Source organism: Onychomys torridus, chromosome 7, assembly GCF_903995425.1.
Source record: "Onychomys torridus chromosome 7, mOncTor1.1, whole genome shotgun sequence".
NCBI classification, from domain to species: Eukaryota; Metazoa; Chordata; class Mammalia; order Rodentia; family Cricetidae; genus Onychomys; species Onychomys torridus.
The window spans coordinates 46176975-46249063 of NC_050449.1; the positions used below are offsets into that span (position 1 = coordinate 46176975).

Consider the following 72089-nt stretch of genomic DNA (forward strand, 5'->3'; position numbering starts at 1 on the left):
ACTTGAGCTAAACTTCCCTGTGTTATGGATTAGGATAAATTTCAGTTTTTAGCAGAGCAACAGGAGATGCAGATCTGGCAATGGAGAGCTCCCTTAAGACCAAGATCCAAGTGCAGGGGAACCAAGGCCTGGAGAGGCCACAAAAGATGCAAGGTAAGTGCTGGAGTGCATTGATGCTGACACATGGTTATTTTAAACAAGGCTTGGGATCCAGTACCTCAAATAAAGACAGACCAAAGGTTACCTCAAGTTTAGAAGTAGAGCCTGACTCCTTCCTTCCTGATAGCTCTCATGCCTCATCCCCTTTAAGAAGAGGCCATAATGGATGCTTCCTGGATTTCTTGTATCATTGTTTTCAAGCATGATGCACAAATGGCAGAGATATCTCCTAAAATGACAATTCTGATCAGAACCCCTGGAGTGGGGCTTGACATCCTGCTTGACAGGCCCCCAGGTGATGCCAAAGTGGCCGGTCTGTATTACATTTTGAGTGACAAGGTTTTATGTGACTTCAGGGATCAACTAAAGCTCTTCATTTAATCTGCTGGTTTGCCTTCAAGACCACAGTCTCTTCCACATGCTAATAAACCACCAACTTAAAACTCAAAAAACCCCCAAAAAGTCCTCTGCATAGCAGAATTCCAGTCCAACAACCCAGTGCACCATGGATGGTTGACATATCCTCAGTCCACATTTAGTTCTGCAGGTCAGTATTCCTCCTTCACACTTATCCTCAGGTCTCCTCCCAACCTTATTTCCTAGACTGTCTTTTCTTCAACATGGAAGTGGTAGCATTTTACCTAATCAAGATCCTTTCTTCACAGATTATAGTAAGTTTGAGTATAAATGAATGCAATAGATTTTTATATGCAATGCTAAAATAAAGATATATGGACGAGTTTTGGTTATTTTTCAAATAGCCCACATGTCAGACCCTGAGGGAAAAAAAAAACAAAAACATAAAACTGTTGCCAAATTTTTTCAAGTAGTAAACTGTTGACATGTCACTACTGTCAACATGCGTTCATAACCCTATTTATGAGTGCAAATCCCCAGTGCATATTTCAGTTGGGATTCTAGAAAAATATCTGAAAGAAGTTAACTTTGACATTAAGCTCAACAAGCTAAGAAGAGGCACATGAGATAGCTCAGCAGGTAAAGACACTTGCTGCCAAGCCAGAGACCTGAGTTCTAGTCCCAAGACCCACATGGTGGAAGGGGAGAACAAATCCCTACGGGTTATCGTCTAACTTCAACAAGTTTGTCATGACATATACACATGTGCATGCATGTGGGCACACGCGTGCGTGTGCACACACACGTGCGCGCACACACACACACACACACACACTGTCATTAATTTTTTAGTTGGCTAAATAACTATTCTAAACTAAGTGGTCTATTTCAATCAGTTTTGATGCAATCTTCACTGGTATGGCAGCATCACTGACACTTATCTGGAGAGCTAGTCTTGGATAATTTTGGGTAAACTTTAACTAGGAAATACTGAACATGACTGGGCTCTAGACAGTCATCTCATTGAATCTTTCCATTGTCCTGTCCTCAGGTTTTTAATATAATCTGGGGAAAATCTTTGTCCCTGGAATTCCAGAAGAATTATTTGGGTGACAAAGACAGAGGAAAGCTGGCCATTGACTAGCTAATAGCTGATGCTCGGGGACAGGAGTTGCTGTCTGGCATCCCTGAGGATTCTCATGGATGACTGTTTAGGGTTAGACCCATCCCAGCCAAAGTTCTAAAGCTGAAGCTAGCCAGAGGCAAAAGGACTACTGATTACAAGAACAATACTGACTCACTACAGGGCGGTGTTTATAAAGTGCTTTAGCAAGTGTTTCATTTGTTTATACAACGACCTTACATGAAACCGAAGGAGAGGAATTTGTACCAACTTTAGAAAGAAGGAAACTGAGCACCATCAGAAAAGTCCCTTGTGAGGTTGGTCTCTGGACCCCTTTTGCACAGCGCTGCCACCATATTCAACAAAGCAAGGCCTCTCAGTCAAACACAGAACTCTTCTATAGGGCTAGTCTCACTAGTAGGCTTGCTTGGGGATCTCCTATCTCTGTCTTCCAAGACTGGGATTGCAGGCACTCTGCACCCTCATTTTATATGGGGTCAGTCAATCCAAGCAGCCCTGGTCCGTGTGCCTGGCTGACAAGCGTTTTAACCACTGAGCCATTGGGCTGGTTAGGTTTGGGTTTTGGTTTGGTTTGGTTTTTGTCCACTTGACAGAAGTTAAAGTCATCTAGGAAAAGCAATGTCATCTGAGAAAACACCTTCATCAGATTGCCTGTAGAAAAGTCTGTGTGGCGTTTCCTTGATTAATGACTTAAGATATGGGAGGGCAGTGCCATCCCCGGGCAAGTGGTCTTGGGTCTTATAAGAAAGTAGGCTGAGCAAGCCATGAGGAGCAAGCCCAGTAAACAACATTCTGCAATGGCATCTGCTTCAATTATTCCCAGGCTCCTGCCTCAAGTCCCTAACTTCCCTCAGTGATGGACTATGACCCGGGAGTTATAAGATGAAACAAATCATTTTCTCTCTCAGTTGGTTTTGGTCAATGTTTTTGTCACAGCAAAGATAACAATTTAATATAGCCTATGATAAGAACTTTAGGAATTCTGAGGTAGGTTCTAGTATTTATTCCCATTTTATAGACAAAAGAACTATGATGTGATGAAGTTAGGCATTATGTTCCAAGGTCAAACAAATAACAAGAGTCAGAACCAGAGTTTGAACTCAATACTACATGATTCCAGAACCCATGCTCTTACCTTGCATGTTATTCTGCCTCTCTATGACAAGCCAGGTTTGCACAAAATGATCACTCAGAGACCCAAATAATTTGGGAAAGTTCTCCACAAACTGTCTATGTGGCATAATCACTTAAACAAATCATGAAATTGCATATCAGTTTAGTTAGTTTCAGCATCTCCAGATGGATGATGATCATCAGTTCTGATGGAGGGATTTGTCATGGAACTACTGTAGGACTTTAGAATTGGGCATCTGTCATAGCATCATCCCAGGAGGCAGACACAAATCCAATACCCAACACAAGAGAAGGCTCGTGTCTTAAACCAGGACAGAAATGTAGGTGAGTAACCCAAGAAGAGTGCCTTGAGCTAGCAAGTAAACATTACTACCTTTTGTTTTGGGTGATTCTAGAATTACCTGAGGGGAAGTGGAAACTGAATTAAGAGAGTCTCTGGGAGACTCAGATTCACTTCCTTCTTATGGCAAGGACACTGGGGAAGGAATCCGCCAACTCCCATCTGTCATTGGTGATGTTCTCACAGGATGCTAGCTCCAAGACTTCTGCCTACCCTTTGAGGAGATTCTGCATGCTCCTGCAGCCCTAGGAAGCTGCAGGCAGACAGTGATGTTTTCTGCGAGAAGTCACAAATGATAGAACAGTAAATGTCAGGGGGACATGAAAAGGTGCTGGCAGCATCTGTCACAGATCACAAAACTGAAACTGGGTCATGGAAGCAAGAGTTCAGAGGAACAGAAGGACGCATAGCTTTTTTAGCCAGCATGAAGCATCCTATAAACACAAGAAAGGGTAAAGCAAGAAAGAGTAGGTCAAGTGCGAGGTGTCCTGAAGCAATTTTGAAGATGATTGTCAGTGGCTGCTGAGAAATAAACACTCAGCTTGCAATGGTATGTGGGATCCATTCAATTACAACAAAGGTGGGATACCAGTGGTTTAACAAGGAGTGAGTCACATGGAGCAATTTATCTACCTTTTCTATTGAATAGCAAAGTCCTCTCAGCACCTGTCGACTAGGAGGATGGACGTCCTCAGACTCCAGGGGAAAACAGTCTCATTTCCTCACAAAAGCATTCTTAACCAGAAATGAAAATAAATCCCGCAGGATCAGATACACGCAGGTGTTTGTTCTTTGCATATTTGCATTTTGGTTTCAAGCCGAAGGATTCTGAAGCCTACCAATAAGCATCACCCATGCTGTGGGGGGTTGTTCACGGCTGTGCTATTTGCTTATCTGGCTCCCAAGCTAAGGTAGGTCATACATTCCATCACATATCAGGTCCCTCTACTCGAAGGAGCCATGCTTGGAAACCTAATAATTCATCGGATGGTCTGATGCAGTGGTTTCCGAATGGGTAGGTGCAGAGTCTTCCTTTCAAAGAAAGCGGTTTGAATTCATGGCAAGGATCCCTATGTCCAGTGAGCTATTGGAGGTAACTTACAGATCATATTCAGGAAGAAAATGAGTAAGAACATCATTAATGAGCTCCTGCTCAAGTTTTAATGAACAATCTCAGATTAAGTCAATGTGGCACTCCCAAACCAGTTTAGGGACAATAGAATTTGGCCTACTTTTTATACAGTATGTTATTGCAGAACCATGGGATAATAAGAGCTGAAGGCCAGGCTCCTAACTGCATCATCCTTTGGAAGATAAACTACATCATGGCATCAATTGGGTTTGCTCTCTGGCTCTGATCTGCTTACCTCTAGCTGCCTTGACATTTATGAAAGTCTCAGGGATGAACAAGTAAACCAAGTTAACGGATAGCTAATATTGTGTTTATGAGAATGGGCGCTCTCCAATGCCATATGGTCACCTCTAAAAGTCTAAAGGAATTAGAGAAAAATGGCAAAGATGGAGAGGGGCAAGTAGCATACCAGAAGACAGTGCTAGAGTTTAGGCTTAGAAGTGTCAGGATCAAACTGTGCTTCTACTAGGTCCTAATTCAGGGACTCTAGAAAAGTTATTTTATCAGTTTTACACTTTCTCATTTACAGAAAAGCAGGATAATAGTACTTATGTCCTATGACTATATATATATATATATGTTCATATAATATACATATATATAAAATGACTACTGTTGGGAAAAGTATAATTTGCACTACAGTTGTGTCAGGTATATTTCATTTTTATACTAAATATCAAAGTGATTTTCTATGTAGATGTCATTGTCTCCTTTTGTCACTCACCCAAGTAAAGGCTCAGTGTGTCTGAGAAAATTGTTTTCAAGTCCTGTGTCTGGTGACTGACAAAGTAGGTCCAGATGACTCCCAAATCTAAGTTCTTTGAAGCTCAGAATGCTTCTCCTCATGTGGTTATGACTTGGGCATAGCGCCTCCCCAGCAGGCTATGCTTCAACAGTGGTTCCCCAGCTGGTGGTGATGTTCCATAGGTTGTGGGACCTTTGAGTAAATCTAGTAGAGGAAATGGATCTCTAAGGAGTGGACCTGAAGAGGTTTAGCCTGGCTGCAGTTCATGTCTTTTCTGCTTTGTGATCCACTGAGATGTGGACAAGCAGCTGTTGTGTACCTCCTGCCTCCCTAGAGCTGTGCATCATGCAGGGCTGTATTCACTCAGGAAAAAAACAAAAACTCTCCTCACCAAAGCTTCTTCTTGTCCTGTATTTGATCAGAGCAATGAGAACACAACAAATGCATTGTGTCCTAGAGAAATGTTTGCTAAAAGTCTAAGGGTGTTTAATTTGCTTTGTGTATGGCCAAAGGATGCTTTCTCCAAGGTTGTCATGGGCATGCCTGGTGTCTATCAATGTGGATGACTGTATATGTTGCTAAACCCTCCTTACATGTCTTTGCAGGTCACAAGGTGGGATGAATTGCTCATTGTCAGAGGACATTCGTACAGACCCAGATTTCCCCAAATATAACCTGTGGCTTATATTGAGTTACAAAAGTTTTTTTGATGGTCAGAGAAATGTTTTAAAATGAGTGTATTGCTGGGCGGTGGTGGTGCACATCTTTAATCCCAGCACTCAGGAGGCAGAACCAGGAGGATCTCTGTGAGTTCAAGGCCAGCCTGGTCTACAGAGCGAGATCCAGGACAGGCACCAAAACTACACAGAGAAACCCTGTCTCAGGAAAAAAAAATTAATTAATTAATTAATTAATTTAAAATAAAAAAATAAAATAAAATGAGTGTGTTTATTTTTTTCTTCCAGGTCTTGCTGTACTTTAGGTATAGTCTAGTATGAACACTAAGGGCTTTCATGGAAGAAGTGTTACTAAAATGTAATATTTGTAGATCAAGGTTAATAAATTATCAGAATCTACCAACCAGTCTACCTTTAACACTGCAATAAAGCCACAGTGGCCACATATAGAAAAGCTGGTTAGAAAACTCATTTTTCAAGAAAACACCTTGCTGGTACTGCCTTGAGGCAGTCCTTTTAGTTGGTACTTGTTAACTGACCCTTAAGCAGTTACTGTGTGACAGACATTTCCTTTGTGCACATGCAGAAGACAACGTCCCCTGTCATTCCTTGGGTGCCATCTACCTTATTTCTTTAGCCAGGGTCTCCCATTGCCTTGGAAATGGCTAGGGTGGTTGGCCAGTGGGCCCCAAGGATCTGCTTGTATCTGCTTCCCTAGCACTGGGATTACAAGCATCCACCACCACAGCCCTATTTTTTTTTTTTACATGATTTATGAAGATCTAAGTCAGGGCCTCACACGTTTGCATGGCAAGCGCTTCAGGGACTGAGCTATCTCCCCAGCCTGTAAAAGACATTTCTGAAGCACATAGAAATGTTAACTTATTTTCAGTTGCCATTTTTTCAGGTGGGAAAGGTGAGACCAAAAGAAAAAAAAAATGGAGCAAGTGGCCAAAAGTTGCACAATAGATGACACACCAAGATCTGGAGGGAGTGTTTGGGCCACAGTACCCATACCCTGGTGAAATGGCGTAGAAAGAGTGCAGGCTTTGGAGTTTGGCAAACTTCCATTCAAGTTCAGACTTTTTCACTTAGTGACCTTGTGGGGGATGATTTAATCACCGTGAACTTCTAACCTTTATACAGAAACTGGAAGTAAGCCCTGAAGTTTTACTCTTACTGTTAGGTGAAGTAGCTTAACCTGATGCAAAGCAGAGACAAAGACAGACACCCACTTCGTGTCTGGCTAAGAAAGATCATAAAAGGTGCTCAAGTGCCTATTGCTAATGCCTTTCTCCCAGGGAAACGAGCAGACGAAGTGCCGTTGAGGAGATTTCCCCCATGTTTTGTTGTTGTTGTACAAATGGCCTGCTATAGAGGGCACATGGGCTAAGGAGACACAACTGAAGGCCCACAGCAGTACAATCCAGAAACAGTCAATGACGACAGATAGTTCTGGACCAGGTCTGGGGAAGCTCTGCTGTCTAAAGATACACAGAGCCTCTATGGGAGTCTGTGGAGATATGCTCAATCTCATGTCAAGCAGGCCAAGGTGACCCTCACACCTGAGTGAGAGAGGAAAAGCCAGTATTAGAGAGGGTGGGCCCATGGGAGAGGGACCACATATATATAAAGTCAGAGACACCTGGTGCTGAGCCTGAGCTCAGTAGGAGTAAAACGTTGATCACCGAGCTTTACTCAGCCAGCCCCTCAGGCCATACACAAGTGGCCAACCTTCAGAGATGCTGTGCAGGGTTGCCAAGTCACAGTCTTAAGTCTGCTTGGTGCTAGCCAGACTTTCCATCAGACAAACATGATGTGAAAGAAATAATAATGTGTTTCAACATGGACTCAAATAGTCTCCATGTGAAAAATAAGAACTTTATCAGTGGACTTCCTTTTTACTTTAAAATATTGTTTTGTTTTTACATGAAATTGCTTGATAGGGATAGGCCTGGGAGTAAGGTATGTTTCTCTTCTAGAGTTGAGGTCTTAACCTGGGGTAAGTCTGCTACAGACAAAGTTCAGTTGATTGAAGGCCGCTTCTTTGGTAAGATCAAAAGATTAGCAAGATCATTCTTGGACACCCAATACCCTGTCCTAAAATATCCTTTCCTATTTAAGGAGCTGGAGCCTTCTGTGAAAATGAGATGCTTTCTTTCAAGTGAATTAGTCATTGTTGGTAATTAACACCAAATACGCATGCTCAGTATTACACAGAGTATGGTCCTGTACAATAATGGAGAGTAAAACACAGCTTTTAGGACAAAGACGTATTTTTGACATGGAGACTTTTCAAGAGGGAGAGAGACAGAATGTAGCGTTGGACCGATTAGAAAACATGCAATATTTTGAGTTGGTAGAAATATTAAGAGTAAGAATGACGGATTGAGCCAGTTCTGCCAGAGGTGATTAGTCTTTGTAACTACTGAAGGACAATGGCCTGCATTCTAGTCAGGAGGGACAGAGTCTGCGGCTTTCTTTGCCTCAACTTCAGACCTTATTGTCAGGCCCATATGTCTGTGTCTCCAGGAAGATGAGTCCTATACCTGAATTTCTGGACACGAGAGTGAAAGATAGACACCCCATTGATAACTGAATTGTGTTCATTCAAGTTAGGCTTCACTTGCCTCTAACTGCCTCTTCGACTGGGTTACCCCTTTGCTATTGCACTCTGAAAGACTTGTCTCTTTCTGAGTCAGAAGCTCCTAGTCAGGAAGGAACTGTCTTTTTCCTTAGCATTTCCCCTGTACACAGGGGTTGACTGACTGTGAGTAAACACTAGATGGCTGCCAGCTCACCTGATCCTTTTCTTTCCATTGAGGTGCCTTTGGCTTCTGTACCCTTGTTTGGCCCGCTGCTTCCAATAAGCCATGATAAGTACTAAGACTAGGGTCCTAAAATCAGGTTTTCCAAGCAGGGCTGGGATATAGGTGAGGACATTGCTACTGGAAAACATCTTAGAGGACAGAGGTCACTGAAAAATGGCTAAGATTTTAATGATGTCACCTCTATATCGTTATCCACAATAAGTCAGGTGAAGTGGGTGATCCTCACAACTGTTGCTTTGTGTTGATTGTTTGTTTGTTTGTTTGTGGTGCTGACATGATTCTGGCCAGATACTTAAAACTGCAGCGAAGTCCTTCATCAGGTAGGAGTCCATAGAGTTCAACGCATTCAACCTAATTTTTGTTGAATGACCACTGTGTGCTAGGCACTTTGCTAGGGTTTGCAGTGCAATTTCAAAGCATAGGGAACATAAGTTTTCTAACAATCCTCTACCACAAAATGACTTTGCAAGAAGAAAAGCCATAATGTGCTAGCCACTCACTATGATCAACTTTCCCCCTCCATTTCCACATTTAATATGCTCAACAAACCTTCATAAAATTGAAACATGGGGAAGTTAAGAATTACCCCAAGGTCTGTGGGCTATCATGTGTCACAGTCAAAATTAGAACACAAGCTGTGCCCCCATATTCCATCTGTGTCCGATTTTTTAAATGTTCACTGTTGTGGTTTGAATGGTGACTGTCCCTAATAGGCTCATCCATTTTAATACTTGGTCTCCATCAAGCAGTAGTTTGGAGGCAGGTTATGGAACCATTAGAAGGTGGAACCTTGTTGGAGGAAGTGTGTTACTGGAGGGAGGACTGGTTTCATTTCCTGTCTTCTTTCTGCTTCATGACTACTGGGTGGTCTCTTGCCCCCACCCCTGCTATAATGGCTTCCTGCCATGATGAACTAGACTCCTTCATAACTCAGCAAAAACAACTCTTTTTTTCCTAAGCTACTTTTGGCAGGATATTTATCACAGCAGCAGAAAATAAGTTAATAACTTCACCAACATCTTGCCTCCCTTCTCAGCTGTTCTCAACAGGACACATATCCAGCCAAACAACTCCTCCAGGATGTCAGACATTGAACAGTCTGGAAAGGTCACCTATTAAATTCCAGGTGCCTCTGTTGAACTAGTCTTCACCATATTGTATACATAGCCTGGAGACAAATCCATCATAGACTGTGCCCATGAACCGTAGCCTCCCCCAATGGAATTCATTTTAATTAATGAATAACTTTGTCCTTAAGTCAGAACATATAAGTAGAACCAATCAGTGTTGCTCTGAACTTCAAAACAGAAGTCATAAGTCTATATTGCTCTTTCTTTTCATTTTTTCTTCCTTGATTTTACACCGTGGATCTGTTAATCATCACCTCCACCAGATCCACAACACAGCATGCTCTTGGATGCATGCTTATTCTTTGTCTCTGCTCTCCCTTTCTCAAGCTTTCATCGTCTGTACACATTGATAGATTTTTCTCTGGTATTTCACTTTATCAGTTCTATGCACTAGCCCTCCAAGGATAATCTTTAATATGTTCAAATACATAACTCTTTTCTCAATTCCGAATTTCTCACTGATTTCCCCACTGACAAAGGGAAAGGCACATCTTCAAATGATGCCTTTTGTAGGACCCTTCATGATGTGAAATGTTCTTCCTCTGTGGCTTTATACATCTTTTCTTTCCACTGAAATTGTTCCCTTTGTTTTTGAAGAATTCTAATTCATCTTGAAAGGTCCAAAAGCAACCAGTCTGCTTTGAGTAATCCTTCTTAGCCCTCACATGCAGGTTTAGTCATCACTTTTTTGGGCCCCAAAGTGACACACATATGGCTGAACTTGAATTGAATGGTAGTATGCTGGTTGATTATAAACTAGAAAGTGTTCTAGGCCACCTCTTCCTTCCCTCATGGATTGTGTCAGTAGCTAATACAATGTTTGGAAAACATAATTTTCTTATCTTCTTCCTACCAAAATCTCTATCTGTTCATTTATAAGAAATTTTCAAAATCCTTCCAGCCAAATGATCTTTGGTCTGTTAGCCCATATCTGCATTGCTTCAAGTCTTTGCTCAAATATAATTTTCTCAGTGAGACCTTCCATGACTACTCTATTTAAAATCCAATATTCTTCCCTATCACAGTCTTCCTTTTTCTAGTCCACTGTCTTTATAGTACATTTGTCCTTAAACATAGTCCATAATCTACTCGTGTGTTTTGTTCATTGCCTCTCTTCACTGTTTATAATTAAAATAGAGAGTACTTAATAGAAGGAGGAGTTTTATAAGGCTTATCTAGAAAGAATACCATCACAATTTCATACAAAATTAATTATATATATTTTAAAGTGTGGAGTGGTCATTGAAATACAAGGACTCAAGTAATTGTATTCTCTGTATGTTATAAATTTTCTAACTTGCGGACTGGAGAGATGGCTCAGCCGTTAAAGGCTAGGCTCACAACCAAAATTAAATTTTCTAACTTGCAAAAAAGTGAAGTCAGGCTACTTTGTTTATATTCTTTACTGTGACATGCCTGGCACCAAAGTTGGTGTCTAGCAAACAGCTGAATCTGAGAATATCTGTGACTTGAAAGAAATGTTAAGTGTTAAAAGTGAACAGTGAAAGCTTCTAGGGAATCCTTTCATCAATAAGATTTTTATAACATCAGCCAATGAAAACCCCATCAGTGGCCAAACTAAGATTAGTTACCTGTGCATACTAAGATCAGAATGTGCCTGGGCACTCAGAACTACTACAAAGCTGATTTGCAGCTCTTAGAGAGAGTGCAGTGGAGCTGAAGTTAAGAAATAAAGGTGAATGAATCTAAGACAGAAATAACCATCAGGAACCTGTAATTGATCCTGTCACAGCATGGCAATAGATAGGGAAAAACACCATCCTTCGTCACAAAAGAGCACACTACAATAAGGGAAATGTTCCAAGGCACAGTGAAAAACTGGGGGCATCGGTGTCCTACTTTCTCTCCTGTTCTTCCTTGGTGAGGACTCCTCTTTGGTACTTGGTGACCTCCACTTCCTCTTCTTATCCCTTGAGAAGTCTGGTCTAGGTTGAAGCACCAAATAGTGCCAACACCTATATCTCTCTCAAGGATGCTTGACAAAGGTCTGAAGACTATTCCACTGAAATCAAGTTCATGTGTATTGCTTAAGTAATTTAATTAAGAGCTTAGTTGGAACATCATACACTAGAAGGCAGCGGAAGGCAATCAAATCTTCCTCACGTACAACCTGAAATCATCTCCTTGTGCAAACAAGGGTGATCAATAAAATGTTTCTGAACCATATTCTGATGCAGGGTTGTTTGCTAGCAGACTAGTTTCTCTCCCACATCCTGTCTTCCAATTTAAGCTCTGAGTTTGAAGTCAAATTTTAGGGTGTAGCATTTAGAAAGCAGAAATCCCTAAAAATCTACCTGATCCTTTCTGATTATGGCAAAGAAGTCCTTTAGGAACCATATAGAAAAGCCCATACCTTCCAAGCCTGGGTCATTTAGGAGGACTCAGACATTGACTGGAAGATGATGTATGACAGGACCCTTTATTCCCAAATACTTTGAGGGGGAAAAAAGGGTTTTAACAGAGAGGTATGTGACCCAGTGAACACCATTGTGATAGGACCAGAGGGTCAATGGTCTTTGAGGCTAGTGATCACATAGCAATCTCCCTAGTTCTGCTAGAAGGAACTTTTTGCCCCCAAAATAAGGTGGTGGCAGTGGAATGACTGTGGTGGCAAGAGGCAGAATGCTTCCTGTTTCCATGATCTGAATGGGATACTCAGAGGCGCCCAGGAAGTCTCACTAACCCTTACTGAGGGACTCCAGGTATGATTAGGACGTGGTAAGACAGCAAAGGCCTACAGTTGGAATCCAGATGTTCATGCAGACTCAGATATAGATCTCTATTAAAATATTCAGTCCTGGGCTATGCCGGTGGATACCGCAAGGGACTTGACTCCTACTAGTCACCACGTCAGGATGTAGACTAGATCCTTCACCACCCTCCAGCCAGACTCAGAAAGAATCCTCTTAATACTGCTTAGGTCTGAAGACCCTTCCCAGGCTCTCACAACAAGATCACATAAGTCATACCTAGCTACCAGCTTGGAAAGAAACAGGAGAAGGGAACATCTGGAAAATTTCTTGAAAGAATTACACAGTACATAAGACTTTGTGAGGAAAATGAGATTAGTCATAGAAAAATAAAGCAGATGCATTCCTTTGTATGTGTGTAGGCTAAGGATGAACACTTCCGCTACGTCAATGCAGCATTGAGACTTCAGTGCAATGAGGCATGCAAAGGCTGCCCTAGGATCTCAGAGATTCTGAATGCACTTAGAAGTGATGGCAGACATTCAGTTAAATATTAACCCACCAGACTCAAAGCCACAGCCAAGGAAAACAGACAGTTTACAGGTTGATAGGGATGTCTATGATGAGGTCAAAAAGTGGAGCAAAGAACATTCATCTCTAAAGTATCTTAATCTGTAAGGTTTGGGAAAAATGAGCCAGTGTTTGTAGAGACAGAAACAAAATATTATCTGCATCAATTCCAATCTGGGACACACAAGGAGACAGTCCTTTAGAAAAAAAAGATTAGACTCCAATATTCAACCCAAAAGAAATATATATAGCTAATGTTTCATAGATTAATCCTTTCCTGGGAAATCCAAATAACAAAAAAAAAAAATGAATCTATGTCATCCCAGTAAGAGTGAGCTATGTTAATATCCATCTTTCTATTGCAGCAAACAACTGAGGTTAAAATGTACATCTCCTGGGAGTAAAGATATGGTTAGAGATTGGGTTTTTATCATTAATCCACACTACCTACTGCCTTTAGGTAAAGTTAGTTGCTCATTTTCACTTTAGTATCCAATACTCAATAGAAGTTCATCTCAGCTCAAGGTTAGAATTTCCTATACACAATTGCAGAGCCTGGAGAGTGGGGCAGTCATGGATCAGTATAGGGAAGTGGCTGAGCCTTCTTGAAGATCAAATAATGACTTAAGATTAAAGCTCCAATCAGTAATGAGGTATTCTAGACAAACTGGAAGGGTTAGAGTGGGTAGGGGTAGTAATGGCAAAACAAATACAGAATGGTCAAAATCTTAGGACAAAGGAAAATGAAGCTTAACAATGAGCACACTGCTTTGCAAAAGATCTGCTACAGGAGCAGTTTGGAGGACCTTAGCAATAAGCTTACAATTATGTTTCCTACTCTTGATCCAACTGCCACTAAGAATTAAGCACAAAGCTGATGTCCAAAAGGAGACTAGGTACACTGAGGAAGAGGAAAGCTAATCACTGTGGAAAGAATCTCTGGAAGAGAGGAGGGACCATAAAGAGAAATAAATGCTTCTTTTAGTCTCGGGAAAATTTGAGAAAAAAAAATAAAACAGAAGAATAAAGTGAGGTAAGTAGCCATGAAGGTTTGTCACTCCTCTACAATCATTAGAAGCCAAAAAGACTGTTGGTAGTATTTGATAAACATCTAAACAGCTTTGAGGGTGAATGCCAAGCCTACATTTACTCAGATACTGAGCTATGCTACCTTAAAAGTGTGAGGCTATACAACTTCAGAAGAAACAGTTCTGTGTGACATCTAACATATTACAAGAACTGTAGAGCTGAGGTGGCAGGGGTAGTGGTTTGATTCATGATCCTCAGGAAGAACCCTTGCCTTTCAATGCAGGTCCAGAACTCAGGAAAGCCAGACCTTCACTGTATCTTCAATAGGGAGGTGGTGATAAATTACAGGCTGAAGACAAAGTTCAGGATCTAAGACTATAGTAGCAAATGTCAGCAGGAAGTCAGGGTAGGACAATAGCACCACACAATAAGAAGCATCCCTGACAAGCTGCCTTTCAACAGGGCTCAGTTAGGCCCCTTCTGAATTTGTGTGAACCTGGGACATCCCCCTTTAAATGGCAAAAAATGGTTCTAACACATCTCTTCCTGATAGACTAGGTTGTTAGAGCAGTGAACAGGGAAGAAAATGGTAAATCCTCAAGACTTCAAGTTGGTGCCTAGAAGGACCACCAAATTATCACAATAGATTCATATTACTGGGTTATACCAAGTACACAACACACACACACACACACACACACACACACACACACACACTTACTCTTACAGACACACATTCACACACACACATTCTCTCTCTCTCTCTCTCTCTCTCTCTCTCTCTCTCTCTCTCTCTCTCTCACACACACACACACACACACACACACACACACACACACTCCTCTGAGATGCAGCTGGTTTGTGTGGAAGAACAGATAAGCTGCAAAAACATTTTTTTCCCCCGAGACAGGGTTTCTCTGTGTAGCTTTGCACCTTTCCTGGAACTCACTTGGTAGTCCAGGCTGGCCTCGAACACACAGAGATCCGCCTGCCTCTGCCTCCCAAGTGCTGGGATTAAAGGCATGAGCCACTACCGCCCGGCTGCAAAAACATTTTTAATTGTCTCTTTTAGAAAAGTGTATCTAAATGTAATGGAGTAAGTTATTTTATAACCCTGGCATGTTATACACTAAATTAATAAGGAAATAGTGTCCAAAAAGCCAATTAACAAGAAAACTCTTTTATTGATATAAAAGCAAAACAAAATTTTTCATGAATTCTAGTACCTGTTTTATTCTATCTATTGGATATACTCAAGTTCAAAAGTCAGTTTTCCTGTGAGTGTTGTTGCAGTTGTTAACCTCTCTATAGCAGCAATCCTGTGAGACCACAAGTCTCGGGGAAATATCCTCAAATAGGTAAAACAACTTGAATAATTCATTGTCCCCCAATTAAAGCTAAGTCAATTCTTATTCTCTGCTAAGCATTCCTTCATGGCACCAATGGTAGCATTGATAAGCATTGGTGCCACGCCAGAATATCTGCTTCTCAAATATTACAAATAAGGGAAAGAAAAACAAACCAGAATCAGATTTCTACTCATCCCAGGGATGAAATATCTTCTTCTGTAGATGGGGCAATTCATTCTCACATGAACTGTAACATCTGTGAGCCACAACCTCTGATTTCACACACCAGCACGTGGCTTTTCAGATTGAAGCCTAGGTCTACCTGGGAGTAGACTTCAGGAAGCCATATGAAAGTTCCTGGGTTAGCCCATAACTCTTAGTAATATCTGTTAGTAATTTCTCAGCCATTATCCACAGAAAAGCACTTAAAGCCTATGTCTATGCATTGGAAAAGAAGAAGTTTTAGTCATTTTCTAATCAATTCAATGGATACAGATAGGAAGGGAGAAAAGGTCAAATGCCAAAGTAAATGTTTAAAGCTACATCGTCCATATTTTCCCAAAAGCTACTTGTCAAACTAAACAGATAATAGTTATATTTTCATTTTACCTTTAAATATGCAGATATACGTTGTATCTCATACAACATATATGTTTAAAAAGGAAAAGAAAAATCAAGTTGCAATCCATGATTGTGGTCTAGATGGCTCCAAAGCTCTTTTAGATAGTTTTTTTTTATTCCACCTAGATAGCTGGACCACATTGATATGGTCATAATTTCACTATCATTGCTACATTTGAGTCACTAATATAGGAAAGGAAGCTTATCTAATTACCAATTTCCCAAGCCGAGAAAGACTCTCCCCTTCCATTAAATAAAGAGAAAGTCATTCCTACTTGACCCCAAAGAAACAAGTACATGCATTTACCTGACTTCTCAGATCCTCTCCGGATCAGAGGATGGAACAACTATTTGGTTTCAGTCTCATACTTATAATGACAGAAAAGAGAATACAAAAAGTCCATTGTAAATTTGTACAAAATGTATGCATATATAAATACATATCTATGGGTGTATATAAATTCTAAAGATTATATCCTTCTACATCTTCAAGAGTCAGAGTCCCATACAGTTGACATATTGGCATTCTCTCTCTTATTTTCTCATTTCTTAAAACAGTAAGAATCAAGCATGCTACCTTATTAATACTGAATAGCAAGTGCAGGAGTTGAGCTGTAACTATAGAGGGTTGAAGCAATTAGTTTGACTGGACATTGGTAAACCTTAGAGTAAATTTAGCTATTTCCATATTGCCTTTTGTTTCATAAAAATGTAATCTTGAATGTCATATGGGTCAGCTGAGTTCACTAAGTAGCAATCTAAACAGAGCCTATGGAAATTTGCATTGTCATATGCTTATTGCAGTAATTTGGTGTGGGATCTGATCTACTAGAATTTCATGTAATTCTCATTCTAGCTCACAGAAATCTTGTGTGACACCATCAAGTTCACAGCATATTAAACTCAGTATGAAACATGATTGACAAGCTGCATCATCTTTACACAGGATACTATTAAAATATTAAACCCTAGTCAATTGATGAGGAAAGGCATAAACACTTAAGGTGCACAATGATAGCACATTACAGATGTGTGCTTATGGTTAGAGGTATCAAGATTTTTTTAAATACACACAATTAGCTTATTTCTTGTTCCTTCTATTTCTTTTGGGTAAAGTATATAGGACATTGTCCCCTAGGGTGTACAGGCTGCTTCTTGGAAGGGGATTATTATTGCATGCCTTGAATGCACTGTGATTCATAAGGCAAGAACACATGAGTCGCTTCAGCACCAAGGAAGTGGAATCAGCATCTAGCACTACTCAAAACAGAATATTTTATTGCTTTAATAAAATGGGAAATTATTTACTGTAAAAAAAAAAGTGCACCAAATAATGGGAAGAAAGTAATGTCTATGCACTTAAGTAGAGCTCATTGAGATGATGGAACTTCCTTCTTTCTGGTTCCTGATTCTATTCAGATTTCACATTCAAAACCCATTCTGTAAGAAAGTGTTAAGAGCTATAGGTGGGTGAGGGTAAGTTAAAGAGATTGATGGACATTCTCCTTCACAGTGCCTTAGCCATTCTATTGTACAATGTGGAGCTCAGTTATACTGATGGGTTCCCTGGTAGCCTGGGGGAATGAATGCACTCGGACATGTTACTAGGAAGTGACTAAGGCACTGGAGAGAATCTGGTTCATTGTTAATATATTGTATCCAAAGATTATACCTGATCTCCCTAATGATACAACATGGCATGCTTAAATGATGGCCTGTGCTTCAGAGAAGGACTCAGATGATATCTGATGGGTGACTGAAATCAACCTTCTTAACTTATTTTATAAAGTACAGACTGAGCTTGGGAAACTTTATAATAACCAAAATCTTTAGAGGCAATAGTTTCTCTAGATAATAAGCACATACAACTTGAAACAAAAAAAGAACTGAGGGCAGCTAGTGGGTTGGGGGAGGAATATATGTGATGGTCCCACTGCCTTACACCCAGCAGCAGAGTCTAACATAGATAGGTTTATTGAAGAGAGAACAAAAGATTTATCTTCTCTCTGGCTTTCTTTTTTCCTCAACATTTTCTATGTGTTCAGGGAGGCTAATTAGTCCAGACTTAGAAAGAAGAGAAATCCTCCATTGCTGTATATCAGATGCAGGCACAGAGTTGTGACTAAACAAACCGTAAACATTTTTATCCTGTAAGCATTTACTGATTTAACTTGGAAATTTGCATGTCCTGTCATCCAAATTGCCCAACATCCCCACCAGTCTTTCCCCCAACACATACAGTACAAACAAGCACACACCACTGCCTCCAGGTGGTAACTGCATGCAGAGAACTACAGGCACTGTTGAAATATTAACCAGGGTTTAATAGATGGCATTCCTGCACATCCATTCCTTCTGTTCTGGTGTGGCCATTTCTGTTATTCACAAAAGAAAAAGGGAAACGTGAGTGTCATCTTTTTATAATAGTCTACTACAGAGTAAAATACAAAATAACACTTCCGGAAACAGAAGCCAGGCCTGCACCACTGACTTCCTCAGCCAGTGGCAACCATTGTATCAACAGCTGGAAAGTCAGAACAAGAATATACAGTTTGGAGGACATATCACAGAACTATGGTTTTCTTCTGTATTTGGTACCAATATAATAAGTATATAACAAAGGTGCACTTGTTCTAAAAATAAAACAGAAACATACTACTTGGTTAGATACTGCATTTTCAGAACTGCACATTACCTAATATTTTTTTTACATAAAGATAACTTATGCAATGTTTAATAATAAGCAAAACAATAGTACACGCTAATCCAATAGTAGAAAAAAGAAGAAAGAAACCAATCAAAACCAAGACAATCACTTTCCAAAACAGCTCCTTCTTTGGCCTGCACAGCCAGAGGAAGTAACCGTGAGGGCGAGACATATTCAGCACCAGACATGGCTGGACAGCTCCCGATGTCTCTGAGGCTCAAAAATAAAGAAATCAATAGATGAATGAATAAATAAATAAATAAGACCGTGCCACCAGTCAAGTGTGCCAGTGGGGCCAGAAGGAAGGGGCTGGGCGAGCAAAAGCAGATAGTATGGTTTTGGGGGGGGGCGTTTTTTGCGCTTCAAATCCAGCGAGATATTTCTAAAAGTAAACTCAAAAACTCTGCCCAGGGAAACCAAAGAGTGAAGAGATGACTGACTAGAGTTTTTCTGGGACATTCTCTGTTGTCTCTGGTGCTTAATGTAAATGTTTCCTTTATACTATAGTAATGTCTGAGCCCAGCTGAAGGTGGGGGGGGGGCAGGGAGAAGCTAAAGGAAACGTGGAAGTCCGTGGGGGAGGGCAGAAAGGCGACTAAACCTTCACTTGACAGCTATATACAACATCACCGGCCCCCTCCCCTCCCTTGGCTCCTGTGTTCATGTCTGTTACAGATTTGGTAGCTTGTGCGGTTTCTCCTCCTTACTGAGGGGGGCCTGGGGTGAAGAGGGAAGATGCAGCCATCATTGACGATGAGAAATGATGTGATTTGTCATGCGCTTGGACTGTGTTATTAGTAGTATAATAATTACTATAAATATCAATAAAGTATTATCAGCGTTATTTCTTTCTCTGAGACTTTCCTCGCCCAATATTTACAAATACGGCACAGTGCCTCGGCGGAGGAGAAACAGTAAAAGGGTGGGCAGGTCGGGGGACGAGGGCAGAGGAAAGAGGGACGGGAGGGAAACGGAAAAAGAAGAAAGGAGGAACAAAAGCCAGGATGGCAAAGATGCTGGAAACGAGGAAGGGGTCAGGAGAGGGCTACACAATCAGGACAGTACCACCGTTTGCAAAAGGCCCTCTCCAGCTGTGTCCGCGCAGGAGGAAGCTGCGTGTGCTCCGTGTGGACTGGGGGCTGGCGGCGGAGGTGGAGGCGCACAGGGGCCCTGGCCCAGGAGACCAGGGGATGAAGAGGAGGAAGAGGTGGCATTGGAGGGGGTGCTGAAGGCGGAGTCCCGGGGCTGTCTCTCCAGCCGGGTTTCTTTTCCATGGGTTGGGGCTTGAACACCTGCCCGGGGCAGCCCACCACCACCACCACTACCACCACCACCACCACCACCACCACCGTGGCTGCCGCTGCAATGATCTCTCTCGTATTCCTCCTGAGCTCTCTGCATCTTCCGCTTCTTCATCCTACGCTTGTGGATGTGGAAAGTGGAGAGCGACAGCACGATGAGGCAGAAGATGAGGGTGACCAGGACAATCAGCACCAGCGTGGACGAGAAAGACTGGAAGAGCTGCTGTCCCACCTGCGTGATGCAGGTGCCACCACCTGCGCCCGAGTTGCGGACACCTGCGTTGCTGCCGCCACTGGCGTTGTGGGAAGCAAAGGTCCGGTTGAGGAGACAAGGCGGCAGTGCCAGCCTCAGCTCTTTCGGCGCCCTGGCACTCATCGGCGCTGGGCTGAGAGGGGCCAGGCCCACCAGGCTTCCTCTGTTGGACACGCGGTTCCCACCAGCCAAGATGAGGACAAGAGCCCACGCCACCCCAACTGCTCCCTGGCGCCGGAAGGAGTGAGCGCTCCAGCCAAAGACTGAGGGAGCGACTGCCGGCAAGCAAGCTGGCCAGAGCTAGTAGCCCCAGGGAGATTGTCTCCGTTCCTCCTTGATCTTGTCTCCAAGCGCCCGGTTTCCTTTCCCCAGGCACCGTGCTGCAAAGAGAACAGGATTAGTTAGGGTCCCGGCCACTGCCAAGGCAAGTGAGGAGAACGAAAGGGGATCTGCCACCCCTGCCAAGCGGCCCTCAACTAGGGGTGCCGTCATCTACACAACCCACCGACCCCAATCCTACCGCTCCTGGCAGGAGAACGGCTGCCAGCTGCTGGGCTGGCTCAGATGGGGTCTGGCGTCCGCACCGCACCGCACCGCGGAGACACTGGTTACTCAGCAGAGAAGGCAGCCGCCCTGCCCCCTGCACAACTTTCTAATTGTCACCAACAGCGGCCGCCAAGGCTGGCTTTCTCTATCTACTTCCCAGAAAGCCAACTGCCCTCCTCTCTGAGCCGGGTGGATCTCTTCTCGGGATCCACTCTAGCCAGCGTTCGCTCCAAGCAGGCTCCCTGTATGAAGGCTTCCTTTCCCATCCCTCCCTCTCCAGACACTTCCAGCCTGGACCTTCAGATCCCCAAGGTCCCAGTCCCAGGGGATACATCCCACTGCCTCTGTCCCTGGCCACGGCTGACACGCTGAATCTGGCACACAGAATCATGCTGGACCTTTCTCCAGCCTTCTTCCCTGCTACCTTCCTCCCCCTGACTCCCCATCAAAAACAGCTGAAGCACTCTTCTCGGCAGAAGCACATTCTCGCAAACGCCCCCCTCCTCCCCATCTCCCTGAGCCTCCCACTTGACAGCATCCTGTATCCTTTTTCTTTCTTCCAGAGCAGGAACTGGAAGGGGAAGGGTTCCCGCCTGCAAAGTTTGGGGAACCGACCTTGTCTCCAGCCTTCCCGGGGCCCTGACCCTAGGGCCCAGAGGCTGTGGCAGAGGACCAAGTCAGGAGGGCCCGCAGCAGGCAGCACAGCTTCCTTGCCTCTCCCAAAAGGCAGGTGCAAACTGTTGCATTGCGGAGCAGCAAGGCACAGCGCTAGCCTCCGCCGGGGCAGGGGCGGGGGCCCGAAGCTCTGCCCAGAGGTGCCTGCGCAGGCCGCGGGAGTGGTCCCACCCGCCCACATCCTGCCGCTGGGCCCCCTAGCCATGGAAACCTTCAGCCGGACCATTGTCTCTTACCTGGAACGGCCAGCCGGCTGTAGAGAAGGAGCCCCCGCCTCGGCTGCAGTGACAGCTGCAGAAGGCGCGGAGCGCAGGGACCAAAGACAGAGCCGGGCTGCTGCTGCTGCTGCTGCCGCTGCCGCTGCCGCCGTCGCCGCCGCTGCCTTCGCCACTGCTACAGGGAGCTCAGCTCTTAGCCTATTGCCAGAGAGGCCGGTGACGTCAGGCAGCCACCGCCAGGGCTCCAAGCCACCCCTCAGGCCCCCACCCACCCTCATACCCAACACCTTGTCCTGGCATAACAACCTCGTCAACACCATTCCCAGTTCCCTGCTGTTTCCCAGCTTTGGGGCTAGGAGGAGCAAACCCACCCCCATCCCCACCCCACCTCCACCCTGCCAGCAACCCACCTTCAGCACTAACACTCCTTTGCCTAGGAAAGATGCAAGCTTCAGTTTCTTCCGCTGCTCTGTGATTCATCCTCCACCCATCTCCAGGTGCACAGTTTTGCTCCAGGAGAACCTTCTCCCCCGGGGGCACACTTTCTTCCTATTGATTGATCAGAGTCCTTGCTACCCCCAAATCCTATTTTTGCTGTCGCTGGTTCTAAGCATAAACTGCTGGTACTAGGGCGATGGCAAGGACATTTGTCAACACAACTATGGCAGAATCCGAAACAGGAACCTAAATAAGCATCAAAGTCCCCATTGTCTCCACCAGTCCCCCGATGAATGTCACTTCATCTGCTTTTTGATCCCTTCCCTCACACGTTCATCTCCAGACCCAGGACCATTCAGTGTATTGAACACTCCCTCTCTTTTGAGGATCTCACCTTGTGGACACACAAAGCATATATGGGCTTATAAGGCAGGAAGGGGAAATTACAAAGAGGAGTCTAGAAAACGGATGACCTGTAAAACAATCTCAGCGTTGTGTGCTGCTCCAAAAGTGCTCCTTCGTTGACTCTAATTTCTGTCAAAGTGCTTGATGCATTAGCTTTTTAAGTTAAATGCATACATTTTCTAGAAAGACTCTCAGCAGCCTACAAAAATCGTGTTAGAAACCAGCACATGACTAGTTTGGGATCATTGCAGAAACAGGACTAATGTATTCTATTATAGTAGCTATCTTCAAAAACAGAATGTTTTTATGTGTGTAACTGGAAAAGTTGTCTTGTAACACTAACTGAAGACTGGATGGTCTTTAAGGGCAGTCAGATAACTTAATAAAAGTGTTTCTTTCTCCTCTCCCATCTTGTTTACCTCCCGTCTTTGAGTCTAGCTAGCAAAGTGCGCAATATTTACTCACTGAGCTGGTCAGAGAAGTGTGTGTCCCTGCCTCTTCCTGCTATACATCAGGAAGGAAGGCTAATGGGAACACTAGATGCCACTTACCCACTTGTATCAGCTGTACTTGTGAAGTGGGGTCTGATATGAAAAGAAAGGGAAAAAAAAGATGTCTCCTGACCCTATATTCCCATCTAGCCCTACTCCAAATTCTCATTTTCCTCTTTCTACTCATGCCATAAATGAATGATACATTGTATTCTCCACTCCAAATCTGTTCTCCTTTATTTTAGGACAAGTCATCTGGGGCCTGGGGAGCAGTGCTAACGCATTTGCATAACATGCAGAAGGCCCTGGGTTCTATCCACAGCACTACAGAGAGAAGGGAAGCATCATTTTATCTTCATAACCGTGTCAATAAGAAAAGGTGTTTTAAACTAAGCTAATTGTTCAGGACATGCTGACTACTGTGACAGCTGAGACTTCACTCTGGATAGCTGACACGCAGTGGTCCATTTTTGCACACTCTCTTTATTCTTGAAAAGTTGAGTCTCATCAGCATGTTGTAAAGCGAACCCAATTTTGAATACTCCAAAAAGAGATCTGGCTATTTAAGGAGAATCTTAAGCAGGGAGAAAAAAAGAAAGAAAGAAAGAAAAAAAAGAAAGAAAGTTGTCTTGAAAAAAAAAAGAACTTTACACAGAATTAACTCTTTGTGTTCTGTTTTCTAGATTTGGAGAAGTTATTGGGTTTTTCCTAGAGGAATCCGTATCTCTACAGTATCTTATAATAAGATTTTGATATTCCAGTAGTGGGCTCTTCTTACATTCCCTGATTCCAGATTATGTCATGGAATTAGCACTGCTCTCACTCTGTTGTTACAGATGAAGACTGTCTGTTATACTAGGAGTACTCAGGGTGCCATTTCACACAACCCTCGGCAGATAAGGTCTCACCCCCGATGGCTTACATCATGCCACAGTGCAGTGTGATTTGGAAGACAATGGTATTTAATTGAAAATGATTTAGGTAGATTAAAGACATACATTTCAGGCCAAAAGTCTGGTACACTTTTCTCCTCTCCACTTTTACTCAGCAAAAGGGTGTGAGGTGCTAGGATTCAAGTCATTGGCTTGCTCAGCATGCTCCAAGTTTGGGATTTGATCTCCAGTACTGTTTAAAACTGGGTGTGCTAGTGTATGCCTATAATCTTGGTACTCAGGTGGTGGAGGCAGAAGAATCAGAAGTTCAAAGTCATCCCCAGCCACATAAGGAGTATGAGACCAGCTACAGAAGACCCTGTCTCAAGAATAAATCAAATAAAATATTTGAGTATATACTATATATGGACACTTATGTTCGGATTTTTGTAACTATTTTTCTAACTATTTATTTCTTTTCTAACTATTTTTGTAATTATTTATTTTTACTGTATGTGTATGAATGTTTTGTCTGCATGTATGTCTGTACCACCCACCCCCTGAATCCCTAGTGCCTGTGCAGGTCAGAGGAGAGGGCATTGGATCCTCTGGAACTGGAGTTATACAGATGGTTATGAGCTGCCATGTAGGTGCTGGAAATTGAATCCAAGTCCTCTGAAGAGCAGCCAGTGCTCTTAACCACTGAGGCATCTCTCCAGCCCCCTCAGAATGTTTTTTAAATATCCCTTCCTCCTGTGTTCATCTTCTTTACTCTCCTTTTCTCCTCTGCCTCTCTGCACATATGTATCTCGATTTCTACTTTAATATTACCCATGTCTAACTAGTCCTCATTGGACTAAGTAAAGAACACTAGAGAAAACAAAAGACGTGTTTGAGATAGAGGAGGGGACATAGGAAGTCCCTGTTGTTTGGATCCTCACCTTTATTCAGAGAGTCTATAGACCTCCACAGACTCTCTCGGATGAGGCAGTCTAGTCTGGAAGCCACTGCTCTGTACTTTGATAAGTTGTTATGAACCGTCACTCTATATGTATGACAGTTAAGTTACCAGGGAATGTGCAGATAATTCTGACACTGTGTCTATTCTTATCTTTTCTGCTCCTCCCTCTGAACGCCCACAGAGATATGTCTACATGGTATCATGTTACTGTCAAATCAGCTACTCACCCAGCCAGTAATAAGTTAACCAATTGCTAACTAAACAAGGCATAGTCAAATTCTTGATTTTATCTAATCATTTGGGTCTTTGCCAATTCAATCTTCTTGTCTGTAAGCAGAAGACAGGAATTATGGTAATAATGTCTTCTTTGTAGGACTATTTTAAATACCAAACATAGAGCAAAAAGTTAAAAAAAATAGCTCTTTATATTATAAAGAAAATCACAAACATTGACATTTTGTGTTATATTGTTTTAGACAGTCAAATTCAGAAAAGATTCATTTTGAGTGTTGATATCCTTGTGCAAAGATGACTAGGAAGGTGATTGAGAATGCACAGCCATAGACCTGGGATATGAACCCTAGAAATGCACTATGAGGCATGCACCACAGCATCTTCTAATGCCAGTTATCAACAGGGACCAGGTACTGAACCACAGTGGAATGGACCTGGGGTAGGAAAGATATTTCAACTCACCACCTCCCTACTGTGGACACTTCTCTAAGCACATAGTAGGTTATCACCTGGTATGAAGAATCTTCAAAGTGGAGGAAACACATCCTTAAGCATATATTTAAAACATACCCAGGAGTGTACAATGTGTTTTAAGGAAATTAGTTTCTAAGCCTTCTACCCCTGTGTGTACTTTTCTCCTCAAATACATCTATTTGGGTTGCAAACTTATCTTTTATTGCTCCCTCTCACTTCTCCTATCTTACAAAAGATGGCCATGTCTAACCAATCCTACTCTTAGGCATTGGTAAGGTAGAAAATCCTTTGAGGGAACTAAACAGAGAAGCCTGGAGCAGACACAGCTCCTGAAGGAATGACAGGGGCACAAACACAGGACCCAATGGAAAACAACTCCAACAACAAATAGTGACAGAACTGTACTTTCTACCGTGTAGGGGACAAACTCATTGTAAGGCTCTATGTCTTATCTGTCCATATATTGCTTTATCTTGAAATTTAAAGGTGGTATGTTTATCATAGAGATGAAAGTATTATGGTTCACTTAAATTGAAAAATGAACCTTTTAAAAAAAAAAAAGAAAGAAAGAAAGAAAGAAAAACAGCCCTTGCTGGACTGTTTCTATTGGTAATTTGAAATGGATTTTCTTGACAGATAATATAGAAGACAGAGTCTGCAAAGTGAATGGGTTTCACCTATTGCTCCAAAGGTTTGGTAAAATAAGTTCCATATAGGATATGGGATGTGTTAGAAACCACATCCTTTGCAATGACTACATTTATACATATGGGTTTTACATAGTAACTAAAAATATTTGAAGGGGTCTACTATTTTCCAAATTTAGTCCAGAGAACATACAGGCAAAACAAGCCTTGAGAATCACTATTTTGAAGTATCTGCCTCTTGGTTAAACCATCTGGAAGGACTCAGTCATAAACTAGACCCCTCGGTAGTGTCAAAGAAATGTCTTACTGGGGTGGACAGTTGGACCAGGTGGCTTCTGTAACTTGGAAATATACAAAGAACATGACTTCAGGTCAAAGTCAAGAAACTGAAAATATAGTTCCTTCCCATCTCACATGAGTATTTGTATACAGATGTAGGTGTGTGCAGGAGGGTATGGATGAGTATGTACATTTGTGTGTGTGTGTCTGTGTGTGTGTGTGTGTGTGTGTGTGTGCATCCATGTGTGTGCGGATGTACATGGAACATGGAGCGAGGAGAAGATGCGCAGGCCAGAGGTCAACCCCAGGTGTTGTTGCTCTAGAGTTGTCAAGGTTCCTCTCTGAGACCAGGAACTTGTCATTCAGGCTAGACTGACTGGCCACTAAGCCCCAGGAATGCACTAGGTCTCTGCCTAACCAGTGCAGATTAGAAGTGCAAACCACACACCACACTACACCTGTGTACAGGTGCTAGAAAGTGAACTTGGGTCCTCAAGCAAGTGTGGTAAACATGTTACTGACTAAGCAATCTTTCCAGCCTCCTATTTCATCTCTTTATGTCTCAAAGTTTTTCTAATAAAGTCTCAGAGCCAATGTAATCTGGATCTAAAAACACCAAGATTTTTTTCATGCTACATTATCTTCAGAAGTTTTTACATTCAACAAATAGCCACTGTGTGGCTACTCTGTGCCAAAACTGCTACACGAGACCATGGGAAAGTCTCTAAAATCAGGCAGTTGCATCCTAGTCATACACATACTCACAATCTGGTTATCTGTCCGAACACAAACAATTTTCTCATTCTCCAAATTTCCAATGAAATTTCTGGTAAAACATCACTCATGTCAAAGAACAGAAGAACACACACTAAGTTGACAGAGGGGGTGGGTAAAGATAGACGGACAACAGATGACAAATAACTGATAAAATCTTTGTGACCAACAGTTCTTGGATTATGGGAGTTCTGGATCGTGACCAGAAACCCTGTAGCATATGCTTCTTTCAAGTGCTGTAGGCTGTGGATTTTCTTTTCATGAGACAGAGCGACTGGAAATACTTTCACCATGCACAAAAAGATATGCCTAGACCAAGCGCTATTGACATTCAGAGCCAGATAAAAGTTTTTGGTTGTAAAAGGCTGTCTTGTGCACTGTAGGGTATTATAATAAGTAGACTTCTAAAGATGGCTCCCCAAGGTTAAGTCCAATGGCTACTCAGAAAAAAAACAATCTAGGTACTGCTGTGAAAGGGTTTTTGTAGGTGTAATTAAAGGCCTAAATATTTAACTGTAAGATACAGAAATAAAGCAGATAGGGCAAATCCAATTGTATAAGCTTCTTGCAAAGAAGGGATTTGTCTCTTGCTAGCAACACAAAAAGGAAGTTGGCAATTCATAGCATGTGGATATTCAACATGTCACTGTTTACTTGGAAGATGTGGGTGGCCAGGAGCAAGCTCAGGCATTGGCTTAAGTGAGGGTAAAGCCTGTGGCTGACAGCCATCAAGAAGTGAGGACTTATCCCAACCTCAAGGAACTGAGTTCTGCCAACAACCTGGAAAACATTTATTCTTTCCGAGTCTCTAGGTAAGAGCCCAGCCTAGCTGACACCTGGATTCTGTGCCCTGAGACCCTAAGAAAAGAACTTAATGTAGATTTACCCCCACTATTCTGTCAGACTTCTGATTAAGAGAACCATGAAATAATACATAGGTGATGGTTTTGCTGCTAAGTCAGATAATTGCTTATACAGCAGGAAGAAGCTGATACAGACATTTACCCCCACTGACTACCCACTAGATCCCCCTCCCTGATGTGACAACCTAAACTATGTCTAGCCATTGCCAAATGTTAGTGGAAAGGACCACAAAATCACCACTGATTTAGAACCACTAGTCCAGACATACATCTTGCCACTGTAGAGTTAGAAACAGTGGTCTATTGTAAGAAATTGACATCTTGAGCTCTATCCATATCTCCTTATGATTTCATCTACTGTTTTATACAAGTTAAATTTAACTAAGATAGACTCTAATGTGGAAATAGAAAAAGACATTCATGTGAACTTTCATTTATAATGGTAGGAAATAATTTGTGTTAGAATTAATTGTTTTCTTCCACACCTTCTTGATTGATTCTTAGACTCAACTTTTTTTTTCCTTTTGTTCCAGATGAATTTCTTAGTGAAGGTATTTTTTCTATTTCCACATTAGAGTTTATCTTAGTTAAACTTAACTTGTATAAAACAGTAAATGAATGAGACAATTGTATAGCTTGATCTGCTTGGGGGGCCCATCTCTGGTGCATGAGCAGGCTTTGTGGAGCTCACTACCTATGATGGGACACCTCATGCAGCCTTGAGGCAGGGGGAAGGGCTTGAACTTGCCTCTACTGAATGTACCTCCACATGGGAGGCCTTGCATTCTTGTGGGAGGGAGTAGGTCGGGAGGGGAGGCTGGGAGGGGTGGGAAGGGAAAAGAGGGGGATCTTTGATTGGTGTGTAAAATGAATGAAAAAAAATTCCTTAATTAAAAAAAAGAAAGAAAGTTCATGCTACAAAAGAGGAGGTAAGCTTCCTCGGTTTGAGTTAGGTTTGGACTTTGTATAGCTCCTTCATCCTTTTTTTTTTTAATATGGTACTGGTGATTAAAGCCAGGGTGGTAGGTAGCTAGGTGAGCCCTTTAGCAACAGACTTTATGCTTAGACTCTAGATTTTATTTTCTGTAATATAAAAGTGCATAGCAAGCGAGAAACACTTGGTTTAGGTCACAGATATTGTAGCTGCTATATGATGAAGTATTGACAGAGCACAGTGACATTAAGTGGCTTACTCCACATTGAAGGCAGTCATCACAATTCTTTCTGCTGGGTTCTTCTGTATAAAGTAAATATCCCTGCACTCACTGTGAGAGCCAAAGGGGGAAAGTGCAATGGCCTCCTTCTTTTCAGCTTCATCAAATATAGCTTTATATCACTATACCTCTGGCCAGTTATATGGAAATATTTTCTCAACCTTTGGATGAAAAGTTGAAAGGCATGATGACTCTTAGAGTAACTTTTATTTCAAAGATAGGTCTCAATTTTTAAACTACAAATACAATACCTAACAATTTATGCCTCCCAAATGGGATTATTTTTGACAGAAAACTTGGAGCATGGAAAGAAACCATCTTTGGGTCTCCACAACCTGTCACCCATCCCTAATTTATGAGGCAGACTCCTGAATCTCTGAATTGAATACAGTAAAGACAGGAGAAAAAAATGGCAAGGCAGTGAGAACACTTGACTAAGATTGGCTTTGTCCCATCTACTTCCATGCCAAGAAGATGCTTCCCCAGTTCTGGGTGGACAGCTTCTCCACTAACTAGCCCACAGTCACTCAGCTGCTCAGGCATCACCTGCGGTCGTCATTTCTTCACCGTGTAGGGATCTGCCATTTTCTTCAACTTTTTGCTGTGTAGCCTCTGAGGAAACTCTAGGCATGAGCATCCAACAGCCTTCTAAGAAGTCAGCCACCTGGGCATGCACACACCTCCTTCACCTCATTTCCTACACCTCTTCACTTCCCAAGGTTAGAGGAACTTCCTGCAGCAGACCAGATGTAATCCCTATAGTCTTCCCTTATACATTAAATGAAAGCCGAGAAAGAATGATGATCCCCAGACCAAAGATCCTCTCTTCTCCATCTTCCATCTTCACTCCTTGGCCATCACCCTAGAAACCCACATTTGGGTACGTTCTCCATGACTCTGTCAGAACGTATTAGCTGAGTCTTATAACTCTTTTGGTAACAATCTCTTTTCTGTCTTGGAACAAGGAAGGTATTTTCTAAAGAATCCACCTGTCTTTCAGCTGATTTTGCCTTTTTCTACAGAGAACACGTTCTCCATGAATGCCATTAGAGCTCTTCTGGGAGGCATACCAAGACATTAGTTGGTGGTTAGCTGAAAACAAACCTAAGTCTAATGATATTTATCAATGATCAATCCCACAGTCATCATAACTACCATTGGTAGCATACTTAAGGACTGTCAATAATATTGCAAAATACTGGACTCCATTCCAATTCATTGCAGATGGGAGCTTTCATACTCTTGAATATCTTGAGATATTCAGTGTGCCAGGAAGTCCCATCACCTCTCTTGTCACCATTGCAGAAGGGTGTTTTTGTCATCTGATTGACAAGAATCAGAAAAAAACATTATTCCTAGGATCTCTTCTAGTGTCTCTGTTTTAGTTTTGGTTCCCTTAGATCAAGAGGCAAGAGTTTGAATGGAAGTAGTGTGTTTAGAAATTGTACAGAAAACCTTTCCTAGAGTGAGAATGTGGTATAGGAAAGGATGAAAAGCCATGCAAAGAAATACTACTAATCCAGCTACCAGTGAATTTTTGTAAATGGTGCCAAACGCACACCTCAGGATCACCCTAGTTCAGAATCAAGGGAGTTGAGCCATTTACAGATGTAGAAAGCACCTAAGTCTCATACCTCTTCAATTGAAGTTTATGCTGGCTGTTCCAGTTCCTTAGCATTCCTAGCTGCTTCCCCACAAGGGTCTTCTCCAATTCTAAAAATTCTTAGGAACAGAATTACTTGTAATTATAAATCAGTGGAACAGCAATGAAATGAAGGAGTCTCAGGGTGAAGCAATTATATCTCCCATAAGCACTTCCATGTGGCCCACATATACTACAAGAAAGACACTCTTGTACCTTTGCCTTGAATGACTTTGGGGAATGCAGACTAATTTGATTGTACCAGCCTCCCCGATGTTGCTACCAAAGCAATCTGTCATTTGTCCTCTAGATGTCCTGCCTGAGAATTAGACAGAGCCCAGCTCCCCTCCAAAAGCCGTAGCAGTGCCTACAGCAAGCTCTCCAAAGCCACCCCATTAGGCCTCAAGCAAAGCAGTAGTTAGATTTAAAAACACAACCAAACCCTAAGATACCTCTCTCCAGTCTTTGTTTCTCTTGCCATTATGGTCTCCTTCTCTATGTCTGATTTAGCTGACACGCCAAGATCATGAAGGTAGCTATTGAACATTTCTGTTATAGTTTATCATAACTATGCATGAGGATTAGGCTTACATGTTCCTTGGTATCTGGTGTCTTTCAATTCTATACTTAGGTAGGAAGGAAGTCAAGAACTCTAGTTAATGTCTTTTTTGGGGGGGGGGTAGACACAGGGTTCCTCTGTGTAGTTTTGGTGCCTGTCCTGGATCTCGCTCTATAGACCAGGCTGGCCTAGAACCCCCAGAGATCTGTCTGGCTCTGCCTCCCGAGTGCTGGAATTAAAGGCATGCGCCACCACTGCCCAGCAACATCCTCTTCCAGCAGCAACTCAAACAACCTCAGCCAACACTTCTCTGGGGTCAACATCTTCAAAGCTAAGAGAATATGTGAACATTTTCTGCAAAGGACAGTAGTGAGGGAGGTGATCACTGGAAGCATAGATATTTACAGGACACCAAGCACTCTATGGATGTAGCCTTTGCAACAGCTGTACAATGTAGGTTTTGTTATTTTCAGTATGAAGGAAAAGAGCTTGGGGTTTTTCCCAGTGCATATATTGGTAGTAATTGGATGGATCTAGAGAAATCTTTCCCTGCCTAGCTCCAAAGCTCATGATTGTCCAGTGAGACCAGGAATAGGAATCTCAAATTTCAAATGTTACTGGGTATAGGAGAGATAGATTAAAGATGTTATGTACATTAAAAACAGCTAACGGTGGTGAGTGAATCCTAGTGTTGATCTCAAAAAGGACAAAACCATGGTCTTGAGCTAAGTCAGACCATCATCCTCTATCTTGCTAATTTAAGCCAGTGTAGTGGTCCTGAATCTAGAAAATGAATGTGTAGTCTCTAGCTAAGTCAGGGTTAATTCTGAAAACTTGGCCTCGCTTTGATGCTGAGGAATCAGCAGATGTCACATGGAAGAGAAGGGTCCACAGCATGCTCACAGCTGATGGGGAAATAAAAAAGGAAACATGGCTTATTTTTTCTCTAATATTAGCTGATGCATATTGGAAATAATGTCTCACAAGTAGGTTTATGATCATAATTCATAGAGAAAATAAACCCAAATCAGAAAGGATATATATTCTAATTAACACTCTAAATCACTGTTTGGGGATCAAAGAAAATACTGTGTCATAATTGTGTCAATTTATAAAGATCTTCAGAGTGTAATACTTTTACCCTTGTGAATTTGATCAGATAATCCAAAGAGGCCAAATTTGCTCTTTCCTTCAATAAGAGAATGAAGCCAGCTCAGGATTACTAGGGTATCATACTGCACAAGAACACATCTTGTTTTCTTCTCTCAGATTTTCACTCTTTAACAAGGGCATGGAAACTTAATATGCTGCTAATTCATTATTTAAATCAGGTATTATGCCAATAGGGCTGATTTGTTTCTCACAGCATTACACAATTCAGAATTATCTGCACATCTGTCTTTCTTTATTAACAACAGAAAGTTGCCATTAAATTCAGCACCTCTAGAAGCAAAATCAACCAATGAGGACTTAAGAATCCTAATGTTTTTCCCAATGCCCAGCAAGGTGCCACTCTGGCTATGGCTGGACAGTTGACATCTTTAGCTTCAGCAGTCAGAGAGGAAAAATAAAGGGAAAAAGAAGTGTAGAGAAGGTGGGAGGGAGTAGACAAGGGAAGGGAGAAGAGGAGGGAAACGGTAGACCTGTTATGGTTTTGAGAAGTACCACTCCAAAAGGCTCCTGTATTAGGAGCTTGGTCTCAGCCAATGGCTCTAGGAAAAGGCAGTTGGGTCATGAGGGCAATGACTGCATCAGTGAATTAACCCATTGATAGATTCATAGCTGAGCGATTGGTAGGTAATAGGTGCAACTGAAGCCATCTCCCTGAAGGTTACATTGTTGAAGGCCCAGGAGTCTAGCTACAATTATTATTGTGGGGAAGGGTTGGCAGAGGGGTGGATGAATTCACCCTTTAGACAAAAGTAGAGCAATTGGATATTGGGGTGGGGTACATTTGGAAGAGTTTCTTTGTATTCAGTTTCCTGGCAGCATGTAATTCTTGCCATGAAAGGACAGTCCAAACTGCCCAGTATACAGTTTTGGGATGTTAATGTGAGCCACTATGTCCAATCTCTACCATGAAAATAAGGGCAGCCCTGGTTGATCAACGTTCAGTCTGGTCAGAGGGCCACTAGAGCATTATAGTGTCAGGTTGTAGAAAACCAACAAAATTCCCAAACACTCCTCGACAAAGGAATAGCTGAGAGGCCAATTTTAACTCAACATAAGACCAAACTTTCCAATAATTATTCCAGAATAAAACATTGAATTGGATGAGATTTGAAATTGGATTCTATTAACTCCTAGATCAAGGTCACATTTCCATGATTTTTAAACCAAGGAGTGACCTTGCAGGGTCCAAGGGAATGTGGCATTGTAGACCTAAGCTTTGATGAGAACTTGAAGCCTAGAGAACTGTGACTCTGTATTTCCCTCAGAACAGAAGCCCTCCAGGTGAAGATGGTCTAGGTGCCTGGAAAATAACTTTTAGAAGGTCAGAAGCCAAATGAACAGCAAAGGTACCACTCAGAAGAAAAGGTACTATGTATCTGGAGGTCAGCAAGGAATCAGGTACCTTGAGCTCAGTCTTTATTCTCTAACCCAAAGAGACATGTTTTCCCCACAAATATCCTGTCCCCAACTAAACAAACTTCTAATGGTAGGACCATAGCATACAAGTCATAGGGTTAAGGGTGGAGTCAGGGGGATACGGCATTCAAGAATGAGCGGACCCCACAGTGAAGAGTGAAGTATGCTTGACCAGTCTCCTGGGCACTGGATTCCAGGACAGATCTCTGTACTCTGCCTTCTCTAAGCTCTACGTGTAGCAGACCATCAGCATTGGAGATAATGACACTACTGGTCAGTCTCACTGAGTACCTGCAAATGCACGTGAGAATCTGATCAGCTTTACCCCGCTTGAACATGAATGACATCACTCAGGCACTGCTGATACCAGTAAACAAAAGCCTGCCACGACTTCACTGAAGAATTTCAGCATTAAGTGCCAAGTCTTCATGCCCTGTCGCTCAGGGGTTCTGCATCCCTTTTGATTTATCCTGACACCATGACATGCATGCAGCATGGTCTTGCAAAACAGCAGGATGCTCCAGACAGATCTCAAGCTTGTGATCTGACAGGCCTGGACCTAAACCCTGTCTCTACTATGAAGAGTGCAGCTATAGGCGTGTGTGTTTCTAACTCTGACAACCAACCTCTGCTTGTCCATCTGTAAAACAAAACCATAGTAACACCCTGGAAATCCTGAGAGCTGGGTTCAAAGAAGGTGCAAGGATCAAGGAAATGAAGCTTCCAGGAGGAGGTCAGTATATGTTTATTCTCCACTTCTCCCTCCTCTCCTGCATCTCCTTAGACTGCACTGTGCCCTTCAAGAAGCCAGATGCTTTCTCCACCAGGGTGTGACACTTTAAAAATAGAATACATCTTCAATGATGGCTATGTGATCTATATAAAATAAGGCGCCTTCTGCCAAGTAAATAAATAAAGGAACGCATGTGCTCGTTCTATTCCAATTTAATCTGCCTGAGAGCCTGGAAGTCTCTCTGAGGTAAATATTTGTTTCTACTCTGTCCTTGGTGCAGTGTTCCCATTGAATTTGTCTCAGTGCCTCCTTTCGATGCCATGCTGATGTCTCCCTAATAGGTTGAAAGCACTTTGCGGAGGATAGACATTAGTGTGATCGAATAACCACTCAATTTTTGTTTGCCTTAGATGTTCTGGGTAACTTATTGTTCTGCCTAACAAGGAACCAGTGCGGATGCCTGCATTACCTATTTTCTGAGACTCCAGTTCATCCAAACACACACTCCCAGCATGGGACATAATGAGATGTAGGGTGACATGAGAGCAGCAGCCTTGTAGACCGACAGGGACCCGAGACTCATGACCAATGTCAGTTCCTCTTCCCTAAGCAGAGTTGTGCCCTCACCTGCCCTGAGAATGTGTTCTTTCCTTCTGAGATGTTTATTTGTTAATTTTCATCTTCATTAACATTTAGAAAAATAAAACATTTGTTCTAGGTTTTCCTCCATTTGTTCTAGGTTTTACACATAGATAATGCCCAATGATTCATGGATGGATGTATCAGTCCAGGTCAAACTTCTAAGTCCTCTGACTCCACATGCATAAATCAGCTACTTGGGAACTCAAGTGTTGCCTCAATATCCAGATATTATTATTTTTCTTCCCTTAGTTTAAAGCAAATGTGTATGCATCCTTGAGGAAAAGAGCAATGCCTACTGGTAACACTTTGAAAGTTACTCTAGGCATAAAAAAAAATGTACTTCAAAAGACAGACTCACGATCTCTACAGTACATGGGATCTACCACTCAATCTTCCAATAGCACACTATGACCATCTTTCTATGCTAATATTTTTCTTTTATCTGCATTTGAGTGAGTGTAAAGAGGTCAAGGTATCATAAGCCCTACTTTATTCTGAAATTAAGAACACTTTTAAGGGGGCTGGAGAGATGGCTCAGTGGTTGAGAGTGCTGGCTGCTCTCCAGAGGACCCAGGTTCAAGTCCCAGCACCCACATGACATCTCACAACTGTCTATACCTCCTGTTCCAGGGGGTCTGACACCCTCACACAGACCTACATGAAAGCAGAACACTGCTGTACATAAGATACAAATAAATAAACTATTTTTAAGGAACATCTTAAGGGGGCATTTATAACTAAATCTTCACTTTCCTCCCATTTGTTTCCATTGAATTAATTCTTGAGAGTAGAATTGAAGGACTGAAGCCATTTACTTAAAAAACTTCAATATTGTTAAAAATTAAAACCAAAACACACTGCTGTTTATGGGTTTATTCCCAGGAAGGTTGCAAAATCCTTGGCAGCGTCTCTGGGGCAGCGTCTTGGTCGTTTGTATGTTTAACACCCTCTTATGGACACTAAGTCACTAAATGGATGAGTGACCTGATTTCGTTGTTCAAGTGAATACAAAGTTTAAATCAAGTTAGCGATGTCTTCCCAAGGTTTAGTGTTGTCTGGCACAATGAGATTTGGGGGTTAACATGTTCTCTGACATTCTACAATTTTACAGCTCTCATATGAAAATCAATAACCAAAGTGTCCTAGGGATATTGCTTTTATATTATACATATGCTTTACAATGTATAATCACACTGATGGAACATACATGCCTATCACATATAATTACAATGGTAGAGAGATATACACAGGTGTGCCTAGCATTCCGTGAGAACTGAATTAGGTGATGTGATGGGAAGTTGCCGAATGATGATATTCAGCTAACCAGAAATCTGTTTCCTATCTGGGAAGGAGTCCTTTTACACTTACAGGATTTTCTCTCTTATTGGTCTCAGAAAATAGCAGGTATAATTATCTTGAAATTCAGTTTCCTTGGTTATTTTGCCCTGAACAACAAGAAAGCTTGTCACAGGAAGCTCTAGGAACAGTTCAATCACTTCCAAATTCCCCAGCATAGAATTGAGCCTGCTGTTTTCTCTTTACCCAGACCTCCTGGTGCATTGGTGGCAGACAAATGGCTGCACAGCCTTCCAGGATACCCAAGTAGCAACCATATCCACTTCCGAATACTTCTTTCTGTCTGCTCCTCATATGGGCAACCATGGGCTTGACTGACATCCACAGGCTGACTTATTTCTGATTATCACTCAGTTTATTGCCTTGTTAATAAGCCAGTGGTTGCTTATTTGAGAATCTGCACTGTGATATCAAAGCTGCTAGACTAGGGGCAGATGCAAGGCTGTATCCAGGGCAGAGACAGACACAATCATGAGGCACTGAACCCACCGAAAGAGAAAGTACAGATCTCTGAGATGGTCCTGAACATGATTCTTGAGGTGATTCCTGAAGAATGAACCCATGATTTGCTACCCATGATTTGCTGGGCAGCTGGGACAGTGTCGGGGGAGATGTAGAGGAAAATGGATTTTAGTAGACATAGAGCCCAGGTGGGTGACACAGAGTAGGGACTTTTCTCAGGCTAGTAGTTGACCTACTGCTTCTTCCTTCCCAAACCTCTCTCTACCTTATCCCCATCTCACATAGGGCCAGTAGAAAAGTGTCCATCCTTCTCCAGGTACGGTCAGCTCTGTTTCACTGCTTCTCGCTGAGAGGACCTGCTGCAATGGGTGGACCCTCACTGATCCACCAGCAGCAGCTTCCTGAGACATTTAGGTCAGGGGTGTAGCTACCGTTCTCAACCAGCTTGATTACATCACTGCTGTTTGGAGAGAGGACAAGACACTTCAGAACAGTGTCAATCATAGTTACTAAAAAAAAAGTTTTTCCAAGCTTTGAGGCCAGATTATTCAATGCAGGACACATTTAATTAGTAAATCTACCAATATATCTGTCAATTTATCCAGCTAATTTATAATCTCTTACCATCTCTCTGTCTGTCTGTCTGCTTGCCTGTCTGTCTGTCTGTCTACCTATCATTATGGAATATTTGCTTAACTATGCAAAGATGTGTTGCTGTTTTACCTTGCCTGCTTAAGGCACCTAATTGATCTAATAAAAAGCTGAATGGCCAATAGTGAGGGAGGAGTATGGGTGGAACTTCCAGGCAGAGAGAGTAAGTAGGAGGAGGAATTTTAACTTAAGGAAGAAAGAAAAAGAGATATCAAGGGTCAGTCAGCCAGACACAAAGGAAGCAGAAAAGTAGGACATACAGAATGAAAGAAAGGTAAAAATCCCTGAGGAAAAAACATAAATGAATAGAAACAGGTTAAATCGAGTTAAAAGAGATGGTGGAAAAGCCTAAGCTAAGGCCCAGCATTCATAATTAATAATGTTTCCACACCTTTATCTGGGAGCTGGTTGGCAGTCCAAAGAAAATGCCAACTATGATCTATCATCTATCACGATTATTATCCATCAGTCAACTGTCTACTTGTCTATTTATCAGCCCACCCATTCATCCTTAAAGCTTTTTACCCACCACAAAAGAAACATTCTTTCTCTTACCCAAAAGCATTCTCTTCTCCTATGCCCTAAATGAGTGCTAGCCAATTCCAGGGAGCATAAACATTACCCAGAGACTTTGTTAAAATACACATTCCCAAAAACTTACTCAGGTCCATAAGAATCCACAAGGAGGAGAGTGTGGAACCCATAGCTTAGCATCCATTAGTGATCCATTCCTTTGTTATAAAACAAAAGGAGAGATGACTCACACTCAGAGTGCCCTGGGCGACCTGAAGAAGCACAGCAAGTGTTGCTGTGGCTTTCTGCCTCTCCTCCCCCCACCTTCAGGGATTTCTTTTTTTTTTTTTTTTTTTAAGATTTATTTATTTATTATGTATACAGAAGAGGGTGCCGGATCTCATTACAGATGGTTGTGAGCCACCATGTGGTTGCTAGGAATTGAACTCAGGACCTCTGGAAGAGCAGTCGGTGCTCTTAACCTCTGAGCCATCTCTCCAGCCCCAGGGATTTCTTTTAAAGAACAATTCCATGACCCCAGTTGTACCTTTCCACAGATGTCATTCCTTCTATCATTGGTTCAATAATCCCACAGAAAAGCTTTCTCTCTAGACCCTTCTTGGTACCCTGTCTCTTTGATTTCTTCTGCAGCTAACATTCTTTCTGATGATACCCACAAAGGAAGGTAGTTAGATTATCTCCTAAATTCCGATTTCTACCCCAACAAATTCATCAAAATTATTTTCCTCAGAGTTCACCTATCAGCTGGTGATTCCTGTTCTTATCTTGATATGCAGAATTGAGGGCTTTATCCTCTAGTCTCCTGGCAAACTATCAATATTTTACATTAGGATTCTGATAGCCTCCATGCTTATCTCAATTCTTCTCTATTTAATCTGGCTAAGGTATCAACTCGCCTTTTGTGTCTTTTTATATACAAATGTATCACCATATGCATATGAACAGTAAAACAGATAGCATTGTTGTCTGTAGGTTTAGCTTCCATACATTTTAATGAGCTTTACATAAAGTAATTGCCTTGCTGTTTTGTTTGAGATATTTTCAATATGTCCACTTTGCTATCTATAAATCTATTTTGTCTCTTTTGGTTTAATGGTATTGTTCTATGGAAATGCCACAAGTTTACTTTATGCACAAAGTAAATGACACACATTTGGATGGCTTTAAATCATTTACTAAAACATTCCCTTAATAAACATAATATGTATCCCTGAACATAATATGTATCCCTGAAGAATGTTTTTCTCAGGTGTGATCCTCTGACTTGGCTACCTGCTAGAATCTCCTGGGAATTATTGCTTTATGAAATACTAATCCCTGGAGATCCCACTCTGCTTTTCTCAATATCAACCAACAAGAAGTGGAGTTTATTGAAACAGTATTTTTGTTGACATCTGAGATGATTCTTGATTATGTCTGGAATCATCATTCTAGGACCTTGCTCTTCAAGGTGAACTTCATTTACTGATTGTCAGGCAGAAAATGTAAATTTCACAGGAATGTGAGGAATGTGTTACTTATTTGTGTAAGAATGTGTCATAGGAAAATGGATGGAGATAGTGGAAACTGTGTGTCGCTCTGAGAGGTAGAGACTGTTTAGCAATGTCCATTCTTCCAATCTATGAACATGGAATGTCTTTCTAAGTATTTACAACAGCCAGCACAGATTGGATGAAGAGCAGATCCCTCAGACATAGACACCTCTTGCACTGATTGGAGTAAGAGATGGGTAGATGCCAGTGCATAAGACATTCGATAACATAAAGAGAAATATGGCACCACCAGAACCTAGAAATTTTACAACAGCAAGACCTGAACATCACAACACAGAAGAAGCAGAAGAAAATAACCTTAAAAATAACTTTATGAAGATAATAGAAGCCTTTAAAGAGGAAATGAAAAATTCCCTTAAAGAAATTGAGGAAAAGACAAACAAAAAATTGCAAGAAATCTATAAATCCCCTTTTTTAAAAAAGCCAAGAAAAAGCAATCAAACAGATGAAGGAAATAGTTGAAGACCTGAAAATTGGAATAGAAGCAATGAAGAAGACACATACTGAGGGAATGCTGGAAATGGAATAGATGAGTAAACAAATAGGAACTACAGATGCAAGCATAACCACATATTTACATCTACTTTAATTTATTTCAGTGATGTTTGTGGGTTTGAGAGTATAAATCTTTCACTTCCTTGGTTATGTTTATTTGTAAGTATTTCATTATTTTTGATAGTATTAGAAGAGACACTGTTTTCCTTAATTCATCTTCTGGATAGTTTGCTGTTATTGTATAGAAATGAAACTATATTGTATGCTGATTTTTATATTGTACAACCTTGCTGAATGTTTTAGTTCTGACAGTTTTATGATAGGGTACTTAAAGTTTCCTACATATTTTATCATTGGTAGTTAGACTTCTCAGTCAGATAATTTTGGCTGGAGTTTTTTCTTTTAGTGTGTGTTTTGAGGTAAGGTCTCATGTATCCCAGGCTCACTATATAGCCAAGGATAATCTAAACTTTGGATCTACATACATCCACCTCATGACTATAGGGGTATACCACCATGCCAAATTTATGTGGTGCCAGGGATTAAACCTACAGCTTGACACATGCTAAGCAAGCAATCCAGTAACTAGGATCCATGAATGCTTCATATTTCTTTTCTTGTTTAATTACTGTGGCCAGGTTAAATAGGAGTGAGAGTAAACACCCTTGCCTTGTTCCTGATCCAAAAAGAAAAGTTTTCAGTTTTCATTATATTGTAATTGTTTGTGTGTATTTAGATAAGTATCTGAGTTCAATCTTTCACTTTATTAATGCAGTTTATCACAGTAATTGATTGCATGTGTGAGTTATCTGTGTATGTTTGGATAAACCCCACTTCATTGTAGTATATGTTCCTTTTAATGAGATATTGAACTTGATTCATTAAGGTCATGTGCCTCCATAGTCTTCAGGATTGTTAATCTATAATTTCTCTGGTTTTAGAATCAGGGTAGTGTTGGCTCATAAAATGAGTCTAGAAGAGTTTGAGAGGAGTTGATATCAACTCCTCTTTAAATATTTTATAGAAGTCACCAATGAGGTATCATTTTCTGGGCTTTTCTTTGATGGAATACTTCTTATTACTGATTCAGGCATCTCATTTGTTATTGGCCTATTCAGATTTGCTGTTTCATCATGATCCATTCTTGGTAGGTTGTATGTATGTAGGAATATATCCAATTATGTGTTATCTCAGGTGTTTATGTATAATTTTTTTATGGGAATCTCTTGACATTTTTTGTATGTTCATAATATCAACCATAATATCTTGTTGTTGATTTCTTCTTTTAGCTGAGTTTTCTGAGTTTTTTTCTTAGTTTAGCTAAAAGCTGCTGATTTTGTTTAGTTTTCCAAATCTCAATTCTTAGTTTAATAGTCTTTTCTATAGTTCTAGTCATCTCTAGTTCATGGATTTCTGCTCAAATTTCTCCATTCTTCTAACGTTGATTAGTTTCTTCACTTTCTCTAGTTCCCTCAGATATAACATCATATTGCACCTCTATTTTTTCTTTATGTAGACTTTATTTAGCACCAGAAGATTACCTCTAACGATTGCTCTAGCTACATTCCTTAGGTTTGGGAATATTGTGCTTCTATTTTTATTTACCTCAAGGCATTTTAAATTTTAAATTGCTGCTTTCTTCTTTGAATCTTTGGTTGCTCAAAAGAAAAAATGGCGTTTTAATTTCCACTGTTTGTGATTTTCCCAGTTCCCCTGTTGCTGATGTCAAATTTTGTGCCACTGTGGTTAGAAAAAGATGTTTGATGTAAATTTAATCTTCTAAAACTTGTTAGGACTTGTTTTGTGACCTAATAGATGGCCTTCCCTAAAAATGCTCTTTGTAGGATAAAGAAGAGTGTGTTCTGCTAACCTGTAAGAGATGGTTTCAATACTCTGCTTGTCTCTGACTTAAAGTTTACCTCATGTCCAATGTTTTCTCAGTGATTTCCTCTTATCCCTCCATTGTTGAAAACGGGACATCAGAACTGCTACCACTATTTTATTATCTATTTCTCCCTCAATTCTTGTCAACATTTACTTTATTCATCAGTTGCTCTGATGTTGAGTGCATATATATTCATATGCACACACATATAGAATTGTTTTATATTTCTAATAAAGTTGTCCTTTTACAACTATATAATGTTCTTCCTTGTCTCTGGTGACAGTTCTTGACTTAAACTCTATTTTGCTGACGGAATTCTGGCTCTTCCCCTGCTGTGTTTTGATCACCATTTGTAAAAACCTATCTTTCCCACCTATTCATTTCCAGCCTGTGTCCTTAAATACAAAGAAGTGTCTTATAGACAGAATATAGTTGGGTCTACCTTTTTTATGCATTGAGCTATTCTTTCCTTCATCAAACTCATTTATGCTAAGTTGACAGGGAGTGACATGTTGCTGTTATTTTATAGTTCTCTCTCACACAGATCTCTTATTCTACTTTCCTGCTCCTGATGTTTTCCTGCATGAGTCATCCATTTGCTGTGATGAAATGTTTTGATTCCTTTATCTTTTTAGCTAATCGTGGTTTTAATTTACACTTTCCCCATTACCAGTGAGATGAAACATCTTCCTCTAACTCACAGAGAAGTAGGCCCTGATTCCAACCATCTCTGAGTACCACAGACTGGCAGCATTTGATGCCTGCTAAGCAGAGTGGTGAAGCCTACAGTGGTAGTTTGAATATAATTGGCCCCATAAGCTCATAGGAAATGACACTATTAGAAGGTGGAGCTTTGTTGGAGTAGGTGTAGTCTTGTTGGAGGAAGTGTGTCACTGTGGGGGTGGGATTTGAGGTCTCCTTTGTCCAAATTTGGCTCAGCATTGCCACATCCTGTTGCCTGCCAGTCAAGAAGAAGGATTCTAAGCTCCTTCTCCAGCACCATGCCTGCCTGCATGCCACCATATCACACTAGGATGATACTGTATTAAACCTCTGAAAATGTAAGCCATCCAATTAAATGTTTTTCCTTTATAAGAATTGCTGTGGTCATAGTGTCTCTTCATAGCAATAGAAACTCTACCTAAGACACCTACTGTGGTGAAATGGTGAAGGCTTGCTTTTCCCTCATACTGAGGCTTGCTGTGATATAGTTTTGCCTTAATAACTTCACACAATGTTGTCTAACAAAAATAATTTCACCAAAAGAAGTGAGAGAGAAAGAATGCATTTAACTACAGTAAACCACAGTCCTATGAAAGAAGAAGGTGTAAAAGCATTAATCCAGTGTAAAGATGAGAACTTGAGAAAAAATGTATGAATTAAGTTTCTCACACAGCTGTTCTCTCACCACCATCATTTGTACTACTCCTTTATGCTAAAGCCCCTAAGAATGAATTATACTGTACTTTTATTTTGTGGCCTATTTAAAATATAATGCTAAACTCTATCAACAGGTTGGGGAAGATAAGCATAGAATAAGTCTTGATTAAAGCTGGAAGTTGGAGAAAGAACTTTCTCCAGTGAGATGTTTTGAGAGAACTGAGAGGCTCTGGGAGGTTCTGCTTTTTTCCTTGGACATTTCAAGAGATCTGGGTTCAAAGGCCAAAGAGCATGTACATTGCCAAAGTTGCAGAAGTTCAGAAGAAGCATAAAGACATATACAATACCATTTTTTTTTTTTTTAGCAAATAAAGGAATCTCAGTTGTCAAAGATTACAGCATTCCTTACTGAAATGGGAATACTATCTGATCTTCTGAATGTCTCCTGTCTGGAGCTTGTCCCAGAAGTCTAGGGGAAAAACTGGGATGGAGTCAAGCAGGAGAAAGATTTGTTCTTCCTTGCAGATACATCAAGGGTCTCCTACCTGGGACTAAAGAGAAGCAAGAGAGAAAGTTAATAGAAAATGAGCACTGTGAATCAGTGACATTTAGGGAAGTGATTAGGCAGTGACATTAAACAAGTCGCAAGGCCATCTCAAGGTGATTTCTGTGGGCACCTGTGTTTCTTAGGAAACTAAGGTTGAAGTGGGGACGAGAGGCTGTTCCTAACTAAAACCCCAGGGTGCCTGGAGCAGAAAGTGCAGGAGAGACCTGCCTGTCCCTCTCATCAGCTAGCCTAGTCTTTGCTTTGTTGTTTTTGTTTTTGTTTTTGTTTTTGTTTTTGTTTTAAGACTTTTCTTAAGGAGTAAAACAAAGGGAAAATATTTGAGCAGAACAAGGGAATGTCTAGAAAGGAGAAAGCTGTTAAGGGTGTGACATCTGCCTCCGACAGCAGGTTTTCCAGAGTGAAGACTATGCTTCTCACTGGGGTCCCCTTCCTTCTTCCAAGAGGACTCTGGGTAGATTCTTGCTTTTTATACCTTTCCTGTTATATTATTTAAAGGAGGTGGGAGAACTTCCATCTTCAATGTATAGCTTTCAAGATTGTCCTAAGCCTCCAAATCCAGTTGGACTATGTGGGAAAAGTTTTTCACCATGTTCAGGCTACACTGGCAACTACCACTTATTCCCATGTTCCACTGGACATCCACATGACCGCACCTCACTGCAAAGGAGGCTAGGAGATGTGACCTTGCTGTGAGTGACACAAAAAGGAAAGAGTCTTGGCCAACAAGCAGCCAGAGTACATTATTTTCTCTCTAAATGTAAATGTAGCTCACCTGTTGATTTTTTTTTACTTTCCAGCTACCCATTTGGTGTCATTCAGCAAAGTCCCATCATTTGCAACCAACTTTGATAGATGAAATCTACTTCTGAATGGTCACCTTTCAAAACTGGCTTCATCTTTGCCAAATGACACTTGTAATGTACAAGATGGGCGCTCTCCCCTCCCCCAGTGAAAGGAGAAAAAGAATTAAAGCATGGAGCGGGGAAACTGGGCCTGCCAGCTCACCTTGAAGCTGACTACTGAGTGAGAATCATCAGAATATCTCAGTCCTAGAGTCCCTGAACAGCAGCCAAGAACTCAAAGGACAGGAAAGCTGAGGTGAGAAGAGGAAGGCAGGAAAGCTCAGGGCCAGTGTTGCTGCTGTTCACTCAGGCTTGTGTTTCAGCCTAGGTTATGCAGCTTGCAAGCAAGATTGCTGTCAACAATCTCTGCCAAGAAATTCTGACACACTTTCCTGTGTCTGTTAGCAATGGAAGGCAAGGATACTCTGCTTTTCACAACTGTATAATTGATTGGGACCACATATTTTCCCTTTTATTGAAAATAGATTTTTTTTCCCTCATATAATATATACTCATTCTGTTTTCCCCTCCTTCGGCTCCTCCCAATTCTTCCTCATCTCCCCTCCCATCTGGATACACCCTCTTTCTGTCTCTCATTGGAAAACAAACAGGCTTCTAAGGGATAAAGATAAAATAAAATACAAGAAGATAAAACAAAAACTAGCATATTGGAACAAGACAAAACAGAAGGAAAAAAGCCCAAGAAATGGCACAAGGGAAATATAGATGTAGAGACCCACTCATTTGCACACTCAGGAATCCCACAGAAACACAAGACTGGAAGCCATAAAATACATGAAAAGGACCTTTAGGGTTTATAAAAGATTAAAAAATACATAAATAAAATAAATGTAAAACGTGAAACAAATATGAAATAAAATAAAAAAGCAATGGTACAACATTGTGAAACACAGAACCTCCAAAGATGTGGTTAAATTCATTTCCTATTGGCCATCTACTGCTGGGCATGTGGCCTATCCTTAAGAGTAGTTTGTTCTCCAGTGAGACCCACTTGGAGAAAATTAAGTTTTCATTAGCTAGTGGTTATCAGTTGGAGATGGGTTCTGGATTAGGGATGGGGACATGTGTTCACTTCTTTCAGCTCTAGGATCCCATCTGGGGCAGACTTGTAAATAGACCGTTTGCATGCTGCTTCAGTTTCTGAGTTAATATGTGCTTTGATCATGTTGATTTCGAGGGGCCTTGTTTACTTGGTGTCCTCCATCCCCTATGGCTCTTACACTCTTTCCACTTTCTCTCCTGTGGTGTTCCTTGGGTCTTGAGGTGTTGGATTTGGTAGAGATGTCCCATTTAGGGCGGAGTGTCCCAAAGTCTTTCAGTCTCTGCATATTGCCCAGCTGCGAGTCTCTGTATTTGTTCCCATCTGCTGCAGGAGGAAGTCTCTCTCTGATGATGGCTGAGTAAGGCATATCAGTAAGACATGGTCTATGAATATAGAAGAATTTCATTAGGAGTCATTTTGTTATTACTACATTACTTTAGTAGAATAGTGGTATTTGGTTTTCCCCTAGATTTGTTTCTAGTTTCAGGTTCTTGGTCATCCAAGAAGCGCCAGGTCTGGGTTCCATGTTGTGGAGTGGGCCTTAAATCAAATCAGATATTGGTTGGTGACTCCCATAAAATTTGTGCCACTGCTGCACTAGCATATCTTGCAGGCAGGGCACTACTGTAGATTGAAGGATTTGTAGCTATGGTAGCATGCAGAATATCTTCCTGGACCAAAGATGCTAACCTTCAGGGGTGAAGGCTCTAGGTAGGCACCAGCTCAACTTTTCCATGTTCAACGGGTCATGTAGGTGTTACCTTCAGCTGTAGGGCCTTGCTGTAATGAATCTTTTTCTGTCCCACTAGCCAGCTACCAAATAATGACCCAGAGACTTCTTAATAATGATAGCTCAGCCTAGAGTTTAGGCTTGTTCCTAACTGGTTCTTATAACTTAAATTAACCCATTTATATTAATCTACATTCTATCACATGGTGTTACCTCTCTTCCATCTTGTACCTCGTATTTCCTCTCTGTGTCTCCTTGCTTCTTCTGTGCACCTAGATTCCTCCTCCTACTTTCTTTCACTGCCTGGAAGTCCCACCCATATACCTATATATACCTCCTGCCTAGCTATTGGCTGGTCAGTTTTTTATTATACCAATCACAGCAATACACCTCCACAAGTTTACAAATATTCCACAACATCTTGTCACAAGTTTGTGGAGCGCAACCTATAATGTTGACAATAGCCTGAATTGTTTGGTGGTTCCCACGGGACCCTTTTGGCCAACAACCCAATTAGATCTAACCCATTCCCAGTATTGGAAGCTTAAGTTAGTTTCAGGAGATGTCCAATTGGAGCTTTGTTTCCACCATTATTTGGTGATTTCATTTAGAGCTCCTTCATATCTGTATACGTTTTAGGACACTTCTACTATATTAGGTTTCCATACTACCCTTCAAATGGATCTCAGTTTTAGCTGTGGCTCCCCATATCCCCTTCCTCATATTCTTCTTTCCTCCCCTTCCCCACTTGACTCTCCCATTTCATTCCCCCACCATCTCCATCCATTCATAACTATCTATTTTGTTTCCCTTTCCTAGGGAAATCTTCCTGTTGCCCCTGGTCCATTACTCCGTATCTAACCTCTGTGGTTCTATGAATTGTAGCTTGGTTATCATTGACTTAGCAGCTAATATCCACATATAAGTGAATACATAGCATATTTGTCTTTCTGGATCTGTGTTACCTCACTGGTGATGATTTTTTTTTCTAGTTCCATTCATTTACCTATGAATTTTATGTTTTTTGTTTTTTAACAGCTGAGTAATATTCCATTGCATAAATGCACATTTTCTTTATCCATTCATCTGTTGAGGAATATCTAGGTCAGTTCTAGATTTTGGCTATTATGAATAGAATAGCAATGAATATAGTTGAGCAAATGTCTCCGTGGTAGGATGAAGTGCCCTTGGATATATGCCCACAAATAGTATAGCTGGGTCTTAAGGTGGATCAATTTCCATCTTACTGAGGAATTACTGATTTCTATATTGGCTATACAAGTTTATAGTCCCACCAAAAATAGATGAGTCAGAACCACATTTTTACAGTGATAGTTTTAATGTAAATTACTAAAAATGGTTCAACAACCATTGGGTAACTCCACCCTGTTTGAACTCAGCAATGATTCTTAGGATAAGAGTGGGATTTAGGCAATGGCCACTCTTCACATGAAGGATTCCTTCATCTGATTGGATTATGGGATTTCTTAATTGTGATTCTACTTAAATTTGGGGCCAGTAAATGCTTCTGTGGGGACAGGAGTTGTCCTGTGCAATGTAGCATATAGAGGAGTTCCCCCAGGCTTCTGCCCTGGAAGTGAAGGTAGCTAGTGTTCCTTACGGTGTCAGCACTATGTCCTCCACTGCACCATGACAAAATGTCTTCAGTATTGTCAGATGCCCCGTGAGCAAAGAGCAATTATCCTCAGCTGAAAACCACTGATCTGGAGGAAGGTTAAAGTTTTATCCTCTCTAGAGTAAATAATTCCAAAGTTATAGATTTTCTGTCTTATTACAAAAATAAATAGTTATGGGCCACAGAGAAGTATATGACAATACACATATATACCTATGGTTATTTATTAATTAGATGATGAATGGTTTACTTAATGTTGAATAAAAATGTAAAAACATGAGTGCATGAAAGATATAATCAGAAGGGGCCGGGCGGTGGTGGCACATGCCTTTAATCCCAGCACTCAGGAGGCAGAGGCAGGCAGATCTCTGTGAGTTTGAGGCTAGCCTGGTCTACAAAGCAAGTTCCAGGACAGACTCCAAAGCTACACAGAGAAACCCTGTCTCAAGAAACAAAAACAAACAAACAAACAAACAAACAAACAAAAAAAGAGCCAGGAGTAGGAGAATAAATGGGTAAAATGTGCATCCATACCCAACAAGTTCATTTTACATAAAATATGCATTGTTGAATATATTCTATAGCTATTCCCCAAGTACATTATTAGCAGTATTTATTTTTTTAAAAATAAATTGCTGAAGGAGAGTTTCTCAGATAAGTGAATTGAGGTTCTGTGTGGTTAAGTAATTTTTTCAAGGTTACAAAGAAATAAAGTGGCAGAGTTAGGATTCAAACTCTGTCTCACCTTCAAACGTAGGCCATGACTATAACGACTTTCAGCTGCGAGTTCCCCAGGAGGCCTAACTTTCTCCATGTGAACAAAACCCTGGCAAGGGTTTGTCCAGGCTGATCAGCAGTACACGGGCAATTCAGATTGTGACGCAGCCCATCAAAGGCGCTGCAAGCTGACATCACACTACTGAAACTTTCTCCCAAGGAGCTCCTTGCAACCTGTGCCGTAATGAGAAGAGAGTGAAAAGGAGAAAGCAATCTGTTGTTGTGATGACAGCCAGCGCTTTGCGAGGAGACTATGACCAAATGTACTATACTCACTACAGTTTCTTCTACAAAGATGAAAATAGAGATCCAATGTTTAGTCCTTGAATAGATTCAAATGATACCCAAGAAAACCTCTGAAGGGGGCTTCATTTTTTGGTGCTTTGGTTTTTTAAATCGATCCCATAATGTGCAACCCAAATACAAATCCTATTACCCATTCTGCCACCTTGATTAACCACTGCTTTATGGCTGTACAGCTACATAGCTCTTTCAATGGCTAGGGATTTGGAAATAGTCCCTGCCTGCCTATTCTAAACTAGTGGTGCTCTTGGACCCATTCTCATCCAGATCATCCCAGAGCCACTCTCCCAGCTTCTAATTCTATTGCTGAGAGAGCTGTGGGCGTGCAGTAAGAGTGAAGGTATGATGAAGTGGGTTACAAATGAGCAATAAGGAATGGCATACATACCACATATGCCACCTGGAGATACAGATTAAAAGAATAAAACAGTGCCTTGCAACTATTAGAACGATCAAAATCCAGAGCCTGATGCCCCACATAGCAGCTGGGATATGGCATATCAAGAACCCTCCTGATTGATTTATCAATACAGAATAGTAGACACACTGGGTGGCAGGCAGATTCTTAGAAAGCTAATCATACTCTTACTATACAGTCTAGAAGTTGCATTCCTTATTATTTCACCAAAAAGAGATGAAAAATCAGGTTGACATAAAAACCTGCAGGTGGATTTTTTATCACAGCTTCATTTGCAATTACCTAAACTTGAAAGCAACCAAGATATCCATCAGTAGGTGAATAAACAAGCTGGTACATCCAGGTGATTATCACTGTCTGGAGTAGTATTAAAATATTACTCATCACTAAAAATAGGTGAACTATTGAACCTTGACAAAACACAAGGGAAACATGGATGTGTATTACTAAAGGAGAGAAGCCATGCTAAGAAGGCTGTATATTATCTGACTCCAGCTACATGACATCCCAGAAGAATCAATGCTATGAAGACAATAAAGATTATCTGTAGTTTCCAGGGACTATGGGGAAGAGGAGATAAACAAACAGGAACACACGAATTTTAGGGCAATAAAATGATATAATGGTGAGTACGGGTTATTTTAAATTTGTCAACACCCAGATGATATTAATGCCAAGCATGACTATGGACTTTGTCCATGACTATGGACTATGTTTCATTCCTGTAGGAACTGTTCGTTGCAGGGGAAGCTATGCTATATACAGTGGCAGGGGATATATGTGAAATCTGCACACATCTTCTACTTACATTTTTGGTGATTTGTTTGTTTGTTTGTTTGTTTTGTTTGTTTATTTTTTTGATACAGGGTTTCTCTGTGTAGTTTTGGTGCCTTCCCTGGATCTTACTCTGTAGACCAGGCTGGCCTCAAACTCGCAGATATCTGCTTGGCCCTGCCTCCCGAGTGCTGGAATTAAAGGTGTGCACCTCCACCGCCCAGCATTTTTGGTGATTCTTAGGAAAATCGAAGATGTTGCAATAAGCAGTGAACTAATAGATACATATTACCCTGGGTTTAGGTATCTTTCAGTCATTAATTTGGGTGCTGGGTCAGAGATAAATGATAATAAACCAAATCAGTCTGTTCCTAATTGTCATAAGGACTTCAAGGAGGAGGTGATTATAGAACTGGGTGGGTAGAACATATTTACAAGGGAAGTGAGCATTGCCACAGGCAGAAAATGATGTGCTAATCTACAGTGCCTTCAGCAAACATTCATTCTCCTCCCCACTCTGCTCAGCTGGAGCTTGGGTTTGGTTGCATACCTTTCTTTAGCTATAGGGTTTTAGTAAATACAATCTGATCTGAGCAGTACTCAGCTGTTGCTTTTGTTTATTGTGTTTTGTTTTCTACTTCTGTAGACGGCCAAGAGAACATTCCCCCAAGTGACTGCTGCCTCTTCAAACTAGACTCAACCCTTCTTGACCCTTACCATGTAACAGAACAGCCCAGCTGAGCCCATTTTAGATCAATTGAGCCCACTTATTAATACAGCACCTTGTGCTGGAATATAGCTTAATGATATAGAGCTAGTCTACATACCATGAATGTGGCCCTGGGTTCAATCTCTAGCACTGTAATTAACAGATAAACAGATCAACAGCCTCTCAAGGGCAAGAATAAAGTTTATTGTTTTAAGCCATTGACTTTAGTAGTGGGTTATTAAACAACAGCCATACACCAATACAAACATAACCAAGGGCTACCTAAGAGACATGCTGCTATGCTCTGATCAATCTTTCTTCCTCTTCTTTCTTTTTTCTTTTTTTCTTTTTTTCAAAACAGGGATTCTGTGTAGCTTTGGAGCCTGTCCTGGAATTCGCTCTGTAAACCAGGCTGGCCTCAAACTCACAGAGATCGGCCTGCCCCTGCCTCCCAAGTGCTGGGAGTAAAGGCATATGACCACGCCGCCTGCCAGGCAAGCTATGAATCTAAATGGCCATTGAAAAGGAAGCCTTTGACTTGCCTAAAGGCATGACATGAGCAAGGATAGGCAACTAAAGATGACAAAGTGATTTGAGGGTCCACCGGACAAACCATTTTAGCTAAAGCTTATGATTTCTAAGAAAAATGGCATCATATAGCCTAGGCTGACCTCAAACTACTATGTAGTCAAGGATGACCTTGAACTCTTGATCCTCCTGCCTCTACTTTAGCCTCTAGGGTTAAAAACAAGTGCCACAATGACTGAATGAAGAAGACTTTTGTGGCTTTTTGTTTGGGCATTAATTTAAAAGTAAATTAGGATGAAGATTTGGGAGACTTTGAATACTGATGCAGATAAATTTGACATATAGCCTAGGAGGAATAGTTAAGAAACACAGTAGCTGCTTCTGTGATTCAGAACCGCCCCCCTGACATGAGTCTCAGAAATAGTAGAGAGGTGATTCTTAAGGAGATGATTGGTTTTTTTTAAGTCAGTTCTTCTATAAGTCATGCAATGGGTGTGGGTGAGGCAGCATGCTCTGCTCTGTTGCATGTTTATTTAAAGAAGGAAGTTCACGGAGGTGTGAATGAAGACATTTTAGGGATTTTTAGAGATTCAGAAGATGGACAGTTGAGTCAAGATATAGACCGATAGAGTGGCTGAATGACATCACTCTGTAAATTGTCCAAACACAGACTATTCTGAATCACCTCATCAGTGCAGATAAGAAAGGCAATGGAGAGCAGTCGAGTGAAACTTGCAGTTGGATTTCTTTCTTTGAGGCTGTTGGAGTTGCTGGAGCAACCCTGTGTAAAATGATGCGCCCCTTTCTGGGAGAAGTCACCTAGAACAGGTCTTGAAGATAAAAATCTTAATTCCTCTTGCAATAAACTCACTAATCCTGTAGCACATGGAATGGGGAAAGTTCAAGGGAGAACAGGGCCAGAAGAGAGAGGATTTCACTCCAAGAACTGGAGCTCACAATTGTGGATGACAATCTCAATCTGTCAGCCGGAGCCAGGTAAGAAAGAGCATTGTAAATGGAGCTCCTTCCTGGAGGAAAAACTGCTAAGAAAAAAAAAAAAAAGAGCATGCCCAGATGGCCAGAGCCTAGGGGAATATGAGATGGGACTAAAGGAAGTCAGGCAAAGGAGATAAAAAATTCCACATGCACTGCTTCTTCTTGCCACTTTCGTACAGTTGCTATGGGAACTGTATTTCGGAAGCTCTCTAAGGCTGTATCTACCCAGTGCAAAGTGTTTTGGGCTGAAATGACCAGTCAATTTAAGCCAACTGGTTTAATTAATTTATTTCCAAGCCATGTTCCTCCCTCAACCCCAGTCAAAACTGCTGGTTGCTCAATTGGCTTCAGTGGCATCTTGCAGCAATAAAATTGGTTTGCCTGTTGTATATACTGGTGCTCTAGCTTAATGATAAACTTAATTGCAATCTGCCTTCTGTACTAGGGTCCCGTTATTTCCGGGATTAGAAGCAGCTCTAGGAGAGCATGGATAGTGATTGGGAAGGCAGGGAAAGGCTATTTGAATAATTTATATTCTGATGTCAGGGACCTAGGTTTACACACACACACACACACACACACACACACACACACACACGAGCAAAATAAAGCATTAGACCAAAGCCAAGGCAACAAAGCACAAAGGAAGCAGGAGCAAGCCCCTGTACAAGAAAAGATGCTACCGAGATGCTGATGCGAGGCCAAGGTGATGGAAGACTTGAATCCTTGCATCATTACCACCCAGGCCAGAAGCTGCTTATGTGGAGGCCAGAGGACAGACAACCTTAGGCACTGTTCCTCAGGAGCTGTCCACCTTGTCTATTCAAACACCTCTCACTGGCCTGGAGAACAGCAAGTAGGCTAGTGGGCTGGTCAGTGAGCTGCTAGGGTCCATTTGGCCTCGATCCCCAGCACTGGAATTTCAAGCACATGCTAACATGCCTGCATCTTTTTCACTCAGTTCTGGTGATCAAATGCAAGTTCCCATGGTCATGTGGCAAGTATTTTACCAACTGAGCTATTGCCTCGGCCTCCAAGCTTCCTACATGTCTATCTGCGGCTTCCCAAGATGCCAGCTTGGCTCCTCTGACGTCGGAATGCTGGGATAAACTAATGATCAGAATAGTGTCTCAACTTTGGTCCATTTCTATCTTTGTCTCCTCTCCATGCTCCTCCTCCAAAAGAGGTAATAAAAAGGAATAGCATTTTATTACCAGTGGGAAGAACTTATAAAGTCAGTATTCACTCAGCACTTCCTGGGTAAGGAACTCTGATACTGTATGAGTCTTTGCAAATAGAACTGCCTTTGATATCATTGGGCTTGAAGCTCTTTTTTTTTCCTTTTTCTTATATATTGTCCTGCACCTTAGTTTCTAAAACTGTCTTGTTCTCTAATTCTGGGCTACTCCGTGTGACCCCAAGCATGTGACATATGACTCAGATAGATTCATGCTGCCATCACTTCATTCCTTTATCAAATGAGCTGTCCCTGTGCCCATTTCTTCATAGTCAGACAACACACCTTGCCCCAACAATGAGTTCATGAGGGTCCCAGTTATGGAAAACACCTTAGATATGGAAATCTGAGGTGGTATGAACACCTCATTAGAATTCCTAATGAGACGTCAGATAGATTGAAGAATTAATTCTCTTTCTCTAAAATGTGCTTGCTGTTCTCTAGAGGCTCAGATTTGCACCCTCTCTAAAGAAAGTCAGGTTCATTGTCAGTATTGAGAAGGTTCGCTGATGCCAGATGTGGTGGAACACCTGTAATCTCAGCCATCAGGAGGCAGAGGCAGGCAGATCTCTGAGTCTAAGGCCAGTATGGTCTACAGAGTGAATTTCAGGACAGCCAGGACTACACAGAGAAACCTTGTACTGAAATGAAAGAGAAAAGAAAGAAAGAAAAAGGGGGAAAGGTTCACTGATGATGAATAGCTAACGTGTCCCTGGAGTTTACAGAGGCCTTCATGTGTATTATCTCCTTGATTTCTGCTTTAACTCACAAGGCAGAAAGCTTGTTCTATTTTTGCTTTCTGTCACTGTGATGAAACACAAACAAAAGCAACTTGGGGGAGGAATGGGTTGATGCGGCATACAGGTTGTAGTCCATCACTGAAGGAAGCCTAGACAGAACTTTGAATCAGGAATCTGGAGGCAGGAACTGAAGCAGAGACCAGGGTGGAATGTTGCTTGCTGCATCTCTCTCCCTGACTTGCTCAGCTTGCTATCTTATACAGTGAAGGACCACCTGCCCAAGGGTACTATCAGCCACAGTGAACTGGGCCTTCCACGTGAACCATTAATCAAGAAAATGACCCGCAGTCAGGTCCACAGGACAATCTGATGGAGGCAATTCCTCAACTGAGGTTTCTTCTTCTGAGGTGACTCTAGTTCGTGTCAAGTTGACAAAGACTAACCAGCAGAGATGTTTTATTCAGCAATTAGGAATTTAAAAGCATAAAATATCTAGCCTAAGTGTACAGACACCATCTTCTTGCTATATTTTAATAGGACCCCTGATCATCAAAATCTGTATTTTTCTACTGTTCCAGTCAGTGGCTTTGAAGGCATCAATTTTCCTTTTTTTTTTTTTTTCATTTTCTACATAACTGCCTGATAAACTATGAACTTAGATTTGGATTCACATCTAAATAATGAATTGCACTTACAGCCACCGAAGTTTCTCTTACGTTAATAAAACATTTCAAACCCCAATCTTGCCTAGAATGATTATTTTAAAATTCTGCATTTCTCTACCAGTACAAGATAGGCTCTCACACCAAGATTGGACATCCAAGGGTACTGTGACTAGGTTGGATCATTGATCCCTAATGGTATCAGGCCATTGTTCAAATGGAGCTACATTTACATATTGGGGCTCTAATGAGTGAGATCTAGTTGTTAACTTGTATTTAGTTCTGTGTGTGTGTGTGTGTGTGTGTGTGTGTGTGTGTGTGTGTGTGTGTGTGTGTGTGTGTGTGTGTGTGTGTGTGTTGTGTGTCTGTCTGTCTGTGTCTCTATTTTTCTGTCTCTGTCTCTCTCTTTCTGTCTCTGTGTGTGTGGGGGTCTCTCTGTCTTTTGGTCTGTCTGTCTGTCTGTGTGCATATGAGCACATACCTGCATGAGTGCATGCAAGTGTGAGCAATGGCTGGACAGGGATATCAAAAGGGTGATCAATAGGAAACATCATCCTGTCCCTTTGAGTCAATTCAATTGTTAGCCATGTAAGAACACTGTTAATGTCCCTGGGTTTGATAGCTTCTCTTTCACATTAGCATAGCCCAGTCATGATCGTGATTTTTAAAAATTCACTTTGGCAGAAGATTGATTCATAATTTGGTTCAATCACTTGTGGCTGTTATTTCCACACAAAACCAATTAATAACCATTGGAGATGTTCTAATTTAAAGCCAGTGTCTGCCCAAGAAGAATGGATTTCTCCGTGGATTTTCATAATGATTTTATTATGACTAGAATGGGACATATCCTAAACATCTAATTCAATGATAGATTGCCAGGGTGCGTGGGGAGGAGTGAGCTCTGCAAATGGAACACTCTTCCTCAGGACAGAGCTTCCTGGCATTAGTAAAGCATTGCCACCAACCCTCCCTCAGGGCTGACTGCAAACACAAACACAAGGCAGGTCTTCAGATACCAGAGAGGAAGGAATTTTACAATCCTTGGGAGAGATTCTCCTGAGACTTAAGCACTAGCATTCTAGATCCTAGTGAAGAAATAAACATGATTTTCTCCCATGGGGGGAAAAAAACTGAATCAGTTTGCAGATTAAAATGACAGCTGGGACTACTCAGTCTGTGATCTCAAGGTTCTTATCAATGGGACAAAGGTCTAGATTCCAAGGCCAGTTTTGAAAATTCATTAATAATTCTTCCTTTTCCTCTCAGGCAAGGGAAGGCAAAGAAAAGGGTCACATCTCTACTTCCCCAGTAAAGTATCACTATATCCCTGAACTCAGCCCCTTATCCAGGATCATTGGCTGCCCTGACCCCAAGAGACAAATAACTAAGGAAGATAATGGTCTGCTGGCAAACTCAGGGTGGGAAAATGGTGAGTAGGTCCAGGGTATTAGAGGAATGAAAAGGGCATCCAGAAACCTCTGAGACTGAGGACCTCAGGAACAAAGTAGGCCATCTTCAGGCTTGGCTTTTCCTGGGTCTTCAGTTCCCAAAGAGATGCAAACAGGAACCAGGCAGGCCTGTGATTATCATAGTCTGCAGTGTAGTGTCAATGTAATGTAATGTTCTCTGACCTGCCCACCTGACACTTCCAAAATGTATTTCATGCATCAGTTATGTCTGTCACAGAGATATCTTAAGTAAGAGTTGATGTTTCCCCCAATGAAATGTAACTGGCTCCATGGAGTTTCTACCGTGTGACCAATATTGTGAAAGACACAAAGTCAATGATTTACAAATCTGTCCTGAAGGCATGAGGTGAATATTCAACAATATTTGAGTCAAGATAAAAGCCAAGTATGGTAAGTGAGAGGCACAGGACACAGGGTGGGAATGGGAGGAGGTATGTCTCAAGCGGATGGCTAGGGGTTTCACAGAACAGTCTTATTTTCACCCTACATGCCAAAGCAATTTTCTCAAACTTGATTGGGTGATTCTTTGTTTTAGAGTTATTCAGGGTACTGTACAATACTAATCCCTCCTTATCTGAGAGTTCCGTTCAACCAGCCTTGATCAAAAATAAAGTTCTGTGGTAGAATTTGTCCTGACGATGGATGTACATGTTCTTCTACAGCTATTCTGTAAATAATACAGCATAATAACAATACAACATGTACATAATATTTTCTTGATATCAGATATGGCAAGAGGTGATTTACAGCATACAGAAGGATGTGTGTGGTTACAGACAGACACTATGCCATTTTTTTTTTATAAGAAACTGGAATTCCCAGGGGTTCTAGAACCAACAAACATGCTGTGGATATTGAGGGACAACTGAACTATGGATTGTGTCAGATGGTAAGGAGGGCAGAGTGGTTTTCATTTTTCCAGCCAAGGGGAACACTCTGGAAGATGAGTTTCATATGGTGCTCACCTATTGGAGGAGATCTGCCTCACAAAAGCTTGTAGCTCTTTTGGCCATCCAAAATCTAATCCAAGTGAGGTGTGAGGGGCTTCCACCCATTTATCTCCTTCAGGGTCAACTGAAGGCGGCATCAACTCTGGAGCTCCACCTAGGCCCCTCTCAAGTTCTTTTTTTTTGGGGGGGGGCATAGATCTTCATCCATGAGCACAGCATCTACAACACCCCTGCCTTTCCTTACTAACTCTAATTCCCATCCTTCCCTCCCCCTCCAACTCTTTTCCCACCCCCCACCCAAATTCATGATCTCCTCTTTAATTATTATTGTTACAAGTGTACACGTGTTTATCTCTACACATATGTATATACAACCCATTGAATCCATGTAGCATTGCTCATGTGTGTATGCCTATGTCCAGGGACTAGAATTGGTTAACCCTGGAGGAAACTGATTTCCCATTATCTATGTGGACATGTTTTTCTTTTCATGGGCTGCGCACTCTATGCTATCCCGTGTCTACACCCTCAACCTCATGTGTCAAGGAGTTGACTTGTAAGAAAGATACCCTAAACAAAGCATTGTACACAGTGATCCTTCCCAGCAAAGTTTAAACCTCATCAAGGGGGAAGATGAGCAAAGCTGCCATTCTACAAATCTAAGTAACTCTCTTACCCAACCCATCACTCAGGATGACCAAGGCATGGGTTTTTCTCCTGATCATGAGCCAGCACCAAACACCACCACACCCTCTCCTGGCTCCTAGCAACGTCTGAGAGAAAACTTGGTGTTCTCCTTTTCTACTAGGGAAGGATCAGGAAGGTGACAATCCACAGAGACAAAGCTGAAGCTTTTAAATGTCCCCTCTGGTCTCATTTCCTACAAAGTGGCTTTTAACTGCTGCTTCTTTCTGTCCAATTTTAACCCAGATGTTTCACGTAGCCTCTCTCCGACTTCCCTAAATAACTAGCCCTTCTCTGCCCCCTTTGTCCTCCTTTTCACCTCTTAGCCCAGATAGAAGATGCTTTTTGGAACATGGTTGGAAAAGGAGGCCAGTATAATATATGTGAAATTTCTGTTTCCTGAAACAGCAAGTTTGGCCCTCAGCAAAATAAATCAGTAAACTGTCTGCCCTGAGCTCCCCTCCAGTGGGCCTTCTCTTGCCCTGTGCTAACGCTGCAGTGATCACATCCTGGGAACTTACTCAGCCTCCATGCCTTCAGAACTTTCCAGTCTCTTGTCTGCCTAGTGAAATCTTTGTAATCTAGTTGGCTCCTGGTAGGTCTTTGTGATGCTCATAACACAAGAACTCTGATATAACTAGATTATGGGGACTTTGCAAGTTATTCTTCTCACATTTTCCAAGGATGTGGGGTCAAGCAATTCTAGGTGTCAGAAACCACAAAAGGGACATTTCCTGAGCAAGGTAAACCTTTCCCCAGGCTACTGGGAAAGACATCTACTGACCTTTTTCTTTTTTCCCTTTTGTTTCCCACTCTACTGTGAAGCCTACTCAGCACTCACCATGAGGCTTCATTAAAGTAAGTCCATCACAAATCAGCGGTACAAAATACAACATGGTCAATTCTCCTTAAGATCACAGAAAGATTAGCTCTCCAGCCATCCCACCGTTCCTACCCTCAAATCTTCATAATGCTGCCCTCAGCAAGGGCTAAAGGAGGCAGAAAATCCGACCTCCAACTCCAACTGAGCAGATGTAGGACCAAGAAGGAAACAGGAAATATTTATCAGTCCCTCAAATAGTCCTACCTGTAGATCAAGCATAACCTGAATAGAGCCAAGGGAGGGAGCGGTGCCTCTGGGTCTAAAAGCCATTACCATCTTAACCAGAGTAACTGAGAGCACACCCAAGGGACTCTCCCAAGATGATCAGACTTACTGATGTTCCCTCACAAAAGGAGGGGTCAGGGAGAGTCATTAAACCCTCACCTGAGAGTATAGATACTCACACCCTCCTGCCCCAGCCCAGGTAGATAAAATTTTGTACCTTGTCTCAGGCTTATGGCAGTGCCTAGGAGGTAGCAGGTTAACTGGATAGGGGGAGGGGGGGTTGCATGTAGGCAGCTTTGGTGCTGCAGCTGTTCAGGGTCACTTAGGCTCCTTAAGTAACCCCTTATCTGTGCTTAACAAGCTCAGTGGTTCACCAGCATAGACCTGGGTGGAATCATATCTTTAGTTTCTCAATAATGCTCTATCTGAGGCAAATACACATCTGTTGACGTTAACATAATAAGAATTTCATACCAGGTTAAGCTATCCTCACAAAGCCAGGCTTCGGGACAGGTTATTCACATGCTAACTTCTACCTACCCTCAGCCATCTTTTCAAGGACATGCACAAATTACCACAAGTCCAATTAGCATAATGAGACTTCCGCAAATTAAACACAGATCCCTAGAACTTCGTCTGTAAGAGCCACTTGTAAAAATCTTTGTCCTTACTGTGCATGCTTGGTTTTTATAGAAAATATTTTTGTTTCCTTCAAACAGCATTTGCAACCAGTATCCACTCAGCTGATCAAGTTGATCAAGTTGGAACCAGGATAAAGAAATCAACACTTTATTGTTATCAACTTCTTATTCCTGGGTTTATGTTCTCTCTCTCTCTCTCTCTCTCTCTCTCTCTCTCTCTCTCTCTCTCTCTCTCATTGACTATTCTATAATCAGTACTTACTAAGAGCTTTTTACAAAATTTTTCAAGGTTTTCTTGCTTCTTTGTCTCTTACGAGGTTCAATAAACAACCATTAAGTTCCTCCAGAATGGTTTCGATACAGTTTGTATATTTGACATGATTGTCCCCTGTGTGGTACTCTCCACACCTCCACCTTTCCTCTGCCCTGTGAGGGGGACTGTTGCTTGACCCAGGTCCTATTTAGCTGTATTCTCTCCACAGCAGCAGCAACTTCAGTTTTGTTTTGTTCCTTGGGGATTTGGGTTCTCTCCTAAGGCGGTATGCTTTGCAAGGTTTGCCGCAGTGTGTTGCTACCTGAAGGCTTGAATGCTGATACTTCTTGCTCATATCCCCAATGGCTCCAACAACATCTCCTCCACAGCTGTCTGGCATACACTTCTGGTTCCATTAGAAGACATTCAGGATTTCTAGATTTTAAGCATTTCCTGGTTTCACTGAAAACAGTATTTGGTGTATTAAATACTAAGCACTTAATTTTCCTTGTTTTGCTTTGTTCCTGGAGAAGGAAAGAATAGGGGCCAGGCTAATCTTTCATGACTGTGCCAGACAGCCTGCCTATGTGGAGCTGTGGGGAAGCCAAGGCAGAGCCCTCTGTATACTGCAATGACTAAAATCAATAAAATCCTCTCTTGGAAGGTGAATTATCCAGGGAAAGAGCTGCTCACTGATGGAGCAGGGAGAGTAAGGAAAGCAAGGTGAGGTGCTGGGTCAAGAGAAAATGAGCTGCCAAGGCACACACGCACCCCACCCCCCACCCCCCCCCCGCCACTTCTGAGGCTCTTCCTCTTGTGCCTTGAGATGAAGTCCTCAGCTACCAAACACATCACCTGATGCAGTCAGCTGTGGCTCAGAACCCAACAGGCCATCAAGCTCAGCATGCATGGGCGTGGTCCTGTGATAGACAGGCTCTGTTCCTACTCCTCTGAGTGATTTACTGCAACCTTGGCTTATTTCTCCCATTTTACAACACAAAAGGCAATGAATAGTCTGCCCTCAGTACTCAGGAGTCTCTTCGCTTTTCATATGCTTTCACTGGGGCAAATGACTCAACACTCTACTTCAGTTTCTGCAGGTTTTTTCCAAATTATATATATGAATTATTCATAATATATGACTATTATATATATATATATATATATATATATCCTATATAATGAAACCTGTATATATATCAAGAATTTCATACATGATTATGCTGTGTTTACGTCATTTCCATCTCTCACTCTCCCACCTTGAATTCATGACCTCTTCTATAAACACACACACACACACACACACACACACACACACACACACACACACACACACACAAACATACACATACCTATCCACTGCACTTAGTGTTGCCCTTATGTGCATGGGCTATGTCTAACCAGCTGGGATTGGATAACTGATCAGGCTACTAACTATCAGATTCACAGAATATCTTGGAAGAGGTGGTGGAAAGGTTGGAAGAGACAAAAGGTCAGCAGACCTGCTGTGAGATGGTGACCTCTGTACTTGTTCAGAGCCCACCTGCCCTTCCCATGGCCCATTGGGCGTCCCTAGTAAGGTTCTGCAAGCAAGCCTGACTGGCCACAGTTAAGTCTGTTAGAATAGTGGAGTCTTCCATGATGAATATACTTTTTTCAATTCTTTTATATAGTTTTTAAGTAAAATTTAACCTTTTTTTTAAAAAAAAAAAAAAAAAATCTATGTTGCTACAGAATATCATGTAACTCCAAGCCTGTTAATACGGATGTTGATACTCCTCATTAATGATTGAAATGATAATATAATATACTATTATAGCCAACACATTATTTGCTCATTACTAGTGATGAGCATTTATACAGTTTTCAACTTTTCCTGCTACAAATGATGCCAGAATAAGCATCATTGTTCACACTTATCTGTGTCAGTAACATAAGCGTTCTTTGGATCAAGAATGCCATGACTCCCTTGGCTTCTCTTCTCTGTTCAAGACAAGACCGCTCCCAGTTCAAATGTCGCCACTGTCATCACTGTCTGCCACAGCAGTCCTGTGATCTCTGCCCTGGTCCAGACATCCACTCCCTCTCACCTGAACAATGGTAGGAGCCCCACTCTCCTTTTAAAATGCATTAATTTTGGAGTGCTACATTAAATAACATTCTCCCCAAATATCATCAATCCTTTAACTCTGTGACTTCTCTAAAATAGGGATAACGTATGTAGCCTTCCTCAAACTTATTTTATTATAGCTTGTTTTTTCCCCATAGCAAGTCTTACATGGTAAGTACAAAAATGAGTTGGAAAGTGTTGTTCTATGTGACTCACCATAGCCAACTTAGTAGACTTTGTTCTCACTTTTTTAAAAAGGTAAATTCATGTCACATAGACACAGTCATAGATCTCCACTTAGTGCTTAAAGACCACAATCTTATATTGCAGTTGAAAACTATTATTCTTAGATGTCCACGGTGAAATTCATTGAGTAAGCCTTAAATAAAATATCACAGTATCAAGCAACTATGATGGGAAAAGGAATGGAAAGGGGCATACAATTATATGCAACGAGCCATAAGTCATTCATTTTCATCTATAATGCAGAATTCCAGCTCCTAAATAATAGTAAAATATATTTAGCATGGCTGTATCTATGTCAAATCAATCACTTTAAAAGCAAAAGGTGTCACTCAGACAGATCACATCATCTAACAAATAATACTTAGGAAAGAAATAGAAGTTTTAATGACACCAATGGACCTCACAGAGTCTCTTCCTCAGAAAACTCTAGGTGGTTGCATACACGGCCATGCTTGTTTCTAGGTCCTTTCTTGTCCTTCCCCAAGAATCTTCTAAACTCGGAACTACATTTGTTTACTTCCTTTTTCAGTAGGCATCTGGATGTACCTGGCTAAGGGAAGGGGCTGGTAACACAGCAGAGAGAGGAAATGAGGAGATAGGGCAGATCTCTCTTCTCTCTCTCTCTCTCTCTCTCTCTCTCTCTCTCTCTCTCTCTCTCTTTCTTCTCTTCTCTCTCTTGGTTTTTTGAGACAGGGTTTCTCCATGTAGTTTTGGTGACTGTCCTGGATCTTGCTCTATAGACCAGGCTGGCCTTGAGCCCGTTGAGATCTACCTGGCTCTGCCTCCTGAGTACTGGGATTAAAGGTGTGGCCACCACCACCATCTTCCCACCCCCCCCCCCCCCCCCCACCCCAGAGGCCCCTCTCAACTGTCTTGGTAGCTGTCTTTAGCAGATGTCCCAGTGACTCAAGCCATCCATAGATAGTATATGCTTGGTAGACCCAGGTTCTCTGCACAGCTTTTCTTCTCTCACTCACTGGTCCTCCTTCCTGGACTCTGGACATGATCACACACACACACACACACACACACACACACACACACACACTGTCTTTGCAGCCCTAGAGTAGTTACAGACTCCTGTTATTTCTGATCTCCAATTTCTTCACCTTTCACTATTTAATTCTTTCCTTCCCATACCCAAACACTCTCCTCACTAACACCCCCCTCATATGAAATGTCAAAGTGGTCCTATATTCTTACCCACAATAGCCACTATAATGGAAAATGCAGTGCACGGTATATTTTAGGAGGTTAGTGAAGAGTCGTGTCATGACCCATTATACCTTATAAATGATATTATCTCAACGTAGCTCAGAATCTCAAATGATTAAAAACACAAAACATATGAACAAGGAGCAGAGGAGCCAGCTCAATTGTCACTGGTGAAGGATGGTCTCATCTGCACACTAGCATGGACACCATGAGTTCTATGAGTCTGGATAAAGAACGTTGTCATGAAATTAAAACAGAACGAGGACAGAAGCACAGTGGGGAAACTGAAAAGGAGAAGCAGTCTACCATCATAGCTGAGTCAGAATATTCAAAATAGGCCCCAACTCCTTGGCTTATTTGGAGGCAGGGCTATGATCAAGCTCTCTCACTTTAATATTCTTAGAGGTGAAAATTGCCTTTATGCTGCAGGAAGACATAATTTTATCCCCATATTCTTAGCGAGCTTGTTTCATATTGTGAAGGGAAGGAAGTGTGCTTGCTTTTCTTCTAAATCGAAGAGTGGATTGAAGCCATGCAGCAAGACCCTCTGACTCTGATCTTTGTTCGTTTGGCAACTCTGGGGCTTGAACTCACAGTCTTGTGACTGTTGAACAAGTGCTCTACCACTGCATTCCATCCCCAGCCAAGACCCCCTGAAGGAAATACAAAGAGGATTTGTGTTTGCTATGGTAGACATTATTGTTGTTTCCCCCAAATATTTCCAGTTTCACCACCATATTCTGATTTGGTGGAGCCATATGACAAGATTTGGAAAGTGCATTTTGATGGGATTAAATGGGTCGTTTGAGGGCCACAACCACCAGTATTAGAAACAGCTGCTATTTCGCTTGTCTGAGTGACCATAATGACTGGGTATGGAACATAAGAAAGATACCAACATTGCATGGTAAGCCACCATCAGTGGAGGCTGTTTACCACTATACCATCACTGAGTCTGTCTTTTATAAATTTAAGAACTAGAAGAAGTAGCAAGAAATATAAGCACAGATTATCATTCCAAGAACCTTAGTTCATTCATCACAGCTGTAATTATCTGTGGCACCTAATAATTTTTTTCACAGTGGCAAGCAATTAAGCCTCTTGTACTAAAATGACCAGGTTAGAGAAAATGGGGGGGGGCTCAGATTTAGTGTTGTACAGGTTTCATATTTTGGGCTTGAGGATTTAGGATACTCAACTTACATATGCAAATGTCAGGAAGGCAACAAACTTCCAAGGAGTGAGACCTGCCATGGCCTGGGAGCATTTCCTTCTAATGCTGCAAGGAAAGAGAAAAATAAATTAAAAAACTGGGCAGTGGTGGCACACACCTTTAATCCCAGAATTCGAGAGGCAGAGGCAGGAGGATCTCTGTGAGTTCAAGGCCAGCCTGATCTACCGAGTGAGTTCCAGGAGAGCCAGGGGTACACAGAGAAAGCCTGTCTTGAAAAACCTAAACAAAAATAAAAATAAATAAATAAGACTGTGACAGTACCTGATATATATTATTTACAATGAATAAAAAGAAAAGTATGATTTTAAAGAAACAACAAACTTTTAACTTAATTGGGTCCTATGTGATAGAGGAGTCACTTTTGTGTGGCCAACATACTTCTTAACAAAAACTGAGGTTTTAAAAAGCTTAATAGTTTACACTAACAACTTAATAATCATTTATAGATCCACAACTTAAGATGGAGGTTAAGAATGTCATGATAATATACTTCTAACTATATGGTAATGAATTAATTTCTTACTTATATTGTCTTTTACCTCAAAAAGTAACTGTCATCCTGAATCAAAGTTCATCATGGCTTCATGTCCCGTGGTGGATATCTTTATTGCATCTCTACACATTCATAAAACATATTTAAATTTCCAGTGTTTTAGTTTTATTCAAAGATTATTATTTGCCATTGAGAAAGCCTTGATATAAAAAAATACTTAAATCATCAGAATATTCTGTCTGCCCATATGGAATTAAACTAGAGACAATAATACAAACAAAACCAGAAGAAATTTAATTTCATGAAAGCTGAACAATATACTTACATATAAATTATGATTAAAGGAATCAGTTTGTGCTGGGAATATACCTGGGCAGATTGCTTGCTGCTCTATATGTACCAAGTCCTGGATTTGAACCACAAGGTATAAAGGCAGAAGGATCAGGAGTGGAAGGTCATTCCCACCTATACAGTGAATTCAAAGTCAACCTGAACTACATGAGACCCTGCCTCAAAGAAAAAGAAAAAAAGAAAAAAGAAGAGGGTGAAAGAAAGAAGGAAGGAAGAAAGGAAGGAAGGAGGGAAGGAAGGAAGGAAGGAAGGAGGGAAGGAGGGAAGGAAGGAAGAAAAAAACAGGAGAAGAAAACAGAAAGCATTTGGAACTGAATATAAGATAAATTCTGGATGTGGGGAGATGACTCAGTGGGTAAGAGTGTGAGGCCTGAGTTGAAATCCCCAGAATCTGAGCAAAATGCCAGGGATGGCTGCATGCACCTGTAACCTTGGCACTGGGGAAATGATGGGGAGAGAATGATAATTGGGTCCCAAGAACTCTCTGGCCAATTTCTTCTCAATTCAAGAATTCTCCAGGCAAAGAAGCAGAGACTGATAGAGGAAGACATTGAATGTCATCTTTTGGCCTCCACATGCATTTGAACAGGTTCATACACATACATACAATACACACACACACACACACACACACACACACACTATACACAATCTTTGTAGACAGTCAATGGACTGATGGCTTCTGATGTGCAGTGGAATAGTAGCTGAAACAGTTATTCTTGAAATAGTAACTTGACCTGGGCAGTGGTGGCACACGCCTTTAATCCCAACACTCAGGAGGCAGAGCCAGGTGGATCTCTGTGAGTTCAAGGCCAGCCTGGGCTACCAAGTGAGTCCCAGGAAAGGCGCAAAGCTACACAGAGAAACCCTGTCTTGAAAAATAAATAAATAAATGCTCTTACTTAGGTAATATTAGGTCATTCTGAGGTCTTTGATGTAGTTGAAGACTAGATAGTTAAAATTTTCCTTAGTTATGAAAAAAGATAAATTAGATATAAAACTTTAGACTCATAAATATAGGATAGATAGAATATTTTCTTTAATTTTTCCAAATACAAATAGACTAGGTATTATAACTGTAATTCTTGCTTGATCATTGTTTTGTTATATGTAATTTTAATAGGTGATAGTTAAAACCTTCTTTTTGTTTAGACAGAAAAGGGGAAGTGATGGGGGACTGTCTTTCTCTATGCTGTGAATATGTGTTGCTCTGATTGGTTGATAAATAAAATGCGGACTGACTAGCAGCCAGGCAGGAAGTATAGGTGGGACAAGTAGAGAGGAGAATTCTGGGAAGTGGAAGGCTGAGTCAGGAGACGCCAGCCCACCATCCGGGGAGCAGCATGTAATGGCACACAGGTAAAGCCATGGAAAACATGGCGTCATATAGATTAACAGAAATGGGCTAAGTTTAAAAGTAAGAGATAGTCAGTGGTAGGCCTGATCAAATGGCAGAGCAGTTTTAATTAGTATAAGCCTGTGAGTGATTATTTTATAAGTGGCTGTGGGTATCCCTGGGGCTGGGCAGAACCAGAGAAAACGTCAGCTACAAATCTTAGCTAAACCAAAGTCTTGAGTGAAATTATCAGTTTTATATGCTCATATTACAAAATAAATGTACATAATCATTTAATCTTTTATTTGATTAAGCTAAAAAAATGAGACAACACAATATATAAGAAGTAGAAAGTAATTAATAATATGAGACATTGTCACACACAGTTGTAATTCTAGCTACACAGAAGGCTGGGGCAGGAGGAGTGGGACATGAAGCCACTCTAAACAACATAGCCATACCCAGTCAAAACTCCAGCATGGATGGCGGGGCAACTCAAGAAAGAGGTCCTACTTTTAACTGCTGCTGGCAATGGAGAGATGCTGGGTGGTGGTGGATAATTTTGAGGGTGTGGTCACTAATAGGCTGCCAATGCTCAACTGGATGGCCCTACTCTCAAGCACATACAGGTAGCATTTAATGGACTTAGTAGGCTATTAAAAAAGAACAAAAGAGGATGAAGTTGGGAGGTGGATTTGTGGGGAAGATCTGGGGGGAGTTGGAAAGAGAAAATAGAGGTGGATATGATCATAGTTCATTGGATACACATATGAAATTCTTAAAGAATAAAAAGTTTAAAAGGAGTAAATAATAAAGTAAACTGATATGCTAGAAATTAGATGATGGTTAAAACAACAATGTTTTCTCATAAAACTGATCAGTTCTAAAAAAGAAGAAGATAAAGAACCACAAATAGAAATGAAAGCAGACACACACAATTTCAAATATTTTAGAAATAAAAATTATATGAAAGTAAAGGCTGAGGTGGTGGCTCAATCGGTAAAGCCCTTGCTGTGTGAGCCTGAAGTTCTGAGTCCAGATCCCTGATACCCACATAAAAACTGCTGTAACCTGAGCACTGGATGAAGGCAGAGAGAGAGAGATCACAGAGCTGGCTGGCTAGCCAGTCTAGCCAAACAATGAGCACCTGAGTTGAGTGAGGGACTCTACCTCAAAAGATGAGGTGGAGAGCAAGAATGGAAGATATTCTACATAGACCTCTGGCCTCCATATACACAGGTGTACAGGCACATGAGCACCCCCAGACATACACACAGACACAAACAGGGACACACATGTGCTACACACACACACACACACACACACACACACACACACACTCACGCACGCACACACGCACAATAATAATGTCTGATTGAAAGCAACTTATATAACCTTTATGCAAAAAAGATACAATTTACTCAAAAGAAAAGTTCCTCAAACTTAGAAACTACTAAAACTAAAAGGGAAATTGAAAAAGAAAAGTCTTAACAGTTTTTCATCTATTTAGAATAAATGACTGCTTATTTAAAATCCAGCCAAAAAGAAAAGCTCACACCCAAATGGCTCTGTGGCAAATTCCTCTAACTACAGAAGAAAGCAATAGCAGAATTTCACACATAGTCCTCAAGCATAGAGGAAAGTGGTAAGATTTTAGGAAAAATACAAGGAAGCATTTCCATGACCTTCAAGTAATCACAGATTGCCATGACAGGATCCAAAAAACATAACTCATAAAATAAAATTCTGATAACATAGACTTCATTAAAATTAAGATGTTCCATTTGTCACAAGACACTATCAAAGGAATGAGAGAGTATATCACATAAAAGACTGAAGATGTGTATTTCCTCTATGTAAATATATGTCTATGAGACACATATATAGATATGCCTATACAAAAATAGTTCTGAAAAGGAGCAGAAACCAGTAACATATGAAGAATTTGCAAATCCAAACACAAATAATGAAAATCTAATAGAAAAACTAAACAAAACCTTGAACAAATTCTTTAGAAATGATGATATTTAAAAAGTCAATTGGCAAAGGACATAAATGGATATATAATCAGAGAAAATTTACAGGTAGCAAATAAGTACACAAAAGGATGCTTAAACATCAGTCTCTAGAGGGAATACAAATTAAAACCACATACAGTAGCAAAAGTACACCTGCAAATGACTGAAATGTAAAGGCAGTGGCAATATCAAATGCTGGCAAGGCTGTAGGAAAACACATCAGCTACTGGAGAGACCACAAACTAGGCCAACTGACTCCATAGAAAGTTTGGAGGAGTTCATGACAGGCATTTGTATCCAAGAAAATGGAAGCTTATGCTCACCCAAAATATGTACGCAAATGTTCAGCACAGCTTTATTCACAATAGCTCCAAATCAAGAGCAACACAGCTGTCCATCATCGGGTGAACGGCTAACAAAGCTGTAGTGTGCACATACCACTTATCATCACCAAGCAGTGGTGTTCTTAGGGAAGCAGAGCCTTACCAAGAAACTCAGGAGGCTGTCACTTTCCACCCAAATTCTTAATACAGAAGATCATCATTAACACACCCTCTCATTAAGTGGATCAAGACAGTTCTGGAGAAAGGCATCTAGACATGACAGATGCAAAAGAAAGCAGTATTCTGGCAACAAAAGCAAACACTAGGGACATAGAGTGCTAAGAACCACCACATCTCCTTTATTACACTCTTGGCAGCAAAAGTGACAGTTCCAAGCAAGGACAAGAACACTAGACTTGAGAACTTGACATCCACAAAATGTAAATGAGTTGAAAATTTAGCTCTGTCACTTGTCATTATGAGTTCTCCCCTCCTGCTCCACTTCATGCAAATCTTTGAGCCACACATGGTCCTTTGGTCTTAGTTAGAATTTCTATTGCTATGAAGAGACACTGTGACCATGGCAACTCTTATCAGGAAAACTCTTAATGGGGATAGCTCACTTATAGTTCAGAGGTTCAGTTCATTATCATCATGGTGGGGAGCAAGGTAGCATGCAAGCAGCCATGGTGCTAGAGAAGGAGCTGAGAGTTCTACATCTTGACTCACAGGCAACAGGAAGTGGTCTGTCTTACTGTGCCTGTCTTACTGGACATGGCTTGAGCATATATGAGACCTCAAAGCCTGCCTCCAGAGTGACACACTTCCTCCAATAAGACCACACCTACTCCAACAAGGCCACACCTCCTAATAGTGCTATACCCTTTAGGAGCCATTTTCTTTCAAACTACCACAGTGAGTGAAAAAACAAGTCCCATCCCTTCATAGGATAATGGGAAGATGTTTGGGATCATAAAGAAAGTGACCATCTGTCTCTGGAAGATATTGAAGCAAGGCTATTTTTGATCCATTTCTTGGCAAATTTCAGAAATGAGTTTGCCACACTGAAGAAAATCAAATGAAGGAAATGAATCACTTCTACACAATGTTTCTGCAAAGTCTTTCCCAAACTGCAACTGTCAGTTTGTAAGATCTAGAATCAACTTTGAGATAAATCCTGAGCATGTCTGTGAGGGATTTTTCCTATGTTAGGTTAATTGTCATGGGAATACCTATCCTAAATGTAGGTGACACCATTTCCTGGGCTGGGGTCCTAAGTTGCGGAAAAAGGAGAAAGTTGGCTGATAACAAACATTCTTTGTTCTCTGCTTCCTCACCAAGGATGTCCCAGCTACCCAAAGCTGAAGGCCCATACTTTTCTTGTCATGATGGACTATAAGATAAAAAGACTCTTTTTCTTCTAAGTTACTTCTCATCAGATATGTGGTTATATCAATAAGAAAAGTAACTAATTGTGGGGATGTGGGGTGGCTTGGGAGAGAGGGCTGGGAGGTGGGAGGAGGGAGGAGGGGGATCTGTGGGTGGTATGTGGAGTGAGTAGAAAATTTCTTAATAAAGAAAAATGAAAAAAAAAAAGAACAGTAACTAATACATAAATCATCTGAGATTTGTACTAGAAATTAAACATAAAACCTGAAAAAAAAATCAAGGCCAGGTGCTCAAGATTAGAATAAAAGCAAACACCATGTTTCATCATTCATCTAGAACATTAAAAACAAAAGGAAAGGACTGAAATACATTTCTGTTCCCAGGTCAAACTTATCTTCCAGACTTCTTTGTGCCCACTCTAACCCCAATGGCCCTCTAAGAGTTCAGATGTATCAGGCATAATGACCCACACTTTTAATCCCAGTCAGGAGGCAGAAGTAGAAGGATCTCTGTGAGTTCCAG

General features: G+C 41.4%; 1 protein-coding gene across 4 annotated transcripts; it reads right to left on the reverse strand.

Moving 5' to 3' along the window:
- Positions 1–15123: 15123 nt before the first annotated feature.
- On the reverse strand, positions 15124–22278 carry C7H11orf87 (chromosome 7 C11orf87 homolog). Of its 4 annotated transcripts, XM_036193234.1 has the most exons (3): positions 22039–22278; positions 21647–21826; positions 15124–20569 (listed from the first exon to the last, which is right to left on the reverse strand). In XM_036193234.1, exon 3 carries the CDS (start codon positions 20310–20312, stop codon positions 19689–19691), a length of 624 nt encoding a protein of 207 aa, XP_036049127.1. In that variant the 5' UTR covers positions 20313–20569; positions 21647–21826; positions 22039–22278; the 3' UTR covers positions 15124–19688. The 4 variants fall into 4 exon arrangements, with proteins under 4 accessions (XP_036049127.1, XP_036049126.1, XP_036049129.1 ...); XM_036193233.1 differs by lacking the exon at positions 22039–22278 and having other exon boundaries at positions 21647–21871; XM_036193236.1 differs by lacking the exons at positions 21647–21826; positions 22039–22278 and adding an exon at positions 21351–21490.
- Between the last annotated feature and the right edge of the window lie 49811 nt (positions 22279–72089).

Coding starts and splice junctions, on each gene's coding strand:
- C7H11orf87 (XM_036193234.1), bottom strand. CDS start 20,312: ATGAGTGCCAGGGCGCCGAAAGAGCTGAGGCTGGCACTGCCGCCTTGT.